Raw genomic sequence first — 65,780 nt, 5'->3', positions numbered from 1 at the left:
AAGAGATCCTACCAATAGTGCCATCTGTCTTAAGCCGGACAGGCATTTCAATAATGTTCTATTCATGTGATTTTGAATTTGCCTTGAACTTGGTGGTGGATATTATGGTAGGATTCAAACAAAGTAGTAAACTCTTTCAGCTGAAAGTGTAGGGTAGCACAGGACTAGGGTTTCAAAGCTACCAGTAATTTACAGAAAAATCTATGGTGACTTTGGTAATTGGTTGGGACTTTACATCTTCGTCATACTTTTTTATTCTTCTTCTGCACACTACTCTTTTACACGTTTAATCTCTACGGGATTGGTGGCCTATTTTTGGACTATTAGGCCTAGTCCAGTAAATCTTGCATGCGGATTAGCCTATAGCCTATGTTCTATTCAGTTTGAGAAGGAGAGTGTGAAGATGAGGACCGGAGGTCAACTTTGATAGCTTTAAAAACATGTTTATTGTCCATGATGTATTTATCAGAGTTATTGACCTCACAAAAAGCCAGATTTGAGTAATTTACATTGTGGTCCTGAAACTTTTGGCACAAATAAATCGGAAAAGGACCGCTCATGGTGCTGAAAGTAGACACATTTGAGTAGGCATAATTCATTTCAAACATCAAATCCGAGACACCCCAATCGGTATGATATGTTAGGTTTTGTATGGTATGTATTAATTTTTGGGTGTCCATCACCAATTTCGTATGATATGTTACTAATTAGAATTCATATTGTATGTTACGAATTTGAAAAGCGTACAATATGTTATGAATTTGCAGAAGGTATGATAGTTTACTAATTTGCAAAACGTATGATATGTTACGAATTTAGCTAGCTCACTGACTCACTAACGCTCACCCATCCACCCCGACCAACCATCCTACAAACGTAACATATAATACTAAATGGGGTGTTTCGGATTTACGTACAGAATAATATGAAATGCTCTTAGACCAGGTTGCAACAGGATATCAACGTTTCATTTCTTTGACATTCAGAGGCTGAACTACAACCTATAGCCAAGGGGAAGTAACCTAATTTTGTCACTATCAATTGATGAAGCTATTCACTTTTCCATATGGTTCAATATAATTTCTTATTTAACATTTATTTAACTAGGCAAGTCAGTTAAGAACAAATTCTTATTTACAATGACGACATAGCCCGGCCTAACACGGACAACGCTGGGCCACTTGTGTGCCGCCCTATGGGACTCCCAATCACGGCCAGTTGTGATACAGCCTGGAATCAAACCAGGGTCTGTAGTGACGCCTCTAGCACTGAGTTGCAGTGCCTTAGACCGCTGTGCCACTCGGGAGTCCTAAACCCAATACAAAAGACCCATGGGTAGAGTAGATATACCGGCACTGCTAAAACCATGTCATGTTTTACAGCTTTGTCATTCTATATATTTTAAATCATCTTATTTAATTATTTCATATTTTAAATGTGATAAGGCCACAGAGGACCAGATATGATTATAGACACCTGTGATAATCTGAAGTACCCAAAAAAGGCCAGTAGATGTCACCTTATAAATTCCTAATAAACTGTGAACGTTACCACAATTCTGGTAGTTTACTGGTAATATACCTTCCATTTGCAACCCTACACATGACAGGTGCATTGTGTCATGTGACCTCTCCACCACCTGGGGGTGTTACTACTAGTATATCTGATATTAAGTCTTCTCATTATTGTTTGTCTTTATTTGTAGATACAGATAGGATTATTTTTTTGGTCATGAGTGATATGTAAAAAAAACAACGTAAATGTCTCTATTGAATTATCTTATAGCTCAAGTTCCTTGGCTTTCATTGAAAATCTGTAGATGTATTGTAAAGAATTACAATAGCTGTATCATCAGAGGGACTAGGTTGCTTTCTATAGGTAGTACATGTGACTAAAAGCAGATATGTCACACTTATTGTTAACAGTGGGAACTATATCCATTCTCTGATTGAGTTTCTGTAGTGCTAGGGTTAAGTTTGGGGTTGGATGCAACCATTGTTATATCATTATCAAAAATAATTTCTGGCTAACAATAACCGCTGCCACCCATCCGCCCTTGTTTTTGTGTCCTCTGGTGGCGAAGATGACGAGCCAGAGGAAGGTCATAATGAAGCAGAACACAGACACAAACAGCCCTGTGAGTTCCCTGGCTTTACATGGGTGGATGCCACCAGGATCCACACCAGACCCCCGAATATCTGTACACTCGCACACACAAACACAACAGCCTAAAAAACGAATCAAAACAATCCAGTCCATACATACTACTCATCTGTACTCTCTACAAAGGTCTCCTGAAGCATTCATTGACTTGGAATGACATCAAGTGCAAGGCTGTGTCCCAATAGTCTTCAGCGTAGCCTAGTGGTTAGAGTGTTGGACTAGTAACCGAAAGGTTGCAAGTTCAAATCCCCGAGCTGACAAGGTATGAATCTGTTGTTCTGCCCCTGAACAAGCAGGCCGTCATTGAAAATACAAATTTGTTCTTAACTGACTTGCCTAATAAAATAAAGGTAAAATAAAAAATTACTCTCTGATTTGTTATGGCTGGAGAGGGAAAAGTAATATGGTGTGAATTCAACTCTTTCCCCCTTCAGTCAGTCTTCTTAGTTCCAACTGAAAACCAGGTAGTAATAATAATAATTGATTGGATGTACAGTCTATATAAACTCTGCTGTACTCATTTCAAAGAAGCAACTACTGCAAAGCATATGCATATGCATTTGAACCATTTTGTGATAACAAGAGACTGACAAATGTCTGTAAAGTACAGAAAAGAGACAGCCGTTGTCTTTCATTATCACCAATCTTCAGATTCAGATAAAATGATCTTTCTGTGATCTTTCTGTGATGTAGCACTTAGATAAGTGGCATCTACATATTATGCAATGATGCAATGATGAGGCTATCATCTGGCACTAAAATGACCATACATTACATATGTAAAATGAACTGATGACCAAGTTAAAGCTGCAATCCTTAATTGAAACAATAACAAAGTGGCCACCCTGCCTGTGTTTTGGTAAAAAGCTGAAGGATGGGCTTGGAGAAATGTAACCTCTCTCAAATTCAAAGCGAGAGCTATGTATGCAATGACTGACCATCCATAATATCAAAATTCCAGTGTTAACCCTGTTTTGAGGCTATACAGTGTTTGTTTATAATTACTTTGTTTACAGAGTATAATAAGCTTATATTTGAAATAAGCTCATTAGGCATTTATCATTTATGTTGAAGAATCAATGCCGTTTATTCAATTTGTAGGTTATATCATTAAGTTATATGTCCAAAAATTGATGTAGCAACTAAAGATTGTAGCTTTAACTTTTTCAACAATTGACAGGAAAAATGTGAAAAAGATCATGCCCATTTGAGTGGAATAAAAGTTGTATTGTGAATTTTTTTACCTTTATTTAACTAGGCAAGTCAGTTAAAGAACAAATTCTTATTTTCAATGACGGCCTAGAAACAGAACGACAGATTTGTACCATGTCAGCTCGGGGATTTGAACTTGCAACCTTTCGGTTACTAGTCCAACACTCTAACCACTAGGCTACCCTGTCGCCCCAAATTAGGGATGGCAAACTGTTTGAGAGACTTTTTAAACACTCTAAATGGTTAAATTAGTAATAAATAGATGTAATTGTTGCAGTAGTTTGTGAGTGGGCAGTACATAAATACAGTATACAGTGCATTGGGAAAGTATTGAGACCCCTTGACTTTTTCCGCATTTTGTTACGTTACAGCCTTATTCTAAACTGGATTAAATCGTTTTTCCCCCTCACCAATCTACACAGAATACCCCATAAAACAGCCACATTTAATAAGTGTTCTGCTCTCAGCTGTGACTGGACCACTGGCATTGCTCTTTACTCTAGAAATATTGGAATGAATTCCCTTTACATTAACAGAGGGAGAAAAAGTCATTTGATAGTTTCATGTGATATTTGGGTATGCATGATGTCATTCAGAGTATACTGTGAGAAAGGAGTTACTTTAGAATGGCAAATACTTTGCATAGACTCATACCAAGCACTTAAAGGCAAATTTGTGGATGAACCCTTGCCCAAGAACCCTTGCCCTGTGCCCGAGAACGCCAACGTAACCTGTATAATTCACTATTGCCCCATAGCACTCACATCTGTAGCCATGAAATGCTTTGAAAGTCTGGTCATGGCTCACATCAACACCATCATCCCAGGGTAGCACTCACATCTGTAGCCAAGAAATGCTTTGAAAGGCTGGTCATGGCTCACATCAACACCATCATCCAAACACACTAAGACAGTTGTGAAGAGGGAACGACAAAGCCTATTACCCCTCAGGAAATTGAAAAGATTTAGCATGGGTCCTCAGATCCTCAAAAGGTTCTACAGCTGTACCATCGAGTGGTTGCATCACTGCTTGGTATGGCAACTGCTCGGCCTCTGACCGCAAGGCTCTACAGAGGGTAGTGTTGTAACGGTTTTCTGTACGTGAAGGAGAGTCAGACCAAAATGCGGCGTGGCTATTGCGATCCAGGTTTAATGAAACAAAGTAAACACGAATCAAATACAAAAACGTAACACGAAAACCGAAACAGCCTAATACTGGTGCAAAGTAACACAGAGACAGTAACACAAAGTAACAGTAAGGACAATCACCCACAAAACCCAACACCAAACAGGCTACCTAAATATGGTTCCCAATCACAGACAATGACGAACACCTGCCTCTGATTGAGAACCATATCAGGCCAAACATAGAATTAGACAAACTAGACATGTAACATAGAATGCCCACTCAGCGCACACCCTGACCAACCAAAACATAGAAACATACAAAGCAAACTATGGTCAAGGTGTGACAGTACCGCCCCCAAAGGTGCAGACTCCGACCGCAAAACCTGAACCTATTGGGGAGGGTCTGGGTGGGCATCTGTCCGCGGTGGCGGCTCTGGTGCTGGACGTGGCCCCCACTTCACAGTTTTAGTCCCCCACCTTGTCCGCTTCCGTGGCCTCCGAACCACGGCGACCCTACTTAATGACCCCACTGGACAGAGGGGCAGCTCGGGACAGAGGGGCAGCTCGTGACAGAGGGACAGCTCGGGACAGAGGGGCAGGTCTGGGCAGAGGGGGTCCGGCGCCTCTGGGCAGAGGGGGTCCGGCAGCAGCGCCGGACAGGCGGGAGACTCCGGCAGCAGCGCCAGACAGGCGGGAGACTCCGGCAGCGCTGGACAGACGGGAGCACCTGTATGGATGAGCCGGAGAGACAACCTGGTGCGGGGGGCTGCCACCGGAGGGCTGGTGCGTGGAGGTGGTGACGGATAGACCGGACCGTGCAGGCGCACTGGAGCTCTTGAGCACCGAGCCTGCCCAACCTTACCCGGTTGAATGGTCCCGGTTGCCCTGCCAGTGCGGCGAGGTGGAATAGCCCGCACTGGGCTATGCAGGCGAACCGGGGACACCGTGCGCAAGGCTGGTGCCATGTAAGCCGGCCCAAGGAGACGCACTGGAGACCAGCTACGTAGAACCGGCTTCATGGCACTTGGCTCAATGCTCACTCTAGCCCAGCCGATATGCGGAGCTGGAATGTACCGGAATGCATAATGCTATGCACCCGCACTGGGGACACCGTGCGCTTCACAGCATAACACAGTGCCTGTCCGGTCTCTCTAGCCCCCCGGTAAGCACAGGGAGTTTGCGCAGGTCTCCTACCTGGCATAGCCATACTCCCTGTGAGTCCCCCCCCAATACATTTTTGGGGCTGACTCTCGGGCTTCCGTCCGCGCCGCCGTGCTTGCTTCGCCAACTCCATTCTCCGATAACCTTCTGCGCACTGCTCCATCGAATCCCAGGCGGGCTCCGGCACTCTCCCTGGGTCGACCTGTCTATTTCCTCCCAGGTAGTATAGTCCATATTCTCCAAGTAGTGCAGCCTCTCCCACTGCTGCTGCTGCTGCTCCTGCTCGTTAACCACGCCGCTTGGTCCTGTTGTGGTGGGTGATTCTGTAAGGGTTTTCCTGTGGTGAAGTAGAGGAGGACCAAAACGCAGCGTGGTTATATGGATTCATGTTTAATAAAAACAGATAAACATGAACACTACAAAACAATAAACGTGGAAAACCAAAAACAGCCCTATCTGGTGCAAAACACAGAGACAGGAACAATCACCCACAAACACACAGTGAAACCCAGGCTACCTAAGTATGATTCTCAATCAGAGACAACTAATGACACCTGCCTCTGATTGAGAACCATACTAGGCCGAAACATAGAAATACCCAAATCATAGAAAAATAAACATAGACTGCCCACCCAACTCACGCCCTGACCATACTAAATAAATACAAAACAAAGGAAATAAAGGTCAGAACGTGACAAGTGTGCACGGCCCAGTACATCACTGGGGCCAAGCTTCCTGCCATCCAGGACCTCTATACCTGGCTGTGTCAGAGGAAGGCCCTAAAAATTGTCAAAGACTCCAGCCACCCTGGTCATAGACTGTTCTCTCTGCTACCGCACAGCAAGCGGTACCGGAGCACCAAGTCTAGGTCCAAAAGGCTTCTTAACAGCTTAACAGCCATAAGACTCCTGAACATCAAAGGGCTACCTATACCTCTCTTTTACGGTGCTGCTACTCTCTGTTTATAATCTATGTATAGTCACTTTAACTCTACCTACATGTACATATTATCTCAATTACCTCGGTGACTAACCGGTGCCCCCCGTACATTGACTATGTAACGGTACCCCCTGTATATAGCCTCACTATTGTTATTTTACTGCTGCTGTTTAATTCAAATCAAATCAAATGTATTTATATAGCCCTTCGTACATCAGCTGATATCTCAAAGTGCTGTACAGAAACCCAGCCTAAAACCCCAAACAGCAAGCAATGCAGGTGTAGAAGCACGGTGGCTAGGAAAAAACTCCCTAGAAAGGCCAGTACCTAGGAAGAAACCTAGAGAGGAACCAGGCTATGAGGGGTGGTCAGTCCTCTTCTGGCTGTGCCGGGTGGAGATTATAACAGAACATGGCCAAGATGTTCAAATGTTCATAAATGACCAGCATGGTCAAATAATAATAATCACAGTAGGTGCAGCAAGTCAGCACCTCAGGAGTAAATGTCAGTTGGCTTTTCATAGCCGATCATTAAGAGTATCTCTACCGCTCGTGCTGTCTCTAGAGAGTTGAAAACAGCAGGTCTGGGACAGGTAGCACGTCCGGTGAACAGGTCAGGATTCCATAGCCGCAGGCAGAACAGTTGAAACTGGAGCAGCAGCACGGCCAGGTGGACTGGGGACAGCAAGGAGTCATCATGCCAGGTAGTCCTGAGGCATGGTCCTAGGGCTCAGGTCCTCTGAGAGAAAGAAAGAGAGAAAGAGAGAATTAGAGAGAGCATACTTAAATTCACACAGGACACCGGATAAGACAGAAGTACTCCAGATATAACAAACTGACCCTAGCCCCCCGACACATGAACTATTTGATAATTATTTGTTAATTGCATTCTGTGCATGTGACAAATCAAATTGGATTTGATTTGATCCCAGACACCCTGGACCCAATCTAATTCGAAAACCGCCCCAACAGATCCACAGATGACATTTCAACTCCTATGGGTTAAAGAGCACATTTGTAAATATTACATAGGCCTACACAAGCAACAACTATGATGGTTGGCAAGTCAGAGCCAACCAAGCTAGTTGGTGAAGTTAATAGTGACGTTTCCGTTGATGGCACAGGAATGGAAGAACTGTCCATGGTCATGGCACTGGTTGGTGACAGCCAGTGCTTGCCTCTTTTTTGGTAGAGAATGGGACGTTCCACTCACATCTTTGCCAGCTAAAATGTCACTCCCGTGCTTTTTGTTCTCAATGTTAGGCTGCCAATAACTCTTGGTGAGCTCTCACACCGATGGCCACTCACAGCCATTACCGCATCGGAAAAGTTCTGCATTCTAAAGTTGCGACCCAACAAGGCTGTTCATTAGATATTTTGTCATGTTTTGACCCAGTCGTTAATTGTATGTTCAATGTTACGTTGCGAAACAAATCATACACATGTAGCTAGCTAGCCGAGATTCAATTATGATGAGCGACAACTCCTCCTGACACGTTAACCCTGAATAGGACAATTTGGTCCTGCCGTACATACCTACACGTTCGCTACGGTCACAAGTTGCAGGTCTCCTAATTGTCCCTAGAATTTCTAAGCAAACAGCTGGAGGCAGGGCTTTCTCCTACAGAGCTCCATTTTTATGGAATGGTCTGCCTACCCATGTGAGAGATGCAAGCTCGGTCTCAACCTTTAAGTCTTTACTGAAGACTCATCTCTTCAGAGGGTCATATGATTGAGTGTAGTCTGGCCCAGGAGTGTAAAGGTGAACGGAAAGGAGCAACGAACCGCCCTTGCTGTCTCTGCCTGGCCGGTTCCCCTCTTTCCACTGGGATTCTCTGCCTCTAACCCTATTACAGGGGCTGAGTCACTGGCTTGCTGGTGCTCTTTCATGCCGTCCCTGGGAGGAATGCGTCACTTGAGGGGGTTGAGTCACTGATGTGATCTTCCTGTCTGGGTTGGCTCCCCCCCTTGGGTTCGTGCCGTGGCGGAGATCTTTGTGGGCTATACTCAGCCTTGTCTCAGGATGGTAAGTTGGTGGTTGAAGATATCCCTCTAGTGGTGTGGGGGCGGTACTTTGGCAAAGTGGGTGGGGTTATATCCTTCCTGTTTGGCTCTGTCCGGGGGTATCATCGGATGGGGCCACAGTGTCTCCTGACCCCTCCTGTCTCAGCCTCCAGTATTTATGCTGCAGTAGTTTATGTGTCGGGGAGCTAGGGTCAGTTTGTTATATCTGGAGTACTTCTCCTGTCCTATCCGGTGTCCTGTGTGAATTTAAGTATGCTCTCTCTAATTCTCTCTTTCTCTCTTTCTTTCTCTCTCTCGGAGGACCTGAGCCCTAGGACCATGCCTCAGGACTACCTGGCATGATGACTCCTTGCTGTCCGCAGTCCACCTGGCCGTGCTGCTGCTCCAGTTTCAACTGTTCTGCCTGTGATTATCATTATTTGACCATGCTGGTCATTTATGAACATTTGAACATCTTGGCCATGTTCTGTTATAATCTCCACCCGGCACAGCCAGAAGAGGACTGGCCACCCCTCATAGCCTCGCTCCTCTCTAGGTTTCTTCCTAGGTTTTGGCCTTTCTAGGGAGTTTTTCCTAGCCACCGTGCTTCTACACCTGCATTGCTTGCTGTTTGGGGTTTTAGGCTGGGTTTCTGTACAGCACTTTGAGATATCAGCTGATGTACGAAGGTCTATATAAATAAATTTGATTTGATTTGATTTGGAGATCGAATTTCAATATTTTAACAATGTTGCAAAGGTCGGAGAAACAGACAGCAAGGTTTATACAAATATCTGCTGTTGCAAACCAAATAATAATCTAAAAGAAATGGGAGAGAATGTCTAAGTGTTTTTTACAGTGGAGATCAAGTGTATAACATGCCTGGTTGGGCTGATGAGACAGTGGATTGCGCAGTGAGATGGAAATAGGCCTTTCGATGGCATAGCCTTAGTCGGTGGTAACTTGTAGAATGGACACCAGCTGAAACGCAGTTTAACCTATCAGCATCCAGGATAAGACCCACTCGTTATATAATTAATTGATAATGCCAGAGAAGCCAGTGTTTTGAGGATATATTGGCATGGGTGTTGTTAGGTATGAAGTGTGGTATATGGCCAATATACAGTACCATGGCTAAGCACGGTTGTTATGTACAACGCAACGTAGAGTGCTTGGATACAGCCGTATACCACAAACCCCTGAGGTGCCTTAATGCTATTATAAACTGGTTATCTATGTAATTAGAACAGTAAACAAGTAGTTTGTGTCATACTCATGGTATATGGTCTTATATACCACAGCTTTCAGCCAATCAGAAAAATCTGAATTCAGGGCTTGAATGATCCGGGTTATAATTCTAGTTGTAGTATACCAGGGAAGTCAGTACATTTTCAGAGTGCAGGAAGTCAATGGCACACTTTATCCATTTTCATCCAAGGTGTGGCAAGTGAATGATGACCTCGGTTACTTTCAGAAGTAATATGTGATGTCATTTCTGCTGGCAATTGTTACCATAGTACTTGAAAATTTGTTGGGCCATGGTGATTTCTGTTTTGTGAAAATCTTTGAAATCTTTATCTAAAACCAAACTCTGGATGTCGCAAGTTCCAGGCCGTATCAAACTGGTATTCATCCTCTCTTCACTGGCGTGGTTGTCGAAGGGAAGAATGTGTGTTAATAGAATTCAAAAGGTACTTGCACTCAATTCATGACAAGGAATGAGGCAGAAATACAAAAATATTATACTTAATTTTAAACCATGGTCGCAAGAATTCCTAAGGGTAAAAGTGCAAGGTGCTTAGAAATAGGAACATACATTTTGGCTTCTAAACCTTCATCAGTGTTGTATCAGTGCTGTTAATAGAGTTTGGAAATGATTGTGTATGCAGCAGTGTCTACTTTTCCAGACCCACTTATTGAAATTGTGGCATTGGTCACATACAGTATCTCTATCTACTATTATCTAGGGATCCTGGATGTGGGAGGAAATCCTGGCCGGAAAGGATCGCCTTCCATTGAAGCAGGCGGAAGCAGCGAAGGAGGGACAGCGACGACACCGGAGTTCGCGGCCACGACATAGGCCCAGTCCGGAGCCTCCAGCGACAGTTCCCAGTCCGGAGCCTCCAGTGATGATCCATGGCCCGGAGCCTCCAGTGATTATCCATGGCCCAGAGCCTCCAGTGATGATCCATGGTCCGGAGCCTCCAGCGAGGGTTCCTAGTCCAGAGCCTCCTGCCAGGGTTCCCAGTCCAGAGCCTCCTGCGAGGGTTCCAAGTCCAGAGCCTTCAACGAGGGTTCCCAGAGCTTCCGGCGACGATCCGCAGTCCGGTTCCTCCTGCAACGATCCGCGGTCCGGTTCCTCCGGCGACGATCCGCGGTCCGGTTCCTCCGGCGACGATCCACGGTCCGGTTCCTCCGGCGACGATCCACGGTCCGGTTCCTCTGGCGACGATCCACGGTCCGGAGTCTCCGGCGATGATCCACGATGATCCCAATCAGAGGCAGCTGTCTATCATTGTCTCTGATTGGGGATCATATTTTCCCACCTTTTCCCACCTGTTTGTTGTGGGATCTTGTTTTGTGTATAGTTGCTGTTGAGCACTGCATTTACTTCACGCTTAGTTTGTTCTGTATTGTTTTGGTGAGTTTAATTTATTAAACATGTGGAACTCTATGCACGCTGCGCCTTGGTCCATTTATTCCAACGATTGTGACAATATGTGAGACAAAATGTGATTTTTTTGTGTCGGGAAAATTAATGATGTGAGAAATGGAGGTGGAAACTATTGACATAATATTAACATAATATCCATCATATCAAAGTAAACTTGGAGTCACTTGATGATATGTTGTGTGGTTTTCCCACTATGACTTGGGGAAAGCATACTGTTTATTAGGATACAGATTAAATAAGTTATGATGAACTTCATAGGATGGTGAAAGTGAATGGTGATGAGTGTCACGTTCTGACCTTTATTTCCTTTCTTTTGTATTTATTTAGTATGGTCAGGGCGTGAGTTGGGTGGGCAGTCTATGTTTGTTTTTCTAGGTTTTGGGTATTTCTATGTTTCGGCCTAGTATGGTTCTCAATCAGAGGCAGGTGTCATTAGTTGTCTCTGATTGAGAATCATACTTAGCAATAAAGGGTTTCACTGTGTGTTTGTGGGTGATTGTTCCTGTCTCTGTCTTTGCACCAGATAGGACTGTTTAGGTTTTCCATGTTTATTGTTTTGTAGTGTTCATGTGTACATTTACGTATTAAAAGAACCATGGACACTTACCACGCCGCATATTGGTCCTCTGATCCTTTTCGCCTCTCCTCTTCGGAAGAAGAGGAGGAAATCCCTGACAATGAGCTTGATGCTCCATTTAAATATCAAGGATCTTATTCTGGGGACATGATGATCGATGCTTGGCTGCTGTTTGACAAATAAAAATAAACTCGTACTTTTATCCATAATAATATCATCATATCGGCAGTGGTGGAAAAAGTATGCAATTGTCATACTTGAGTAAAAGTAAAGATGCCTTAACAGAAAATGACTCAAGTAAAAGTGAAAGTTACCCAGTAAAATACTACTTGAGTAAAAGTCTAAAAGTATTTAGTTTTAAATGTACTTAAGTACAGTGGTAGAAAAAAGTACTAAATTGTCATACTTAAGTAAAAGTACAAAGTAAAAGTAAATGCTATAGATCAAATTCTTTATATTAAGCAAACCTGACGGCACTATTGTCGTATTATTTTTCATTACGGACAGAAAGGGGCACACTCCAACACTCAGACATCATTTACAAACACAGTAGTTGTGTTTTGTGAGTCCGCCAGATCAGAGGCAGTAGGGATGACAAAGCATTATATTGATAGGTGCCATAATTCTGTCCTGCTTTAGCATTTTAAATATAACGAGTACTTTGTGTCAGGGAAAATGTAAGGAATAAAATGTACATTATTTTCTTTAGGAATGTAGTGGACTAAAAGTAAAAGTTGTCAAAAATATAAATAGTAAAGTAAAGTACAGATACCCCAAAAAACGACTTAAGTAGTACTTAAAAGTATTTTTTACTTAAGTACACCACTGCATATCGGCTATACCAGCACTGTATCTGCAAGCTGTTGGCTAGAACACACATGCCAATACCAGAGTGGATCCATTCGCTATACCCACCCAACATTTTTAGTGGCTGTAACCCATCAAATCAAATCAAATTTATTTATATAGCCCTTCGTACATCAACTGATATCTCAAAGTGCTGTACAGAAACCCAGCCTAAAACCCCAAACAGCAAGCAATGCAGGTGTAGAAGCACGGTGGCTAGGAAAAACTCCCTAGAAAGGCCAAAACCTAGGAAGAAACCTAGAGAGGAACCAGGCTATGTGGGGTGGCCAGTCCTCTTCTGGCTGTGCCGGGTGGAGATCAAATAAAATAAAATAAAATTTTATTTGTCACATACACATGGTTAGCAGATGTTAATGCGAGTGTAGCAAAATGCTTGTGCTTCTAGTTCCGACAATGCAGTAATAACCAACAAGTAATCTACCTAACAATTCCAAAACTACTGTCTTATACACAGTGTAAGGGGATAAAGAATATGTACATAAATATATATGAATGAGTGATGGTACAGAGCAGCATAGGCAAGATACAGTAGATGGTATCGAGTACCGTATATACATATGAGATGAGTATGTAAACAAAGTGGCATAGTTAAAGTGGCTAGTGATACATGTATTACATAAGGATGCAGTCGATGATATAGAGTACAGTATATACGTATACATAAGAGATGAATAATGTAGGGTATGTAAACATTATATTAGGTAGCATTGTTTAAAGTGGCTAGTGATATATTTTACATCATTTCCCATCAATTCCCATTATTAAAGTGGCTGGAGTTGAGTCAGTGTTTTGGCAGCAGCCACTCAATGTTAGTGGTGGCTGTTTAACAGTCTGATGGCCTTGAGATAGAAGCTGTTTTTCAGTCTCTCGGTCCCAGCTTTGATGCACCTGTACTGACCTCGCCTTCTGGATGATAGCGGGGTGAACAGGCAGTGGCTCGGGTGGTTGTTGTCCTTGATGATCTTTATGGCCTTCCTGTAACATCGGGTGGTGTAGGTGTCCTGGAGGCAGGTAGTTTGCCCCCGGTGATGCGTTGTGCAGACCTCACTACCCTCTGGAGAGCCTACGGTTGTGGGCGGAGCAGTTGCCGTACAGGGCGGTAATACAGCCCGCCAGGATGCTCTCGATTGTGCATCTGTAGAAGTTTGTGAGTGCTTTTGGTGACAAGCCGAATTTCTTCAGCCTCCTGAGGTTGAAGAGGCGCTGCTGCGCCTTCTTCACGATGCTGTCTGTGTGAGTGGACCAATTCAGTTTGTCTGTGATGTGTATGCCGAGGAACTTAAAACTTACTACCCTCTCCACTACTGTTCCATCGATGTGGATAGGGGGGTGTTCCCTCTGCTGTTTCCTGAAGTCCACAATCATCTCCTTAGTTTTGTTGACGTTGAGTGTGAGGTTATTTTCCTGACACCACACTCCGAGGGCCCTCACCTCCTCCCTGTAGGCCGTCTCGTCGTTGTTGGTAATCAAGCCTACCACTGTTGTGTTGTCCGCAAACTTGATGATTGAGTTGGAGGCGTGCGTGGCCACGCAATCGTGGGTGAACAGGGAGTACAGGAGAGGGCTCAGAATGCACCCTTGTGGGGCCCCAGTGTTGAGGATCAGCGGGGTGGAGATGTTGTTGCCTACCCTCACCACCTGGGGGCGGCCCGTCAGGAAGTGCAGTACCCAGTTGCACAGGGCGGGGTCGAGACCCAGCTTGATGACGAGCTTGGAGGGTACTATGGTGTTGAATGCTGAGCTGTAGTCGATGAACAGCATTCTCACATAGGTATTCCTCTTGTCCAGATGGGTTAGGGCAGTGTGCAGTGTGGTTGAGATTGCATCGTCTGTGGACCTATTTGGGCGGTAAGCAAATTGGAGTGGGTCTAGGGTGTCAGGTAGGGTGGAGGTGATATGGTCCTTGACTAGTCTCTCAAAGCACTTCATGATGACGGAAGTGAGTGCTATGGGGCGGTAGTCGTTTAGCTCAGTTACCTTAGCTTTCTTGGGAACAGGAACAATGGTGGCCCTCTTGAAGCATGTGGGAACAGCAGACTGGTATAGGGATTGATTGAATATGTCCGTAAACACACCGGCCAGCTGGTCTGCGCATGCTCTGAGGGCGCGGCTGGGGATGCCGTCTGGGCCTGCAGCCTTGCGAGGGTTAACACGTTGAAATGTTTTACTCACCTCGGCTGCAGTGAAGGAGAGTCCGCATGTTTTCGTTGCAGGCCGTGTCAGTGGCACTGTATTGTCCTCAAAGCGGGTAAAAAAGTTATTTAGTCTGCCTGGGAGCAAGACATCCTGGTCCGTGACTGGGCTGGTTTTCTTCTTGTAGTCCGTGATTGACTGTAGACCCTGCCACATACATCTTGTGTCTGAGCCGTTGAATTGATATTCTACTTTGTCTCTATACTGACGCTTAGCTTGTTTGATAGCCTTGCGGAGGGAATAGCTGCACTGTTTGTATTTGGTCATGTTACCAGTCACCTTGCCCTGATTAAAAGCAGTGGTTCGCGCTTTCAGTTTCACGCGAATGCTGCCATCAATCCACGGTTTCTGTTTGGGGAATGTTTTAATCGTTGCTATGGGAACGACATCTTCAACGCACGTTCTAATGAACTCGCACACCGAATCAGCGTATTCGTCAATGTTGTTATCTGACGCAATACGAAACATATCCCAGTCCACGTGATGGAAGCAGTCTTGGAGTGTGGAATCAGCTTGGTCGGACCAGCGTTGGACAGACCTCAGCGTGGGAGCTTAGTTTCTGTCTGTAGGCAGGGATCAGCAAAATGGAGTCTTGGTCAGCTTTTCCGAAAGGAGGGCGGGGCAGGGCCTTATATGCGTCGCGGAAGTTAGAATAACAATGATCCAAGGTTTTTCCGGCCCTGGTTGCGCAATCGATATGCTGATACAATTTAGGGAGATTATAACAGAACATGGCCAAGATGTTCAAATGTTCATTAATGACCAGCATGGTCGAATAATAATAAGGCAGAACAGTTGAAACTGGAGCAGCAGCACGGCCAGGTGGACTGGGGACAGCAAGGAGTCATCATGTCAGGTAGTCCTGGGGCATGGTCCTAGGGCTCAGGTCCTCCGAGAGAGAGAAAGAAAGAGAGGAGAGAATTAGAGAACGCACACTTAGATTCACACAGGACACCGAATAGGACAGGAGAAGTACTCCAGATATAACAAACTGACCCTAGCCCCCGGACACATAAACTACTGCAGCATAAATATTGGAGGCTGAGACAGGAGGGGTCAGGAGACACTGTGGCCCCATCCGAGGACACCCCCGGACAGGGCCAAACAGGAAGGATATAACCCCACCCACTTTGCCAAAGCACAGCCCCCACACCACTAGAGGGATATCTTCAACCACCAACTTACCATCCTGAGACAAGGCTGAGTATAGCCCACAAAGATCTCCGCCATGGCACAACCCAAGGGGGGGCGCCAACCCAGACAGGATGACCACATCAGTGAATCAACCCACTCAGGTGACGCACCCCTTCCAGGGACGGCATGAGAGAGCCCCGGTAAGTAAGCCAGTGACTCAGCCCCTGTAATAGGGTTAGAGGCAGAGAATCCCAGTGGAAAGAGAGGAACCGGCCAGGCAGAGACAGCAAGGGCGGTTCGTTGCTCCAGAGCCTTTCCGTTCACCTTCCCACTACTGGGCCAGACTACACTCAATCATATGACCCACTGAAGAGATGAGTCTTCAGTGAAGACTTAAAGGTTGAGACAGAGTTTGCGTCTCTGACATGGGTAGGCAGACCGTTCCATAAAAATGGAGCTCTATAGGAGAAAGCCCTGCCTCCAGCTGTTTGCTTAGAAATTCTAGGGACAATTAGGAGGCCTGCGTCTTGTGACCGTGTAGGTATGTACGGCAGGACCAAATCAGAGAGATAGGTAGGAGCAAGCCCATGTAATGCTTTGTAGGTTAGCAGTAAAACCTTGAAATCAGCCCTTGCTTTGACAGGAAGCCAGTGTAGGGATCAATATGGTTACAGATGAAAATATGATGGAAACCCATTTCATTTGTATTTTTTATTTGGTACATGGAAATGTAATCACAAAGAGTATTTTTATGTGCACTACGTCATCACACACAGCTTTTTATCTGCAACAAGTCCATCTCTGGTGGGAAAATGTGCATATTGTTTTTATGCAGAGTTTCGAATATTCACATGAAAATATGTTGCCAATTGGATGGAAACCTAACTACTGCTAAAGTAAATTGGTTGCATTTCAAACCCATTCTGCCATGGGGCTGAGCAAAAATGTAAAATGTTGTAGTTTCAAAGGTAATATCTGCCAATTCTACATATTTTTCCCATCTGGCGGTAAGAAACTTTGGCAGTTGTAAAGCTAATTTCCTGCAATTCTACACATTTTGCCATGACTTATGCCAGGTTCATGTTTTCTGAATGAGTGTGACTAACAAAATCAATGACTGCCCCGCTGGAGGTCAAGGACCCTGGGCACATGCCCTACTGTATGTGTCTGGTTGTTGATGATTGGGCCAACTACACGGTTTAGATTTGAGTGACTATCAGACTGACATAACAAGTGGAAAACTGCTGATGCACTACCAAATGTCGAAATTGCACCTTGTTTATTCTACCTTTCTAACACTCAACAGTAAATTGAGTACCCCCTCCAAAAGCAGAGGCGCTTCGATCATGAGGGCCAAACGTCAAGGTTAAATGCACGAATGAGAACTGGAATTTATCTGTGGAGAAACAGTGCCCTCTTGCGTGTAAAATGAATCTACACAAAGGAGGAGGTCATGGTTAGTGACTCAGTGAAACCATTGTGCATTGTGCACTAGTGCATTTTGCATTTGCCTAAGATCCTACAGACACACTGTTAGTTTGGTGCTGCTACTGAATCTGCTATTTCCGGCACATTTCACACAATACATAATTTCTCAACAGGCGCTTATCGAGCGCCGTGCGCTCCTCACGTTACCACGCAACAACCATCCATGGTCATGCAAGACTGCGCGCGTTGCGTAATGGGAGAATCTCGGTGATGCTGATTCAGAGGAGTAGAGGCGTATAACGGGGAGGATGGAGAATGGTGCAACGATAACCGACACATATGTCATTAACACGACCTCGCACAAGGACTGATGCACCTCTCAAATGCCTCGCGAACCGAGACCCTACAACGATGTCAGAAAATCAGGTCTGGATACAATGTTTTGCTCTTTGTTGAATTGATGTAGATGATCTTGCGGACATAAAGAACATCCAAGGCATTGGCACTTTGTCAATAATGATGCTGAATACAAGGTCGCTCGCTTTGGTATGATAACTTGGGAGAGCAACGCCACTTCGATGCGCTGTTTCTAGAGAATAAAGCAATCTGGAATAGATCACGGTGTCACTCCACAACACAGTTATTGGCAATGATGCCAGATGACGTAAGGAGCTTGAACATAACAATTAGTCTTTTTTACATCTATATAACAAGAATCATGAATAATTTAGAAAGAACCATCATAATGCAGACTTACGTCAGTGATTTGAGTCGCTTACACAGGAGGTGTAGTCTTTTACAAGCATCTAGTCGGGTCTCTTTGCATCGGCTTTCCGACTATAAACGACATTTCCCAAAGTGCAACTCGCGGCTTTACCGTGCAGTGGAACGTTTCATGGCGGCTGATTGACTGATATTGATCCAATGGGTGATTCCTGAAATATGTTTTAGGGGCGGAGTAAAGGTACACAACCTGTCCATTGGGCCAGGGGCGCAGGGCGATGGTGAATGTTGATACTAAGAAAACGTCAATCCTAGAATTAGAACTCTGTATGGGCTGTGCCTACCGCTTGGATGGTAACCCTCCCTACCCGTTGAGAGAGCGCCGGAACTGCAGTGCGGAGAAAATGTAACAGTAGGAGGAGAATGATAGTAGAGCTTATGGGCCTGGGGACTTCTGTTAGTTGCAATGGAGGAGAGGTTGTGTCTTATGGAATGATATCTAAGGAAAGCCTATTGGAAACAGAACGTTTCCCACCCTGTGATTGTAGCAGTAAGGTGAGAGCGCAAATTACAAGTAATTCATAGGCCCAACATTAGACAGTGCAGTGGCCTACTAAAATGTTACACCCTTTTCCTAATTCCAAATATAAATGTAGCTGTAAAATGTAGCCTAGTTACATACTTGAAAATGATCACATGGTTTTCTTAGTAGCCTACTATGATAATGGATTTTAGGTGTTGCAATTGACCAGTCTATTTTTTGTGATGGGGTTCGTTATAGATTTGGAAGAATATAAAGACATGGTTTAAATATTGGCCTACTAAAAGTGTTTTGCCAACACTGGGTGTGTGGTATTGGAGTTGTTCAATCCAAAGTCCCCAATGCAGGTGTACTTAACTTTAATCACCCAAGTGTAAATTGACATTATTGAACCTCGAGGTAATTGCATGACAGAGTTAATGAACTTGAACATGGCTTTATTACTTTGCATTGTTGCATTGAGTGTACCTTCAGCACATGAACTGTCTAGGGCAGTGGGAAGCTTCCACACTAGTGTAAGTCCTCAGGATGTTCTCTCCTGCTTCTGCATTTGATTTGGGAATGCTTTTAGCCCAGCCGTTCTAATACAAAAATAAAGGAAACTTTATAACTATAAACTAACTGCCAAAATAAAGGAAACTTGCATAAATGAGGGATATAAGTTATATTGAAATCAGGTGCTTCGACACAGGTGTGGTTACTGAGTTATTTAAGCAATTAACATTCTATCATGCTGAGGGTCATGTATAAAAATGCCCAGTTGTCCATTATTTTGGCTACCATGGCTAGAAGAGATCTCAGTGACTTTGAAAGAGGGGTCTCAAAGGAGCATAGGGGGTTTAAAGGGTGTGTGTGTGTGTGTGTGTTTATCTCACCAGATCTCAACCCAATTGAACACTTGTGGGAGATTCTGGAGCAGTGCCTGATATAGCACTGTCCACCACCATCAACAAAACAATAAATTATGTCATTTCTTGTGGAAAAATTGTTGCATCTCTCCAATAGAGTTTCAGACACTTGTAGAATCTATGCCAAGGTGCATTGAAGCTGTTCTGGTTCGTGGTGGCCCAACACCCTAATTAAGACACTTTATGTTGGTGTTTCCTTGATTTTAGTAGTTACCTGTAGGTATGCTGTCTGGCAGGCAGCGCAAGCCTAAAGCAGTGTCTCCCAACTACAGTCCTCTAGTACCCCAAACAGCACACATTTCTGTAGTTGCCCTGGACAAACCCACTTAATTCAACTCATTGAGTGCTTGATGATTATTTGAATCAGGTGTGCCTGTCTGGGGCTACAACAAAAAAGTGTATTTGAGGAGTGGGGAAACACTGGCGTAGAGAATGCCAGCAAGTGTGTTAAATGAGGGGTGCTGCGGCGCTGTCCTTGGCCAGCACGTTGCTGTAATGAGTGGTGCTGTCCAATGTGCTGAAAAGACAGCTTCAGTCACACCTATGCCTATGGATTCCATTTGTAGCTAAATTGCATGCAATCTATCTAATATTTTAGCGCTAACTGTTGTTGTCCCTAGTGCTGAATCTGTGACCAACACATTTGTTTTAAACATGGGTCGCAGTGCTTTCCGTGGTGCTGAGGATAGTGGTGCTGTCTGTGGTGCTGAATTTTTGTTAAGCACGGAGAGCGGTGCTGTCCATTGGGCCAAATTGTTTACTTATGACCACATAGACATATTTGGGGTTCAGAGACGTTAGTGACATGTCGACAGTTTACCAGGAGACCGAGGCTAAATCTGCTGCTCTTCCTGACATATTGGTTTTGTGGCCTCATTGTATTGTCAAGCTTGTACCTTGTTGTTTTAAAATGAGTTAGTCAGTTTAGAGAATACTTTTTTTATTCATAATGTATGTGTTGTATACTCTATTTGTGTATGTTGTAGCTTACATTACTGTGTTCTTCTTCACAGGTAAATGGCTGAATCAAGTTGGGAGCTGCTGTGTCTCTGTCTGGCCGGCCAATGCAGTGCGTAGGGACGGCCGCCCAGCCCGACGAAAACATGAACGGAGCGGGGGAGCAGGTGGACATCCTGCCCCCAAACTGCTTGGTAAAGGACCGATGGAAAGTGGTGAGTTTGGTTTTATCTTCAGAGACATTTTGACCATGTAATTGACTCTCAGCTGAGTGACTGGTGGAATAATTAAGCAATTGATTCAAATGAAACACATAATGCAAGAGTTGAGAGTCCCTGATTTAGAATGTTCCTTCACCTGATGAGAACTAGCCTGGTCACAGATCTGTTGGTGCTGTCTTGCCAAATGATATGGTCATTGTTAGGCGTGACAATGACCATAAAAATTGGCAAGACAACACCAACCGATCTGGGACCAGGTTAGTGGAGAACTAGCATTTTCTAAATGTTCACTTCAAAGAACAGGCAGCAAACAGTAAGAAGCAGGCATCCACAATCCTGACTTTTCTACTGTGTTTATTCCACCCTTGTCTCTCCTCTGCCACCATTCCCAGCTGAAGAAAATTGGCGGGGGAGGTTTCGGGGAGATCTACGAGGCGTTGGACCTGCTGACCAGAGAGAATGTGGCTCTCAAGGTAGAGTCAGCCCAGCAGCCTAAACAGGTCCTCAAGATGGAGGTGGCTGTCCTCAAAAAACTGCAAGGTAAGGGCCTATGTGTTTAAGCAGTAACACACAATCACACGTACAGCTGTGTGTTTGTGTGGTTAACTGGTAACGCCACTAATACAAGCATGTATTAGAAACTCAAAGGTTGTGGGTTCAATCCCTGTGACCTTTGCCACTTTCTCTTCTCCTGCACTATATATCACCCTTTGTGATGAAATTCCACTTTACTGTTATGAAAAAGAAACTGCAAGGTAAGGGCAGGGCAGGCAGATACCGGGGACAGATTGGGTTCACTAAGGACACGATCAATCAATGACAACATCACCTTGTACATGAATAAGCATGGCAAGGTTAATTAAGTTGTCTGGCTATGGTCTGATGTGACATCTGTCTGTCTAGCCATTTGATTAGTGTGATAGGCAAGGTTGTAGGTGTGGTGACTGTTTGTTCTGTTCTGAGGTTTGATCAGTTAGGTAGTCAATCAGTTGACATGCCTGCTGCACTGGGGTTTATACTGCTTTGTGCAAAATTATATTTTGGCAGTGAGTGTTTCACATCGTCGATCTCTTAGGCAGTATTTATTTTGGGGTATTTCTGTGTCTGTCAGCTTTGCTTGTTCTGGTCTGTTGTCCCAAAAACAGATGCAAAAAGAAAGTAATCTTAATCTTAAACATCCAACTGAATCAGTTGTTTAACTGTGATGGTACAAGTAGATTCGTAGATAGCTCATTTTATAATGACTGTATAATCACATTTACACTAACCTCTCACTTCTGTCACAGGGAAAAATCATGTCTGTAAATTCATTGGATGTGGAAGGAACGAGAAGTTTAACTATGTGGTCATGCAACTTCAGGTAACCATTTATCAGAACAGTCTGATACAATTTCTTTAGGTAGAGAGAATCGTAGCCAAGGCTACAACTAAGTAGAAAAAAATGAATGAAAAATATTTCTCTCCCTCTATCTCCCCCCTCTCCCTCTCTCCGTCCCCCATCTCCCTCCCCCTGTTTTCTCTCATCTCTCTCTACCCTCCCTCCCTCTGACCCCTCCATCTCACTCTCTCCCCCCACCTTCCCCCTCTTTCCCTCCCCCTTCTCTCCACCCCAGCAGGGGAGAAACCTAGCGGACCTGAGGAGGAGTCAACCCCGCGGCACTTTCACCATGAGCACCACGCTACGCCTGGGAAAACAGATCCTGGAGTCCATAGAGGCAATCCACTCTGTGGGCTTCCTGCACAGAGACATCAAGCCTGTAGGTGGCCCTCTCTGTAGCACTTTACCTAAAGCTTGCAGGTATAAGGCATTGTGATGTGTGGTTATAATGGATTGTAAGACTATTTAATCTATTCTAGAGTTCATAGAGGTCATTGACTCTGGGGGATTCCTGCACTAAGACATCAAGCCTGTAGGGGGCACTTTACATGTCAGAGATAGAGAGGGGTGGGTGAGAGAAAGAGCAAAGATGTGAGATAGAGAGAAATGGGGGTGAGATAGAGAGAGTGGGTGTGAGATAGAGAGAGAGAGAGGTGTGTGTGTGTGTGTGTGTGTGTGTGTGTGTGTGTGTGTGTGTGTGTGTGTGTGTGTGTGTGTGTGTGTGTGTGTGTGTGTGTGTGTGTGTGTGTGTGTGTGTGAGAGAGAGGGTGTGAGCTAGGGTCATGTCTATACAATGACAGAGAGAAACACTGCTTTGGGCTTCACTTGTTGATATGCCTGTGATGTCCTTGACTCAACTCTGTTTTTCTGTTGTTTTTTTTCCAGTCAAACTTTGCCATGGGTCGACTCCCCTCCACCTATAGAAAGTGCTTTATGTTAGACTTTGGCCTGGCTCGCCAGTACACCAACACTACCGGAGAGGTCCGACCGGTAAGTAGCAGTGGAAGGATTTTCTTCATTTAATTTATTATGTTATGAATATAGCAAGAATATAGGACATGGGGTATAAGGTTTGCTGTTTTGGTGTTGAATTAGGAGGGGTAGTGGCAATGTTTTTTTTGCACAGGAAATGCTTGGTCCTCAGGGCACAGTGGGTAGGAGAATAGGAAAGCACAGGGCATGTGCCTTTTTATGATGTGATTAATAGTTGGCTAGCCTGATACAGACGGATCTAGAGTTGGCTAGCCTGATACAGGCTGATGTAGAGTTGGCTAGCCTGATACAGGCTGATGTAGAGTTGGCTAGCCTGATACAGGCTGATGGAGAGTTGGCTAGCCTGATACAGGCTGATGGAGAGTTGGCTAGCCTGATACAGGCTGATGGAGAGTTGGCTAGCCTGATACAGGCTGATGTAGAGTTGGCTAGCCTGATACAGGCTGATGTAGAGTTGGCTAGCCTGATACAGGCTGATGTAGAGTTGGCTCGCCTGATACAGGCTGATGGAGAGTTGGCTAGCCTGATACAGGCTGATGGAGAGTTGGCTAGCCTGATACAGGCTGATGGAGAGTTGGCTAGCCTGATACAGGCTGATGGAGAGTTGGCTAGGCTGATATAGGTTGATGGAGAGTTGGCTAGCCTGATATAGGTTGATGTAGTTGGCTAGGCTGATATAGGCTGATGTAGAGTTGGCTAGCCTGATATAGGTTGATGTAGTTGGCTAGGCTGATATAGGCTGATGTAGAGTTGGCTAGCCTGATATAGGTTGATGTAGTTGGCTAGGCTGATGTAGAGTTGGCTAGCCTGATATAGGTTGATGTAGTTGGCTAGGCTGATATAGGTTGATGTAGTTGGCTAGGCTGATGTAGAGTTGGCTAGCCTGATATAGGTTGATGTAGTTGGCTAGGCTGATATAGGCTTATGGAGAGTTGGCTAGGCTGATATAGGCTGATGTAGTTGGCTAGGCTGATATAGGCTGATGGAGAGTTGGCTAGCCTGATATAGGTTGATGTAGTTCGCTAGGCTGATATAGGCTGATGGAGAGTTGGCTAGGCTGATATAGGCTGATAGAGAGTTGGCTAGCCTGATATAGGTTGATGTAGTTGGCTAGGCTGATATAGGCTGATAGAGAGTTAGCTAGCCTGATATAGGTTGATGTAGTTGGCTTGGCTGATATAGGCTGATGGAAAGTTGGCTAGCCTGATATAGGTTGATGTAGTTGGCTAGGCTGATATAGGCTGATGGAGAGTTGGCTAGCCTGATATAGGTTGATGTAGATGGCTAGCCTGATATAGGCTGATGGAGAGTTGGCTAGCCTGATATAGGTTGATGTAGTTGGCTAGCCTGATATAGGTTGATGTAGTTGGTTAGGCTGATATAGGTTGATGAAGTTGGCTAGGCTGATATAGGCTGATGGGCCACAGTGGAGATTCTTTCTGCTTTTCTTTTTGCTGACTCAGCCTCCACTCATCGATTAGAAGGGCGGGTCTGTACTGCAGATTTAGAACAGCAACTAGACCACACACACACACACACATACAGTATACACACACACACACACACACACACACACACTGTTGTAAATTCTAACATGCAGTTTCTAAGGTAATATTCATAGGACTACCTGCCGAATGGAATGGGTGTTATTATCAAGGTCAAACCTGTCATCCTCCACTCTTGAGCCAAAATGGTGATGCAGATTCCAGTTATTATATCACAGATTCCAATGACTATAAGAAACTACAAATATCAGGAAGATATCACAGGAAAATTATACATTTAAATGATGCCTTATGCTTTGTAAATGCATTAGTTCATAGTTTGTTACTGTAAATTACTGCAACATTGTTTCAATAATTATGTTCACAAAGTGTTGATGTTAATAAAGCGTTTACAGTTGTTTTGCAGCAATGTGATGCTGTCCTTTTTTCACCTGTGTGATTTTATGTTTTGCAGTTTTGCTGTTCCTTTTTGGCCTTTTCTGTTCGAAGCGCATGCTTGTGATCCGTCTCATCAGTAAGGTGCTTGATCCCATTTCAGTTTTTATTATCTCTCCCTGCCTGAGATATTTTCCATATCCTTCCTTGTCTCTTTTGAGTTTTTAATTTAAATACTTTATTTTTCTTTCTAGTTGTCAGTGTGAAATTCTTTTAGGTTTCGTGCTGAAAAGAGAATTTACTTTATTTTATTTTTCCAGCCCAGAACTGTAGCGGGATTTCGGGGCACTGTTCGTTATGCTTCAGTAAATGCTCATAAAAACAAAGTAAGTGTCTTTTTGGGTTCGAAAAATGCAATGCACTACAAATTAATTTAGACCTGAGGGTTTTGTGTATCATCAGTTTGTCGGGAAATCCAAAATAACTGTTGCAGGTTCAGATTCAAGTTCTAATAAGTCATGAAAATAATTAATTGATTAACTCATTCTTTAACTTCTCAGGAAATGGGTCGCCATGACGATCTATGGTCGCTATTTTACATGTTGGTAGAATTTGCAGTCGGTCAGCTACCATGGCGAAAAATAAAAGATAAGGTGAGCTACTGTCTACTGCAGTTTCAGTTATTTCCAATATTTCTGTGTCCTGGTGCAGTGGGCCCAAAGGGGTGCACATTGTTATGTTTGGTCGAGCACTACACACCTGGTTAGACTCAACTATTCATCATCAAACCTTTGATTAGTGGAATCATGTGTGTAGTGTTAGGGCAAAAACAAAAAATCCCTTCTTTGGGTCCCCAGGAACAGGATTAAGAAACCCTGCAGTAGAGAATGGTTACTGGTGTCTACTGGTGTCTTGCTGGGCTCAACTGATTTCTAATGGTTTCTACTGTATCTCTTGTGTGCCACCAGGAGCAAGTGGGTCAGATTAAGGAGCGCTACGACCACAGAATGCTGCTCAAACACATGCCATCTGAGTTCCATGTGTTCCTGGATCATGTTTTAGGGCTTGACTACTTTACCAAACCAGATTACCAGGTACGTACTGTTCACTTGAAAAAGAAAAGGAGAGCCACACACTCTAGGAGCTCAGATGCAATCATTTAATAACCTAATATCCAACATTTCGACAGACACGCTGTCTTCATCAGGGTATAATGACAAACACTGCAGGTCACTAGTTTATATGGTGTCAAAGGACACACACAGGTGTCTGTAATCATGGCCGGGTGTGGCCTGATATCATTGGTTAATTCTTAGACATGAATACGTACTGTTCACTCCCTGCAAGTGGATTCACCTTGTTAATCCCCACTGAACCTTGATTTCCTTGCGTTCACTTCAATAGCAGAGTGAACAAGACCTGGAAGTGTGGCAATGTGAGACTAACTCCCATACCATACCTGCTCTCTTAAGTATCAGTAATAAAACTACAGTATGTCGAAACTAAACAAAAGTAAATAACGTTTACTACTTAAAGTAAAGCCTATTATTTTATAGCATTGTAGGTTTGATTGAATTCCACCTTTATACCTTACTTTTTACATTTCTCTGTGATCCTCTTTGCAGTTGCTGATGTCTGTCTTTGAGAACAGTATGAAGGAACGCATCATCACAGAGAACGAGTCTTTTGATTGGGAAAAGGGAGGGACGGATGGAGTGCCTCTGTCCACCTGCACGTCAACGCCCCCTCAACAGAACACACGACAGACCCCCGCTGTGGTCGGGTAAGGAAATCAAAATGAGCAATTTAGGTTTATTACAAACGCATCTGTCACGCCCTGACCTTAGAGAGACGTTTTATTTCTCTATTTGGTTAGGTCAGGGTGTGATGTGGGGTGGGCATTCTATGTTTTGTTTTCTATGTTTCTTTATTTCTATGTTTTGGCCGGATATGGTTCTCAATCAGGGACAGCTGTCTATCGTTGTCTCTGATTGGGAATCATACTTAGGTAGCCCTTTTTCCCTCCTTTCAGTGTGGGTAGTTATCTTTGTTAGTGGCACTTAACCCTGTAAGCTTCACGGTTGTTTTTCGTTTGTTGGCGACATTTACTAAAATAAAAGGAAAATGTACGCCCACCACGTTGCACTTTGGTCCAATTCTTATGACGGCCATGACAGTATCAAAATAAAGATGAAGAAGGCTGACATTTTACATGTCTCTAACTGATTGTGTTTTTTTTGTTAGTTTCTTTGCGTTGTTTGTAACTTATTTCTTTACTTATTTTTTACATAATGTTGCTACTACCGTCTCTTATGACCGAAAAGATATTCTGGACATCAGAACTGCGATTACTCACCACGAATTGGCAGAATCCTTTTTTTCCTTTAACGAGCCCGATGAGCCCAACGTGAATGACATACTGCTTTCCCGGGAACAGGCCCAGATGCCCATCATTTGCGTAGAGAAGGCAGAGAAAAAGGGGCCGGAGGGCAGGCTGCCTTTCGAGAATTTGTAGGCGATCGAATAAACCCCCACTGCCTTCCATTCTGCTAGCAAACGTGCAGTCTTTGGAAAATAAAATCGATGACCTACGCGGAAGATTAAACTACCAATGGGACATTCAAAACTGTAAAATCTTATGCTTCCCAGAGTCGTGAGTGAACGACGACATTATCAACATACAGCTGGCTGGTTATTCGCTGTATCAGCAGGATAGAACAGTGGCATCTGGTAAGACAAGGGGCGGCGGACTATGTATTTTTGTAAATAACAGCTGGTGCACGATATCTAACGAAGTCTCGAGGCTTTGCTTGTCTGTGGTAGAGTATCTCATGATAAGCTGTAGACCACACTATCTACCTAGAGAGTTTTCATCTGTATTTTTCTCAGCTGTCTACATACCACCACAGACTGAAGCTGGAACTAAGACCACACTCAATGAGCTGTATTCCGCCATAAGCAAACAGGAAAACATTCACCCAGAGGCGGCACTCCTAGTGGCCGCGGACTTTAATGCAGGGAAACTTAAATCTGTCTTACCAAATTTCTATCAGCATGTTAAATGTACAACCAGAGGGAAAAAAACTCTAGGCCACCTTTACTCCACACACAGAGACGCATACAAAGCTCTCCCTCGCCCTCCATTTGGCAAATCTGACCATAATTCTATCCTCCTGGTTCCTGAATAGTGGTCAGATGAAGCAGATGCTAAGCTACAGGACTGTTTTGCTAGCACAGACTGGAATATGTTCTGCGATTCCTCTGATGGCATTGAGGAGTACACCACATCAGTCATTGGCTTCATCAGTAAGTGTATTGATGACGTCGTCCCCACTGTGACCATACGTACACACCCCGACCAGAAGCCATGGATTACAGGCAACATCCACACTGAACTAATGGCTAGAGCTGCCGCTATCAAGGATCGGGACTCTAACCGGGAAGCTTATAAGACATCCCGCTATGCCCTCCGACGAACCATCAAACAGGAAAAGTGTCAATGCAGGACTAACATCAAATCGTACTACACCTGACGCTTGTCGGATGTGGCAGGGCTTGCAAACAATTACAGACTACAAGGGAAGCTCAGCCGAGAGCTGCCCAGTTACACAAACCTACCAGACGAGCTAAACTACTGATATGCTCGCTTCGAGGTAAATAACACTGAAACATGCTTGAGAGCACCAGCTGTTCAGCAAGTCTGTGTGATCATGCTCTCCGCAGCCGATGTGAGTAAGACCTTTAAACAGGTCAACATTCACAAAGCCGCAAGGCCAGATAGATTACCAGGATGTGTACTGCGAGCATGCGCTGACCAACTGGTAAGTGTCTTCACTAACATTTTCAACCTCTCCCTGTCCGAGTCTGTAATACCAACAGGTTTTAAGCAGCCCACCATAGTCCTTGTGCCCAAGAACACTAAGGCAACCTGCCTAAATGACTACCGACCCATAGCACTCACGTCTGTAGCTATGAAGTGCTTTGAAAGGTTGGTCATTGCTCACATCAACACCATTATCCCAGAAACCCTAGACCCACTCCAATTTGCATACCGCCCAAACAGATCCACAGATGATGCAATCTCTATTGCACTCCACACTGCCCTTTCCCACCTGGACAAAAGCAACACCTTTGTGAGAATGCTATTCATTGACTACAGCTCAGCGTTCAACACCATAGTACCCTCAAAGCTCATCACTAAGCTAAGGAACCTGGGACTAAACACCTCCCTCTGCAACTGGATCCTGGACTTCCTGACGGGCCGCCTCCAGGTAGTAAGAGTCGGCAACAATACATCCGTCACACTGATCCTCAACACAGTGGCCACTCAGGGGTGCGTGCTCAGTCCCCTCCTGTACTCCCTGTTCACTCATGACTGCACGGCCAGGCACGATTCCAACACCCATCATTAAGTTTGCAGATGACACAACAGTGTTAGGCCTGTTCACCGACAACGATGAGACAGCCAAAAGGGAGGAGGTCAGAGACCTGGCCGTGTGGTGCCAGGACAACAACCTCAACGTCATCAAGACAAAAGAGATGATTGTGGACTACAGGAATAAGAGGACCGAGTGGAGCAGGTTGAGATCTTCAAATTCCTTGTTGTTCACATCACCAACAAACTAACATGGTCCAAGCACACCAAGACAGTCATGAAGAGGGCACAACTAAACCTATTCCCCCCTCAGGAAATTAAAAATATTTGGCATGTGTCCTCAGATCCTCAAAAGGTTCTACAGCTGCACCATCGAGAGCATCCTAACTGGTTGCATCACTGCCTGGAATGTCAACTGCTCAGCCTCCGACCGCAAGGCACTACATAGGGGAGTGCATACGGACCAGTACATCACTGGGGCAAAGCTGCCTGCCATCCAAGACCTTAATACCAGGTGGTGTCAGAGGAAGGCCCTAAATATTCAAAGACTCCAGCCACCCAAGTCATAGACTGTTCTCTCTGCTACCGCATGTCAAGCAGTACCAGAGCGCCAAGTCTAAGTCCAAGAGGCTTCTAAACAGCTTCTACCTCCAAGCCATAAGACTCCTGAACATCTAATCAAATGGTTACCCAGACTATTTGCATTGCACCCCCCCCCCCCTTTTTGCACCGCTGATACTCTCTGTTGTTATCATTTATGCATAGTCACTTTAATAACTCTACGTACATGTACATTTTACCTCAATTACCTCAACTAACCTGTGCCCCCGCACATTGACTCTGTACCAGTACCCCCCCTGTATATAGTCTCGCTATTGTTATTTTACTGCTGCTCTTTAGTTACTTGTTACTTTTTATTTCTTCTTCTTATTTGTATTTTACATTCTTTATAACTGTATTGTTGGTTTGGGGCTCGTAAGTAAGCATTTCACTGTAAGGTTCACTGTTGTATTCGGCACATGTGACTAATAAAAAATGTGATTTGATTTGATTTGAACAGTGTATCCACTACTTATCAACCAGATTAAACAGCAGAAAGGAATTCAAATGGGATCACACTTAAGAACATTTTGGACACATTAATATGAAATATTAAAACATCCAGCTAGCCAAGAGATTGTACAATTCCCATTACCTGTAGCCTAATTTACATTAAAAAATCAGGAACAGATAGTCCAATGCCTTGTTGTGATAATTCATTCAGGATTAGAATGCAACTATGAGAATTTGTAGCACACTGTTTGCATTTGAAGTGGTACAGGATATTTTCGACAACACAAATCTATTTCATCGCCTCGTTGTTTTGTAAAAGAGAATGTGTTCTCAATAACTTACCTGGTTAAATAAAGGCAATCAATAAACAAATAGTAAAAATGTCAGTGTATGTTCTGTGCTTTCCCAGGGTGGTGAACGTGACTCTGATTCCTGGGGAGCTGCCGAGGGAGAACACAGATGACGTTCTACAAGATGAGCACCTGAGTGACCAGGAGAATGCTCCACCTGCAGTACCTAGCAGGCCTTGCGAGGGGACACGACCCCAGGCGGAAGGCGAGGCGTGGAACGACACCGACTTCAACCGCAACCAACTCAGGATCAGCATCAGCAAGGTACAGAAGGGACCATCTAATACATCCTCTGTGTGTCTCACTTTGGTGATGGCAGCACTGTAAAACATGGCCTTCTTTAAATATACTCAAAGTTAGAAATAAATTAAAAGGGCTAGTTTACTTTCTTGTTGGTTTTCAATTACCATCTATTACATTCAGAGGATATAGACATACCTGGTTGTAGATAGAGCAAGATATATATTTCAGGTACTGTGTTTACCATGAATTTACAGTGCTCAAACATGGTAAAGCAAATAGTAACGCATTTACAGTACAATTCAAGCTGCTATATACCTAGAATTCTTATTTGAAATGAGTCAACAGAATAGGTCTAACTCTTGACAGTGCTTTCTAACAGTGGTAACCCTAGAAACCCTCATTCCCCCAGGGACAGTTGGCTGCGGAGGAGGAGCCTGCTAGAGGGGTGTGTCCTGAGGCCACTGTGGGTGGAGCTCCCCCAGAAATGACTGGTGCTCAGGTCTGCGCTCTGCGGTACCGGAGGATCAACAGCCCAGAGTCAGACCGTCTGTCCGGCGCAGATGGGAGACCAGATGTCTATGATAAACGAGGGTGAGGGCTCTATAGAGTGCAGACAAGTTATAATACACTTTTGTGCAGATGTATACTTTCTGTACACCATACATGCATGAAATTGATTTTATAAAGACCTTTTTGCATCAGCACCAGCCTCAAATCAAATCAAATCTCATTTGTCACAAACGCCGAATATAACAGGTAGACCTTACATTGAAATGCTTACTTACCAACAATGCAATTTTAAGATTTTTTTTATTTTTAAAGTAAGTGATAAGAGTAATAAATAATTAAAGAGCAACAGTAAATAACAATAGTGGAGCTATATGCAGGGCGTACCGGTATTGAGGTAATATGTACATGTAGGTAGAGTTATTAATGTGACTATGCATATATAATAACAGAGAGTAGCAGCGGTGTAGAAGAGGGGGATGGGGCAATGCAAATAGTCTGGGTAGCCATTTGATTAGCTGTTCAGGAGTCTTATGGCTTGGGGGTAGAAGCTGTTTAGAAGCCTCTTGGACCTAGACTTGGCTCTCTAGTACCGCTTGCCGTGCGGAAGCAGAGAGAAGAGTCTATGACTAGGATGGCTGGAGTCTTTGACAATTTTTAGGTCCTTCCTTTGACACCGCCTGGTATAGAGGTCCTGGGTTGCAATAATCTTGGCCCCGGTGATGTACGCACTATTCCCGGTAGTGCCTTGCGGCCGAGCAGTTGCCATACCAGGCAGGGATCTCAATGGTGCAGCTGTTAAACCTTTTGAGGATCCATGCCAAATCTTTTCAGTCTCCTGGGGTGGAATAGGTTTTGTCGTGCCCTCTTCATGACTGTCTTGGTGTGCTTGGACCATGTTAGTTTGTTGGTAATGTGGACACCAAGGAACTTGAAGCTCTCAACCTGCTCCACTACAGCCCTGTCCATGAGAATGAAGGTGTGCTCAGTCCTCCTTTTCCTGTTGTCCACAATCATCTCCTTATTGTCTTGATCATGTTGATTGAGAGGTTGTTGTCCTGGCACCACACGGTCCTCCCTATTTTTTTAAATTGTATTTTACTTTTATTTAACTAGGCAAGTCAGTTAAGAATACATTCTTATTTTCAATGACTGCCTAGGGTCAATGGGTTATCTGCCTTGTTCAGGGGGCAGAATGACAGATTTTTACCTTGTCTGCTCGGGGATTCGATCTTCCAACCTTTCGGTTACTAGTCCAACGCTCTAACCACTAGGCTACCTGCCGCCCATGTGTCGGTGGTCAGGCCTACCCCTTTTGTGTCATCAGCAATCTTAATGATGGTGTTGGATTCATGCCTGGCCGTGCAGTCATGAGTCAATCAATCAATGTGTTTTTAAAGCCCTTTTTACATCAGCCGATGTCACAAAGTGCTATATAGAAACTCAGCCTAAAACCTTAAACAGCAAGCAATGCAGATGTAGAAGCACGGTGGTTAAAAAAAACTCCCTAGAAAGGCAGGAACCTAGAAATAAGCCTAGAAAGGAACCAGGCTCTGAGGGGTGGCCAGTCCTCTTTTGGCTGTGCCGGGTGGAGATTATAACAGTACATGGTCAAGATGTTCAAATGTTCATAGATGATCAGCAAGGTCAAATAATAATAATCACAGTGGTTGTAGAGAGTGCAACAGGTCAGCACCTCAGGAGTAAATATCAGTTGGCTTTTCATAGCCGATCATTCAGAGTTAGAGACAGCAGGTGCAGTAGAGAGAGTTGAAAACATCAGGTCCGGAACAAGGTAGCACGTCTTGGGAATAGGTCAGGGTTCCATAGCCGCAGGCAGAACAGTTGAAACTGGAGCAGCAGCACAACCAGGTGGACTGGGGACAGCAAGGAGTCATCAGGCCAGGTAGTCCTGAGGCATGGTCCTAGGGCTCAGGTCCTCCGAGAGAAGAGAAAGCGAGAGAGAGAATCAGAGGGACCATACTTAAATTCACACAGGATACCGGATAAGACAGGAGAAATACTCCAGATATAACAGACTGACACTAGCCCCCGGACACATAATTTCTGGAGGCTGAGACAGGAGGGGTCTGGAGACACTGTGGCCCGTCCTACTATATCCCCCGGACAGGGCCAAAGCATAGCACCCACACCACTACAGGGATCTTCAACCACCAACTTACTACCCTGAGACAAGGCCGAGTAGCTCACGAAGATCTCCGCCACGGCACGAACCCGAATGGCGCCAACCCAGACAGGAAGATCACGTCAGAGATCAGCCCCCATAATAGGGTAAGAGGCAGAGAATCCCAGTGAAGAGAGAGGAACTAGCCAGGCAGAGACAGCAAAGGTGGTTCGTCGCTCCAGTGCCTTTCCGTTCACCTTCACACCCCTGGGCCAGACTACACTCAGTCATAGGACCTACTGAAGAAATGAGTCTTCAATAAAGACTTAAAGGTCGAGACCGAGTCTTCGTCTCTCACATGGATAGGCAGACCATTACATAAAAACGTAGCTCTATAGGAGAAAGCCCTGCCTCCAGAAATTCTAGGGACAATAAGGAGGCCTGCGTCTTGTGACCGTAGCGTACGTGTAGGTATGTACAGCAGGACCAAATAGGAAAGATAGATGGGAGCAAGCCCATGTAATGCTTTGTAGGTTAGCAGTAAAACCCTAATATGATCACATTTTTTGCCTCTAGTCAAGATTTTAGCAGTCGTGTTTAGCACAAACTGAAGTTTATTTAGTGCTTTTTCCGGGTAGCCGGAGAGCAAAGCATTGCTGTAGTCTAATCTAGAAGTGACAAAAGCATAGATTAATTTTTCTGCATAATTTTTGGGCAGAAGGTTTCTGATTTTTGCAATGTTTACTTCGATGGAAAAAAGCTGTCCTTGAAACAATTTTGATATGTTCGTCAAAAGAGAGATCAGGGTTCAGAGAAACGCCAAGGTCCTTTACAGTTGTATTTGTGATGACTGTACAACCATCAAGATTACTTGTCAGATTCAACAGAAGATCTCTTTGTTTCTTGGGACCAAGAACTAGCATCTCTGTTTGTACGAGTTTAAAAGAAAAACATTTGCCGCCATCCACTTCCTTATGTCTGAAACGCAGGCTTCCAGGGGGGGGCAATTTTGGGTCTTCACCATGTTTCATTGAAATGTACAGCTGTGTATTGTACAGGGAGTACAGGATCGGACTGAGCACGCACCCCTGAGGGCCCCCGTGTTGAGGATCACTGTGGTGGATGTGTTGTTACCTACCCTTACCACCTGGGGGCGGCCCATCAGGAAGTCTAGGATCCAGTTGCAGAGGGAGGTGTTTAGTCCCTGGGTCCTTAGCTTAGTGATGAGCTTTGAGGGCATTATGGTGTTGAACGCTGAGCTGTAGTCAATGAATAGCATTCTCACATAGGTCTTGCTTTTGTCCAGGTGGGAAAGGGCAGTGTGGAGTGCAATAGAGATAGCATCATCTGTGGATATGTTGGTGTGGTATGCAAATTGAAGTGGGTCTAGGGTTTCTGGGATAATGGTGTTGATGTGAGTCATGACCAGCCTTTCAAAGCATTTCATTGCTACAGACGTGAGTGCTACAGGTCGGTAGTCATTTAGGCAGGTTGCCTTAGTGTTCTTGGGCATAGGGACTATGGTGGTCTGCTTGAAACATGTTGGTATTACAGACTCGGACAGGGAGAGGTTGAAAATGTCAGTGACACTTGCCAGTTGGTCAGCGCATGCTCGGAGTACACGTCCTGGTAATCCGTCTGGCCCTGCGGCCTTGTGACTGTTGACCTGTTTAAAGGTCTTACTCACATCGACTGCAGAGAGCGTGTTCACACAGTCGTCTGGAACAGCTGATGCTGTCATGCATGTTTCAGTGTTACTTAACTCAAGGCGAGCATAGAAGTTATTTAGCTCGTCTGGCAGGCTCATGTCACTGTGCAGCTCTCGGCTGTGCCTCCCTTTGTAGTCTGTAATAGTTTGCATGCCCTCCCACATCCGACGAGTGTTGGAGCCGGTGTAGTACTTATTATCTTAGTCCTGTATTGATGCTTGGCCTGTTTGATGGTTCGTCGGAGAGAATAGCGGGGTTTCTTATAAGCTTCCAGGTTAGAGTCCCACTCCTTGAACGCAGCAGCTCCTTGAAAGCGGCAGCTTAAACCCCAAAGAGCAAACAATTCAGAGGCAGAAACACAGTGGCTAAGACACACCCCTGAAACGCAGGAACCTAGAAAGAAAGCTAGAGAGGAACCAGGCACAGAAGGGTGGCCTGTCCTCTTCTGGCTGTACCGGTGGAGATTTAAGAGTACATGTGACCATTAAGGCCAGATCGTTTTTTCAAAATGTTAAAACGTTCATTGATGACCAGCATGGTCAGATTAGTAACCATGATGGCTATAGAGCAGCCATGCTCAACAGGCGGTCCGGATCCGGGCCCGGAATGGGGTCAATACGGACCGCAGGTCCCGACACAGAAGAAGAGAGATGTAGTGGGAGAATGCATTAGATAACAGTACACCAGATAAGACAAGCTGACCCTATCCCCCTGGCACATACAAGCTATTGCAGCATAACTACTGGGGACTGAGACATGGGTCAGGAGACACTGTGGCCCCGTACAACATCACCCCTGGACAGGGCCAACCAGGAAGGAGTTAACCCCAACCACTCTTCCAAAGCTCAGCCCCCACACCACTTAAACCTAGAACCCCCTGACCTTTCAGCCTATAAGGACCCACTAGAGAACGTTGCCGGTCTTCCTCTTTAGCATATGCATCAGATGCATATAAATCTGCAAGATGCAGCAAACCTTATATTTGTGTAAATATAGTGCATTTGGAAAGTATTTAGACCCCTTGACTTTTTCCACATTTTGTTCCCCCAAATCAATCTACACACAATACCCCATAATCACAATACCCCATAATGACAAAGCAAAAGCAGGTTTTTAGATTTTTTTGCAAATGTATAAAAAATAAAAAGCTGAAATATCACATTTACATCAGTATACAGATCCTTTACTCAATACTTTCTTGAAGCAACTTTGGTAGCGATTACAGCCTCGAGTCTTCATGGGAATGACCCTACAAGCTTGGCACATCTGTATTTGGGGAGTTTCTCCCATTCTTCTCTGCAGATCCTCTCAAACTCTGTCAGGTTGGATGGGGAGCGTCACTGCACAGCTATTTTCAGGTCTCTCCAGAGATGTTTGATCGGGTTCAAGTCCGGGCTCTGGCTGGGCCACTCAAGGACATTCAGACACTTGTCCCGATGCCACTCCTGCATTGTCTTGGCTGTGTGCTTAGGGGCGTTGTCCTGTTGGGAGGTGAACCTTCACCCCAGTCTGAGGTCCTCAGTGCTCTGGATCAGGTTTTCTTCAGGGATCTCTCTGTACTTTGCTCAATTCATCTTTCCCTCGATCCTAACTAGATTCCCAGTCCCTGCCGCTGTAAAACATCCCCACAGCATGATGCTGCCACCACCATGCTTCACCATAGGGATGGTGTCAGGTTTCCTCCAGAAGTGACACATGAAATTCAGGCCAAAGAGTTCAATCTTGGTTTCATCAGACCAGAGAATATTTTTTCTCATAGTCTGAAAGTCTGTAGGTGCCTTTTGGCAAACTCCAAGCGGGCTGTCATGTGCCTTTTACTGAGGAGTGGCTTCCTTCCGGCCACTCTACCATAAAGGCCTGATTGGTGGAGTGCTGCAGAGATGGTTGTCCTTCTGGAATGTTCTCTCATCTCCACAGAGGAACTCTGGAGCTTTGTCAGAGTGACCATCGGGTTCTTGGTCACCTCCCTGACCAAGGCAGTTCCCGGTTGTTCAGTTTGACCAGGCGGCCAGCTCAAGGAAGAGTTTTGGAGGTTCCAAACTTCTTTTGATTGAAGAATGATGGAGGCCACTGTGTTCTTGCGGACCTTCAATGCTGCAAAAATATTTTGGTATCCTTCCCCAGATCTGTGCCTCGACACAATCCTGTCTCTGAGCTGTACGGACAATTCCTTCGACCTCATGGGTTGGTTTTTGCTCTTACATGCACTGTCAACTGTGGGACCATATACACAGGTGTGTGCCTTTCCAAATCATGTCCAATCAATTCAATTTATCGTAGTTGGACTCCAATCAAGTTATAGAAACATCTCAAGGATGATCAATGGAAACAGGATGAATCGGAGCTTAATTTCGATTCTCTTAGCAAAGGGTCTGAATACATATTTAAATAAGGTATTTCTGTTTAGTTTTTTAATACATTTGCCCCCAAAAATGAAAAACCTGTTTTCGCTTTGTGATTATGGGGTATTGTGTGTAGATTGAAGATTATATATATTTTTTAAGTCAAGGGGTCTGAATAATTTTCAAATGCACTGTTTATAAAAAATATATATATATAAAAAAAATATATATAGTTATTTGTTTAGATAGAGTCAGGGATATGTTTTGTGTAAGTCTACAAAGTCCTAGAAAAAGCGTAGGCCTATAGCCTATTTTAGTTTCCCTTACAATAAAAACATTACAGTGTAATCAATTTGATCAGCTTTATTTGCAGATTCGATTAGTAATAGAGTTATAGTAATAGAGTTATAGTAATTCATAAAGTCCAGTTACAGCTGGACTTTAATAAAAATACAACCAGCCAGGTGCACAGGTGAAATGATTTACTGTATTCCTGAACAAAAGCACTAGTGCATAAACAACTAAAATATGAATTGCATAAATAAATAGCATATTTTAAGTTTATTATGTTACTAGTTTTTGCTTAGAAGCCAGATCAATGCTTCCATGCGAATGCATGGACAGCATGGATATTCTTGGAAAATGTGAAATTTGGAAATAGAGCTGGAACTCTTGAATTATGAGTTATTTGACAAAGGTATGTGTAATAGAAACTGCAGAATATTCTCTTTCTAACATGCTGACCACACCGCTTGCTCTGCGTGAGCATGGCAAAATAAAATGTACACATATATGTTATTCAATCTTTGCACTCACACTGCTCGCGTGCGTCAATGAGCATCTGCGTAGCCAGGCGCTAAAATAGAACTTGGTTTTATTTGTGACGCGCTGAAAGTCCCGGCTCTCCCATCTCCTCCTTGGTTTTTAGAAGCATATAGCCACGTGGGTGATTGAAAGATAACTGAGGTCCACACTCCAGTCCAGAGTTGGTAGTACAGTTGTAATCCACCTTAAAGTTGGTTGCCAACCGCAATATAAAGACCAAAGAAGAAGAAGCCTGAAGGAGGATAGATTACTAGAATCAAACTTCCCCTTTATTCTGTGGATTAATTGTTGGAGAAGAGGACCTTGTGCATTTCAGGTAAAATAACAACCCAATGTTTATATCCCAAAAGAAATTACCTAGCAACAGCAAGCTAGCCAGCTAAATTGCCATAAATGTTTAATGCTTTTCGACCTCTCCCCAAATTAATATAGTTGGTTGAGTTCATTTTTTATATTTCAACCTGTGTGTCCTGATCGCGTCTGGTGTGGGTGAAGAAAATCAAGATGCGCGCGATGTCCGTGGGCGGTCTGATCAGCATGTAATACTAAATAGAAATCACAATGTTTTACCTGCATGTGACTCTGAAGGAGGATTTGATTAAGTGATGCTCCTTTACATGCATCTGTTAATTACAAGATGCGCCCATCTCTTAATGTACAATTTAACAACTGATAGGCCTAATATTGTCACTCATTACATTATTGTCAATATAATCTTGTCTATAGGTTAAGTCTTATGTGTGAAATTAGCTTCGGCATAGTTTTGGTATAGTTTAGGTGTAGTGTTGATGTGCAGGCTGACTGGCATCGTTTCTTTCCCGCTCATCAAGTTGGATGCAGTCAAGGATATGTTTTTCATTATTCTAAAGTCCCAAAGCAGCAGTTTTCGTTTCCCTTACAATACATTTGATTAGTAATAGAGTTATAGTAAATAAAACAGTTCTGTAACAGCTTCCTTTTACAAATTAAAATGTAAAAGTATCAACCCGCAAGGCGTGCGGTCAAATTATTAACATGAGCGCCAACATAGATAAATAAGCATAACACAAACTCATCGTTACACTATTGTTGTTTTAAATTAAAACGCCCTCTTCACCCTCCTTATCATTCAGTTAGGCCTAATTCAGATTCAGTTGTGAAGTAAGGTGCACAATTAAATCGCCCATTCATCAGTTTGGTCATTCATACAGTGAGGAAAGAGAAGCATTAGCATCTGGCTGGGTACCAGCGTCTTACAGCACATGGTCTTGGCGGATTGAGTTAGGAATAGGTGTGGTAAAACAGGTAAAAAGGCTCCAAATACATTTCTGTTTGTGATTTTAAAAGTCTGACAAATTAGCAGTGTAAAATACAAACATTTAGGAAAAGTCAGGGAAGGAGCAGGACATAGTTTTTTTGGGGGTGATTCTTTTATTTATTTACAAAATTAAATTAAAATTAAAAGGCGGTTCTAGTGTTAAGGGATGTGAACAGACCACTAATTTACTACCCTGAGACAATGTTGAGTATAACCCAGGAAGATCTTCCCCACCTACTCACACACACACACACACACACACACACTGAAAACGCAACACACAGTCAAGTTACCAAGATTTTGGACAGTGATTTTTTTGTCTCCCCACCAGGTCTCGTATGGACATCCTGGGATCCCCGTCCCGCTACGTACACTCCTCCCAGCCGGCCCAGATGCACTCCCTGGAGGGAGGAGGTGGGGACCGGCAGGGTGGCGGTGGGAGACCAGGCCAGGAGGTCTCCGTTGCCTCCGCGGCTGACCCCGAGGCCCACAGTAACGCCTTCATCCGGTCTGTACCACTCGCCGAGGAGGAAGACTTTGACAGCAAGGAGTGGGTGATCATTGACAAGGAGACTGAGCTCCAGGACTTCCTGGGTCTCCTGGGCCCGGGTGCCGAGCCCACCACCTCGGGGCCCACCACCGATGAGGAGCCCGAGGAGCTGAAGCCCCTGGATGAACTGGAGGAACGGAGGAGGTTACGGGGAGCTGTAGGTGGAGAGGTGGTGGTGAGGCCTAAGATGCGAGCAGGAGGCATAGTGGCACTTCCAGAAGGGGAGGGGTCTAATGGGGCTAGTCCTGGACACTCGGGTTATCACACTCTGCCTCATAGCCGTGGACAAAGACCACGGCCACAGTCGGAGCACTTTGGAGCTCAAGGACAGGTAAGATCAAGGGACTGCGGGGTGGAGAATTGGTGTGTGTCTTGGTGTGTGAGTGTGTTTGTATGGGTTGGGGTCCATTTGAACTGAATTGAAATTCTAATTAAATTGAAATGTACTTGGCCACCTGTCTGTCTTCGTCTGCATCTGTGTTTGTCTTTCTGCGGGTATATGTCTATGTTATCTTGGGCCGTGGGCCATTTCCTGTTATTTCCTGTGTCGACAATGTAACTGGACACAATTTGAATGAATGGTATACTTATTCTTCATCTTCTCAGCCATTGGTAGTTACTTTTTGAAGGTCAATTTATGTACACCCAGTGTTAATTTGACCAATAACAGTGCATTACATAGCTTACTGTATTTTTGCTTCATCTATCCACTGACTAAAGCCTATAATTACCAAGCTGTCATAAAGTCAATGGATAATGTTTTATTTATACCGGTAGTATTGTATTTAATAAGTCATCCAGTGTGTGCAAGAGGACTGCAGATTCCTATCTCCTATGAAGAATGAATTCCCTCCATCCGGGATACACAGCTGTGCAAGTGAAACACTTCATGAAGCACAGCAGTGTGGAGGAACAGTTATCTGCAATGGTTCAATTCTGGCCATAGTTTTAATAACATTAATTTTGGCAGCTACTGAAATGGGTGGAGCGAACGTTCCTTTGTAGTTTGCTTTTTTTATTGATTTATCCATGATTGTCTCATTGATACAAAGAGTTATTTTGCAAGAGAGACCTGTTCAAGATAGCAACCATTGCAACCATTTTGTGCTGATGATGCAGGATAATGCTGTTGTGTGAATACATGTTCTGATAGAAGATATGTTATGGGTTCAGACGGTAAACTGCTCCAGACAGTTACACAAAAACTGTTTCACAAAACAAGTAGGGATATGTTTCTCCTCTCTCTCCTCTCTCTCAGCGCCAAGTCAATCTCAGCCCCTCGGAAACCCCATTCAATATCTTGCCAGAACAACTTTGGCCCTGTGCCTGCATATCCATATCCAGCGACAGTCGGCAAACGCTGAAATGCTCGAACATCTGTTTTTATCCATTCAAAATAAAACCCAACCCAAACCATTGCGCTTCGTCTCGTTTATCCCTCCCTAAAAAAGAGATTGAAAAAAGAGATCCCTCCCCTTATATTTCTGCTGTATGTGCGTGTGTGTGGTGTGCTCACTACAACATGCACACAGACACACAGAGACTCAGACATTCCCCTGCCAGCAGAGATAGAGAAGAGACGGAGTCTTCTTGGCCACACCCACGCCTGATGCCTTTCTCCTCCACTCTTATTGGTCTTTTTCAGTTGGAGGAGGACAGGCCCCACCCCCACCACTCTTTCCCGAGGCCCAACCAATTGAGGAGATTGGCGTCGTACGTGTTCTCGTCCTCTACCCTGGAGACGGAGCAGTATCCCCATGGTAATTCGGAAGCTGGGGCGTTGATCCAGAGAAGCCGCTCCGCCGAGAGCAGCCCCGCCCGTCTCCCCTCGCGGCGCCACATACCCCTGGTACCCGGCAGCCCCGGGGGGTCGCGGCCCAGACACTCTGTCCTCAACCTGTCCCGACTCCAGATACAACAGATGCTGGCCAAACTAATGAATAAGACGTGATCGGATAAAAAACCCAGTAAGGGTTGTAGCTAGCGTTTTGTGTAATCACATACCACGCTTTTTCCCAAACCACAACAACAATACATTCTGCTCCCTCCTCCACCTCGTCACAGAAATAAACACAATCCTGGCTATATCTAAGTGGACTGGAGGGTTTAACAAAAGGGAATATTACAACAAATATAACTTTTTTATTTATTGTGCAATAAACTGGGGCCGGCCTGTACCCTGTGCTCCAGATAAGCCTGTGGGCCTGTAGACCAGAAGTAGTATGGTCGGGTTTCGTCCTTCTGGAGGGAATGCAGGCAAGGTCACTGGATACGAACCCCAGGCTCCTAAAATGGCCACTCCACGAGGCATACAGCTCAGTGGATATTGTGGATGTGGAGGGAGAGAATAGAGCTGGGAAGATAAACCGAAGATTATCAACACCGACCATAACGATCAGTAATCGCAGGCATTTTGCTGATATTGTTCATTACGATAAGTAGCCTATACTAGAGAAATGTGAAGTTTGAAATGAAATATGTTTGCTAATATGGGTGATTGTATGGAGCGATTTTAATGCCAACAGAGCCAAATTCATAGTTAGAAAATTCATGTAACATGCAACATTGGCTTCAGAAACCGCCAGAAGTTTCTACCACAGAGAGAGTTTGATTCTGTCTGTTCTCCTCTACCTGTCCTGACTGGCAAAGTACCAGGATGTTGTCTATGGTTTTGAATCTGAATTTAGAGAACTGAATTTGAAAACTGAATCTGAGCGCATCTGAGAAGTTGAATATATGAAACTTGGATCTACTTGAAATAATAGTTTGTAAACTTCATACACAGACAATGAATGCAATATTGGAATATCTAAATATTGAATTTGAATATTCAATTAAATTGAAAATGAATTTTAAATATTCATTCAATTCAGTTTAAAATCATGAAATACAAGTTCAATTTATGAATTAAATTATTACATTTGTGCATTACAAATTCAAATATATTCAATTCAAATGCAATATCCTAATACAAATAAAAAATTATGGAATTCAAATACAATTTCTGTTGGCACTGAAATAACTCCATGTGATTGTTAATGGCACCATTGATGGCTACAACCAAGTTAGTAGTAGTAGTCGTTTAAAGAAGAATAAAACAGCTGTGGTGCAATTTTATGTTATAAACTTTTTATCGTTTTTGCATCAATTTAGGCAATTTATCGCAATATGGATTTTTGTCTATATCACCCAGCTTTAAAGAGAGACAGAGGGAGAGATGGGTATTGTGAGAAAAGAGAGAGGAGAGAGAGAGAACGATCCACATGTTTCAAAAACTTGTACACCACAGACACTGTACACTCCACTTTACTGTACACTCCACTTTACTGTACACTCCACTTTACTGTACACTCCACTTTACAGTACACTCCACTTTACAGTACACTCCACTTTACTGTACACTCCACTTTACAGTACACTCCACTTTACAGTACACTCCACTTTACTGTACACTCCACTTTACAGTACACGCCACTTTACTGTACACGCCACTTTACAGTACATTCCACTTTACTGTACACTCCACTTTACTGTACATTCCACTTTACTGTACACTCCACTTTACAGTACATTCCACTTTACTGTACACTCCACTTTACAGTACATTCCACTTTACTGTACACTCCACTTTACAGTACACTCCACTTTACAGTACACTCCACTTTACTGTACACCCCACTTTACAGTACACTCCACTTTACTGTACACTCCACTTTACTGTACACCCCACTTTACAGTACACTCCACTTTACAGTACACTCCACTTTACTGTACACTCCACTTTACTGTACACTGACATTTGTTTTTTCAAAGATGCTGTTTTTATTCTAGTGCTGAGTACTGTAGCTTTGTTAGAGGTAGACTTTTAGGCAAAGAGTTTTCTGCTCATTTCTGCTCTGCCCAGGCTTTCATCTGCACATGCTTAAAGTGCTTTAGGACCGGCTTTTGTGTGTGTGTGTGTGTGTGTATAGGGGGGGATAAGTATTATTCCCCTTCTACTCATTATTATCATCATCACCACAAACACTTTTACCCTCTTCATCACCATGTATTGTTCTTGTTTGATCAAGTTTAAGGTTTTGTTATTTAAAATAACGAAGCATAGCAAAATGTTGAATGGCTATTCCGGATGCTGCTTTATCATAATCAATGTGCCAGGATGTTGAGATGAACAGAGATGGATTCTATATGATTGTTTACTGTCCCTCGATTATGGGTCATTATAGGCAATAGATTCATAGGCAATATATTGATAAGCAATAGATTGATAGGTAATAGATTCCATCATTTTAGTGGAATGCTGCTTTGTCTTACCACATGTAAATGTTTATAACATGTATGTAGAATGCCTATAACATGTCTATAATATTGTATTATTCATATGCACACAAACAATTGCATCTGGTTTTTTTCATGTCAGTTTTGACAGTTTTACCAGTGTTACCAGCAATAATTATTCATTTTTCATAATTTTATAGTTTATAATATTTATTGTTGTCAATCGTTTAATTTCTCTTGCCTTTGATACTGCTGTTTGGACTCTGGATAGAAGACACAGATCTTGTTGCTTCAAGAACATGCCTTCATTTTGCTGCACCAGTCACAACTATAGATTGTGTGAAATGTCCATATTGTCAATATTTGTTGCTCACTTATGTAATTGTTTAAAATGAGGGAATTAAGGACGAAATTCAATTGAACCTGTCCTAGCAATGTTTATGCAATGCTTGTTTACAAACATATCTACTTGTGAGAGGAGTCTACCTGGTAATAGTAGTAGATTTGACTTTTTTACAAAGTAGAACGGAATTTCCGAACTCCTTTAGTAGTAATTGTTTCATGACAGGATAGGAGCAGAAGAAAGGAGACAGCGTAGAGGGAGCAGAAATAGCTCATGCGAGGATCAAACTGGGATCCATTCTGCAGGGGGATGAAGGCCTTCAGTGCATTCGGAAAGTATTCAGACCCCTAGACGTTTTCCACATTCTGTTACATTACAGCCTTATTCTAAAATGTATTAAATAGTTTTTCCCCCTCATAAGTTGACACACAATACCCCATAATGACAAAGCAAAAACTAGTTTTTAGAATTTTTTGCAAATGTATAAAATTTTAAAAACGGAGAATATCACATTTACATAAGCATTCAGACCCTTTACACAGTACTTTGTTGAAACACCTTTGGCAGCAATTACAGCCTCTTGGGTATGATGCTACAAGCTTGGCACACCTATATTGGAGGAGTTTCTCCCATTCGTCTCTGCAGATCCTCTCAAGCTCTGTCAGGTTAGATGGAGAGCGTTGCGGCTCAGCTATTTTCAGGTCTCTCCAGAGATGTTTGATCGGGTTCAAGTGCGGGCTCTGGTTGGGCCACTCAAGGACATTCAGAGACTTGTTCCGAAGCCACTCCTGCATTGTCTTGGCTGTGTGATTAGGGTCGTTGTCCTGTTGGAAGGTGAACCTTTGCCCCAGTTTGAGGTCCTGAGCGCTCTGGAGCAGGTTTTCATCAAGGTTCTCTCTTTAGATTGCTCTGTTCATCTTTCCCTCGATCCTGACTAGTCTCCCAGTCCCGGCCGCTGAAAAATATGTCCACAGTAAGATGTTGTCACCATCATGCTTCACCGTAGCGATGGTGCCAGGTTTCCTTCAGAAGTGACACATGGAATTCAGGTCAAAGAGTTCAATCTTGGTTTCATCATACCAGAGAATCTTGTTTCTCATGGTCTGAGAGTCCTTTAGGAGCCTTTTGGCAAACTCCAAGTGGGATGTTATGTGCCTTTTACTGAGGAGTGGCTTCTGTCTGGCCACTCTAGAAATAAAGTCCTTGTTGGTGAAGTGCTGCAGAGATGGTTGTCCTTCTGGAAGGTTCTTCCATCTACACAAAAACTCTGGAGCTCTGTCAGAGTGACCATTGGGTTCTTGGTCACCTCCCTGACCAAGGCCCTTCTCCCCTGATTTCTCAGTTTGGCCGGGCGGCCAGCTCTAGGAAGAGTCTCTTGGTGGTTCCAAACTTCTTTAATTTAAGAATGATGGAGGTCACTGTGTTTTTGCGGACCTTCAATGCTGCAGACATTTTTTTGGTACCCTTCCAAAGATCTGTGCCTCAACACAATCCTGTCTCGGATCTCTATGGACAAATCCTTGAACCTCATGGCTTGGTTTTTGCTTTGATATGCAGTGTCAACTGTGGGACCTTGTATAGATAGGTGTGCCTTTCCAAATCATGTCCAATCAATTGGATTTACCACAGGTGGACTCCAATCAAGTTGTAGAAACATCTCAAGGATTATCAATGGAAACAGGATGCACCTGAGCTCAATTTCGAGTCTCATAGCAATGGGTCTGAATACTTATGTAAATAACGTTCTTTTTTTTTTTTTTTTTTACATTTGCAAACAAATCTCAAAACCTGTTTTTGCTTTGTTATTATGGGGGTATTGTGTGTAGATTGATGAGGGTTTTTATTTATTTAATCAATTTTAGAATAAGGCTGTAACGTAACAAAGTATGGAAAAAGTGAAGGGGTCTGAATATTTCCTCGAATGCATGGTATATGGTTCCAGAGCAGAGAGTCTCGTCTGCTTGCTTTAGGCCAGTAGTAGTAGGATTTAACCATAGAGATCCAATAAACATTGATTGATGCTCAATGTTAAATTCAAGTCTTCCTTCCATCAAATCTAAGCCAATGTGACGATGAAACTTTGCAAGTAAACTTGGTTGGAGGTACACAACATATTCCCTCCCTCTCATCATGATCCATTTGTATTCTAATTCCTAATTCTATGGATTTAACAGTACCCAACACCGCTCTGTCATTTCATTTGACCGTGGGAAAGGAAGAGCTATGCTACGTAAACAAGACAATGCAGGTTTAATTGAATTGAGTCCATGTAAAGATTGTTATAATGAGCAAAACATATCTTATAATACACTTGCCTTTTTGGTCTTCCATCAATTACACTTTTTCAGAGATCTAATAATGAAACTCACTGAATGTATTTCTCAACCTCTGGTTCAACTCAGTTCTGAGGCTGTATGTATCCAGCATCTCAGAATACAAGTGCTGATCTAAGGTCAGGTACCCCCGTCCATGTAATCTTATTAGTTAGGATTTAAAATGAAAAATATATCCTGGATCAGCACTCCTTATCTGAGACGCTTTGTGAATAGGGGCCCTGATCTCAGGTCAGTTCTCACAATAAACAATAATGGTTGCCACTTTGCTTGAACTATATTTGGTCAAGTCTGATTTGTATGTGATATGTCCCTGTGTATGTTGGTCTAGAGTTGATCTTCTGCACTTTGGTTTATTTCCAAACCAAATAAGGATACTCACGGATCAGGGATGACCTTAGTAGGCTTGGTAACCGTGTGTTAAAAACATGCATGTCAAACATTTTGTTTGGCTGGTAACGTTGAAATGCGTTTTGGGAGTTTTCCTGACGAAGCATTTTCATGTAAAATTACATGCAATCATATACTGTAATGATGCTGCCTGTATTCTGTTGCCCCGGTCTTGTGTGTAGGTCAGAGGAGGCTGGTGGGAGGAGCTACAGGAGGACGGGCTCATTGTAATGACTGGAATTGAGTCAATAGAATGGTACCAAATATCAAACACTTGGAGACAATATTTTTGACTCTGTTTCATTGGGGCCTCTTCTATGAAAGTCCTTCCTGACCAAATTCTTCCTAGGATGTATAATGATTTGCAGTACTTGCATACCTGTGCTTGTGATCTCCTCCAGTTCATTGCAGATAATGCATGTGTGCGGTGGGGTGGGTTGGCATGGGAATGTGTAAGATAATACAGTACCAATCATTATTTTCTAACACTTTGGAGTGAATGTAAAAGATGTCAACCATTATTTGAACAACATCGTGATCTGTGAGTGTCTTTCTCAGTAAAGGAGGACGGGACAGTCCCTATCGCCTTTTGTGAATATATTATAAGCATTTGTTTTTGTATCGCAATAACCCTGTAGAGTCATGTATTACATAATGTATTTAAAAGCATGTATATCAAGCAATTTTTTTCAATAAATGTTTAAAAACATGTATATTAGTACATTGCTGGATCAACAACATTGCAACACTTTAATGTCAGCATGTCATGTGATCTTGTATATCTGCTTCACACCTGTACATACATTTGGCAACACACTGTTTTTAATCATGGCTACACCTTGGCCACACTTGAAATCAAACCTGGTTTGAGCATTTTAAAAGAAAACAGAGAACATAACATGTACATACAGACAGTATGGACTTTCCGTGCCTTTTCTATCCATGGATGTAAACTATACTAGACAATCCTCAGACGCTTGTATACAACCAAAATATGATTAAAGGATTTGGGGAAGTACTTTGTGGAAATGTTGTCTTGCGTGAGCTGTTTTGATGCTAGGATAGTCATTTTAAATGTATCTGAATTTTTCTAATAGATTCATATTTTTAAGGTCATACACTGGTTCTGCTCTGCAACTGTTTACAGGTGTCTGCGTTCATATGTGTACTAAAGTCTTTGTGACGGTGTTCTTCAAATATGTTTGTTCTGTTTCATTTCCGTAACACATTGTTAGATAATACATCTGATATTTCATTATTATATACTGTATGTATTATGTCCTAGGCTTCAGGGAAAGTGTTTCCTTTCCTTTGATACTCATGTACTACAGCCAGCCTCTCTCTTTGTCATATGTTATAGGCCCAGGAGCAGATCAACACATACCAGGGTGGCAGTGTGGAGGACCAGAGAGAGAGACCTGACCTTACCATGCTGGCCCAGCATCGCATACATCGGGTGGACTTCCTCTCTGCCATGCTCACCGCCACCCTTCCACCTCTCCAAACCTCTTTTGAGGTTGGTTCCGGAACCCTTGTTGAGCAGGATCGTGATGGGGATATGAATGGGGCCGGGGTTGGGTCCAACGGTGTCGGGAGCCCCAAAAGTAGCGAGCACAGCCAGGATGGTGATGATGGAGCGCCCTCTACTCTCCTTGCAGACGAGCCTCCTCTGGACTACCCTCACCTGGTCTCTGCGGGAGTGGGGTTGGGGGGTGATCCGGACCTGGAGCTGGAGGAAGGCTCCAAGACCCTGGTGCTCTTCTCCCCTGGAGACATGAGGAAGTCCCTTGCCGTGGTGGGCGATCTGCCCCCTGACGATACCGCGAGCCACCAGGGGACCCTGGCAGCCGTCACACCCCAGTGCGAGCGAGCCCTGGGAGCTCTGGGAAGCCTGCTGGACATATCTGAGCCAGGTACTCTGTCCTCCCAGCTGAAGTCCGAGCCCAAATTGTCTTTGACAGCCGTCACTGCCATCCTGATCAATATGGCATCCAATGTGGTTGCTCCCACTAGCACATCCCCTCCTTTCACCAAAGTGGAGCGTACATTTCTCCACATTGCCGAGACCACCCACCATAATGTGATGAGCTCCTCGGGGACCCTGCAACCCAGGCTGCTGCTCCCTGGGCTGGTTGAGGAGCCCACAGCTGAACAGGAGGACTGCTTGGAGGGAGAGAAAGAGGAGGATGTCTCCGATGGAGAGAAAGAGAAAGGTAGAGAGAGCAGATCCAATGGGGACCTTTCAGAAAACGACGCTGAGAAGGGGACGGAGAGGGAGTCTGAAGGTGAGGTCCCAAAGACATACTACATACACAGGAGGCAGAGTCGATCAGAAGGCTATGTCTATGAGAAAGTCGAGGAAGGGGACGAAGAGAACAGGTTTGAGGAGAACATTCCAGAGAGCGACAAGGAGGATGAGAAAGATCCGGATGAGGAGAAGAGAGATGGTAGGTCCAAGGAGGAAGTTCCAGAGATAGAAACCCCAGGTTCCCCAGATGGAGACATGGCTAAGGAGGAGGAGGAAGAGGATGTTGCAAAGAAAGAGGTTGAGGAGTTAATCTCTCCAGAAAAAGAGAAGGAAGAAGAGACGGAACTTGGGGCGGAGGCTCCGCCAGAGATGCAGTCAAACCTCTCCTCTCCCATTCTCTGTCCCTCCGAAGAACCTGAAGCACAGGATGTCCTGGTCGTTTCCACAGAAACCAAGTTCTACTCTGAACAAGAGGATACCCCTATTGCCGTTTCCCCTGAGAAGGTGCCTGCCCAAGACGTGACAATGGCAGAGATGGAGAACCAGGTCCAGCTCAAACGAAACATTGAGGCTTCTCCACAAGAAGAACCTAAGGACTCTGGTGATCCAGAAACATTGGCAGTGCACCAGGTAGAGAGCAAAGACGTGGCAGAGACTAGCAAACAAACCAGGCCTCGTAAACTGAGCCGAATCCCGGTTCTCTCCCGGTCTGAGGAGGACACTGGCTCGGACCAGGACCAGTCGGCGGCGTCCCAGTCACTCAAGTCTCGTCAGAAGGCCAAGCGACCTCACCTAGCCCGGCTGGTCATGGAAAGGACACAAGGTCGTATGCTAAGACTGGCTTCTGTTTCCTCAGCTTCGTCTGTTGATGATTGCTGTAAAGCAGCAGCAGAGACTCAGTCGGAGGAAGACACCCATGATGAGGACGACTCTCTGCCCAGGAAGGAGAGGGGTGTTGGCTGGGAAAGGGAGAGGCGTGGCGGGCGTCAAAGAAGCAGGATACCCCGTCCCGTCACGCCTGTTAAGCTGCAGGGTCCCTCTGTTACAGCATCGGATGCCATCTCCCAAGCTGGCACCAATGCTAGTGTCCAAAAGCCACAACTTTCAACTGTATATACTAGGTGGGTTCAGTTATAACATATCTGACAGGAAACACATGCTCTTATCAATTCTCAATCTTCTGTCGACTGTGTTGTTCACCCTGTCCTTTGAATAATATTCTGCATGGATAATAATATTCATGTTATTTGAAAGACTCCATATTATAAACTCAAAGCATCCTTCTAGAACATAATTGAGGATTCAAAGCATCATTCTAGATCTCTGACTATTTCTGTGTTGTGTTTCTGTCTTTCAGGCATCAATCTCACAAACCCAGGACCCCAAGCATGAATGTTCCACTGCACCAGAGGTCCCAGACTCTGCAATCCCGACCTGGACCCGGGGCCGACTCCACCCTATTCTCCACCTCCCGAACCCCCTGCGTGGGGTCATCTTCCGAGCCCCTCACTCTGCATTCCCCTCCCCCCGTAGCCTCAGCACCTCCCCCCGCAGCTACTCCACCTCCCGGACCGACAGCCCCTCCCCTCAGCGCCCACGACGGGGGGCTGCAGTCACAGAGGTCCGTAGGCAGCTCATATCTGTGCGGGCGCAGACTGCACTTCCGCTAAAACCCAGACCGCCTCAGACCGAGGACTCCTCCGCCACTGGGATGACCAGAAGGCGAGGCAAATTTTACCCATCGTCATCTACATCCACACCCACTAAGGGGAAGTCAGATGCTTCTGAGAGCAAGACAGCCACCAGATAATATAGGCTAGCCCAGGGCAATCTATATATCAGTCTATCCAAACCTCACTTCACACACCCCTTTATCTACTGTATGTCAGAGTAACTCCACAACCACAAATGTGTTTGTCGCAAATTGTGCAAAAACGCTTTGTTTTAACTCTCAGCTTAAGAATACAAAGAGGGGTCTGCTTCAAATTACAATTAAGCCCAAGAACAAAACAAGTAATAGGGAGCACTAGGCAGCGGTGTGACCCCCAACGCCGCACAGGCTAGGGAAGTGGGTGTTACTAGCCTCTTTCTGCAGCTAAGGCCTCCCTGCTCCAGTCTAGGAACATGTTCTTTAGCAGGGTTCGAATTACACATTGACTCTTGATGTCTCTGCACGACAATGGTGCCCAACGTCCATGTTGTTGACAAATGTGGGGTCCCCGTTTGTTATGGGGGGGGGGGTCCCCTAGCCCCTCTGTAATTAAATCCTGATCCTGGAGGAATCTAATGGAGTCTGACTCAGTACAACAGCCCTCAAAAGCCTTAATAAGACCTGTTCTAAGACCTGTTCCTATCTGCTCCTCCCATCACAAACGCTTCCAGGGACAAAACAAGAACTGTAACAGGAGAGCAGCAGCCTCATCTGATCTTACTGACTAGTTTGCGTAAAGAAGTGCTTTAAATTAGTGTGATATGAACATAATACATAGCTAAATTATAGGGTTCACTTTATATAGGTCAGACCTCAGAAGTAATTTAGGTAACACTTTATTTGACGCTCCTTCTTATGAAGGGTTATCGACTGTTGTATTGCTTTACAAGCATTCATATCACCTTAAAGATTAAGTCAAATAAACTGTACAATAAAGCAATAAGGTGCCAGAGACTGTTATATATCATTAATGTCTCTCTCATGCCTTATTACCTGTATTGTAAAGTTTCACAATGCTCAATGACTGTATCTATGAGCTGCATTCATGTTTTAAAGCGTTATAACACATAAGGGGGATCAAGTAAAGTTTTACCTTCATGTACATAAGAATCAGATCTGAAATGGTGTTTGATTATAAAAAGGCAATGTGCAGTTTACACTTGGCGTTATTATTTATCTCTCACACCCAATCAGGGACTATCACAGCTGGTAAGTCTGCATTTGGAGTGAAAAAGTGTGCCGTATCATTGATAACCATTATAGAGTATTTATTATACAGTCTTATTAAGCCCTATGAATGCATCTATAAAGTGCTATGAATGTGCTTATTAGACAATATAATACTTCACGGGGAACTGCTTCAAGTGTTACTAAATGGTACCTACAGTAGGCCTATATCGCCATTTGAAATAGCGGTAATACTACATTAAGTAAAGTATTACAGAAATAAGTGTCATTATTACTCTTTCTTTGTTCATTGAGATAGAACAGGATTTTGGGGGGAATCGAAATGAATGCGTTTTGCAAGATAAAGTCGATGTATCTACTTGTGGCTTTGTAATGTGTTCTTGTCTACCTCGGGAGATGGTTTCACCCAGATATGATCACAAGTGGCTTTTCTTTAGGGGAATTCACTGGATGTACCCAGAGATGAACATTACGTGCCAAATGGCACCTTATTCCCTATATAGTGCACTACTTTTGACCAGGGCTCATAGGGGTCTGTTTAAAAGTACTGCACTAAATAGGGAGTTGAGTGCCATTTGGGGCGCATTTTAAATCAGAAACAAATTTGAAGATAGATACTGTGGAATGTGTCCAAATGAACATGATTTCTGTTATTTTTGTATTACAGCTAATACGCATGGATAGGGGGTGCTAGCTATACAGTTTCACAGAATCTTTACTTCAGGTGTAAAATCATCAGTCAATCATTCACATTTCAGAGATTTAGCTAATTCCTTGTTTTTTTTTCAGTTACAAAGAACTATTATTCTGAACATATATGTCCCCTTACTACATGCTGCATATTAAAAATGTCACTGTAGAATATGATTTATTTTGCATTTTAAATGTCACTGTTTATTTGTCTTCTCTTACTGTTAGTCTGCACTTCACATAAAACGTGTTACCATTTAACTTCATAAATCATCATTTCTCTCAACAAATGACAAGGATAATGCAACTTACAATATAGCGATACATCTACAATAGTACAATGCAACGTTTTAAAATTAATTTATTTTGCTTCGTACAATATCCCAACAACAATACCACAACAAAATGTATTGAGCCATTTAGTAGGACATGCAATCAGGTAGAGCTGCTATGTGATGTGTCAATCATTCACAGTTTAATGAGAAGCCATTTCATTGGCTCACACCAATAAAAGTTTGCTTTTAATTGGTCCATCTATAGTGAGCACCAATTAGCACTTCTAAGAAATGTGCCATGCCTTGCCATTGAAATATACTGGTGTTCTATAATAATTTACCCATAGTGTATTGTACATAATATAGTTACTTCTAGAGACAAGAAGTTATCTTTATTTTTATTTGATAAATCAAGTATTTAGAAAAAAATGTGTAATTGCTTTTGTTTCACTTACTTTCATTTTCAGAAGTGTCAAATTGTTGAACGAGACCTCAAGCTTTAACAATACTGCTTCATTCAAACTAACAAGTCAAAATGTGTTTAAAATTTCTGTGGTGTTAAATATACAGCATTTGTTTAGTTTGACATTATTCAAAATAATGTTTGTGAGAAAGAGAACTTATGGAAAGTTATCAGAACAAATACTTGCAGCAACTACAACATTCATAATTAAATATGGTATGTAAATTGAAGTGCAACGAAATGCTAACCAATCAAGGGTATTACGGACTACATGTACCTACATTTTAAAGAACATCAAGATAAAGTATCCAATGTAAACAGTGAACTATTGTACATGTACTTAATCTTTAACTTTGATTAAAGATCTATCTAAAAACAAAAGTAATGAATTGATGAATACATAAAATGATGGTAGGAAGAGGGAGAAATTATATTATTCTGTTATGGGTACATTCAAGACGTTCTCTGTCCTCCATCCACGTTTACTTATCTGGACTATTGATCTTCCCAATCTAGGACAGACTTTGCATGAATGTGTTTCATTAATTAAATCATTATCAAATAAACTGCTTATTATATGAACTAGCTTGCTGACAAGTTATCTATTTCATCAATGATGACCGAAAATAAAGACCTGCTTCGTTCATGTTGGTATTGACCATTGTCTTGGTTTGAATCGATTGCCTTGTTTAGCTCACCAACCTGGATACCCTACATGTAGATTCTTTGCATTATGGTGGCATATACATTTCATATTGGTTTTCCAAACTGGTATTACACCTTTTATATATGTAACATGCACAACATTCTAACAATCGTTGCAGTGAAATTATGCACTGAAATGTGTCTAATGTATGCTATGGTTTAAAAGAACTCAAACAAATGGCGAATATTCTGTGTTCAGATGTTCTAGGATTTTATTAACATGTAAAGGAAAGAGTGCCACCTAGTGAAAAAGATGCACCTTTGCTTTTGTTCTGTTCACGTCATAGTCAAGTACAGTCACGTCTAATATTATTGGCACCCTTGATAAAAATGAGCTAAAAATAAATATTTCAAATACTGAGCTATATTGTAAGCTCAAATAAATTGAGAAATTATCTTATTTTATACTAACACAGTTGCTCAGAGACAGACATTTTCTTTAACAAGTAATTTAAATTAAAAAGATATGTCAAAAAATGATTGGCACCCCTGTTTTCAGTACTCTGCACCCTCCCTTTGCGAGGATAACGGCACTGAGCCTTTTTCAAAAATATTTTATGAGATTAGATAACACATTGGGAGGGATCTTAGACCATTCCTCCACACAGAATCTTTCCAGATCCTTGATATCCTTCATCTGCACTTAATTAAGTTCATGATGCCGTTGCCCTTTAAACCTGTTAAACTCTGAGTGGTTGTTTTGGACCAGTGCGTTTGGGGGATATATCATTTGAAAGCTACAGTCCTTGTCTTTTTGAAAATTGAACCCAGGTCTTACTGCTGGCAATGTCATAGGAATCTTCCCCCACCACCCCCTCCTCATGAAGGCCTTAAATCATTTGCTGTGGTCATATTCATAGTATATGAAATGTAGGTCAAGTCACCAAAAGTGGCAACATTTAGTATGCATGGGAAGGGTACACCCTGATGGTCATTGTAAAGCGAGTCATTTCCTTCTCCATCCACATTACTTTGTGTGCATCCTCCACATGCGCCGTTGTTCTAGCTCATTGTTTACAATAGGAAAAGTAAATAGGAAAATAAGTTTGACGTTTCCTCACCTGTCTGTGTCTTCTTTTTTTCAACAAACTCCAAAAAGGAAAAGCCCTGATGACTAAGGTCATTGTAAGATGTCAGGCTTGAAAATCCATTAGGCCATTTTGGCACAGTCACTCAAATCAAATCAAATGTTATTGGTCACATACACATGGTTAGCAGATGTTAATGCGAGTGTAGCGAAATGCTTGTGCTTCTAGTTTTGACCGTGCAGTAATATCTAACAAGTAATCTAACAATTTCACAACAACTACCTTATACACACAAGTGTAAAGGAATTAATAAGAATATGTACATATAAATATATGGATGAGCAATGGCAGTGTGGCATTGGCAAGATGCAGTAGATGGTATAGAGTACAGTATATACAGTTGAAGTCAGAAGTTTACATACACTTAGGTTGGCGTCATTAAAACTCGTTTTTCATCCACTCCACAAATTTCTTGTTAACAAACTATAGTTTTGGGAAGTCGGTTAGGACATCTACTTTGTGCATGACACAAGTAATTTTTCCAACAATTGTTTACACACAGATTATTTCACATATAATTCACTGTATCACAATTCCAGTGGGTCAGAAGTTTACATACAGTTGACTGTGCCTTTAAACAGCTTGGACAATTCCAGAAAATGATATCATGGCTTTAGAAGCTTCTGATAGGCTAATTGACATCATTTGAGTCCATTGGAGGTGTACCTATGGATGTATTTCAAGGCCTACCTTCAAACTCAGCACCTCTTTGCTTGACATCATGGGAAATCAAAAGAAATCAGCCAAGACCTCAGAAAAAAATTGGAGACCTCCACAAGTCTGATTCATCCTTGGGAGCAATTTCCAAATGCCTGAAGGTACCACGTTCATCTGTAAAAACAATAGTATGCAAGTATAAACACCATGGGACCACGCAGCCGTCTTACCGCTCAAGAAGGAGACACGTTCTGTCTCCTAGAGATGAATGTACTTTGGTGCGAAAAGTGCAAATCAATCCCAGAACCACAGAAAAGGACCTTGTGAAGATGCTGGAGGAAACAGGTACAAAAGTATCAATATCCACAGTAAAACGAGTCCTATATCGACATAACCTGAAAGGCCACTTAACAAGGAAGAAGCCATTGCTCCAAAACCGCCATAAAAGAGCCAGACTACTGTTTGCAACTGCACATGAGGACAAAGATCGTACTTTTTGGAGAAAGGTCCTCTGGTTTGATGAAACAAAAATAGAACTGTTTGGCCATAATGACCATCGTTATGTTTGGAGGAAAAAGGGGGAGGCTTGCAAGCTGAAGAACACCATCCCAACCGTTTTTGCACAGGGGTGGCAGCATTATGTTGTGGGTGTGCTTTGCTGCAGGAGGGACTGGTGCACTTCACAAAATAGATGGCAACATGAGGGAGGAAAATTATGTGGATATATTGAAGCAACATCTCAAGACATCAGCCAGGAAGTTAAAGCTTGGTCGCAAGTGGGTCTTCCAAATGGACAATGACGCCAAGCATACTTCCAAAGTTGTGGCAAAATGGCTTAAGGACAACAAAGTCAAGGAATTGGAGTGGCAATCACAAAGCCCTGACCTCAATCCTATAGACAATTTGTGGGCAGAACTGAAAAAGTGTGTGTGAGCAAGGAGATCTACAAACCAACTTATTGTGGGGAGCTTGTGGAAGGCTACCCGAAACATTTGACCCAAGTTAAACAATTCAATGGCAATGCTACCAAATACTAATTGAGTGTATGTAAACTTCTGACCCACTGGGAATGTGATGAAAGAACTAAAAGCTGAAATAAATCATTCTCTCTACTATTATTCTGACATTTCACATTCGTAAAATGAAGTGGTGATCCTAACTGACCTAAAACACGGAATCTTTACTAGGATTAAATGTCAGCTATTGTGAAAAACTGAATTTAAATGTATTGGCTAAGGTCTATGTAAACTTCCGACTTCAACTGTACATATGAGATGAGTAATGTAGGGTATGTAAACATTATATAAAGTGGCATTGTTTAAAGTTACTAGTGATACATTTATTTCATCCAATTCTTTTATTATTCAAGTGGCTAGAGTCAGTATGTTGGCAGCATGTTGGCAGTATGTTGGCAGCAGCCACTCAATATTAGTGATGGCTATTTAACAGTCTAATGGCCTTGATTTGTTCTGACCTCGCCTTCTGGATGATAGCAGGGGTGAATAGGCAGTGGCTCGTGTGGTTGTTGTCCTTGATGATCTTTTTGGCCTTCCTGTGACATTGGGTGGTGTAGATGTCCTGGAGGGCAGGTAGTTTGCCCCCAGTGATGCGTTGTGCAGACCTCACTACCCTCTGGAGAACCTTACGGTTGTGGGCGGAGCAGTTGCCGTACCAGGCGGTGATACAGCCCGACAGGATGCTCTCGATTGTGCATCTGTAAAAGTTTGAGTGACTGTGAGTTTTTTCGGTGACAAGCCAAATTTATTCAGCCTCCTGAGGTTGAAGAGGCACTGTTGCACCTTCTTCACCATGCTGTCTGTGTGGGTGGACCATTTCAGTATGTCCGTGGTGTGTAAGCCGAGGAACTTAAAACTTTCTACCTTCTCCACTACTGTCCCGTCAATGTGGATAGGGGGGTGCTCCCTCTGCTGTTTCCTGAAGTCCAGGATCATCTCTATTTTGTTGACGTTGAGTGTGAGGTTATTTTCCTGACACCACACTCCGAGGGCCCTCACCTCCTCCCTGTAGGCCGTCTCGTTGGTGTTGGTAATCAAGCCTACCACTGTAGTGTCGTCTGCAAACTTGATGATGGAGTTGGAGGCGTGCATGGCCACCCAGTCGTGGGTGAACATGGAGTACAGGAGAGGGCTGATAACGCACCCTTGTGGGGCCCCGGTGTTGGGGATCAGCAGGGTGGAGATGTTGATTCCTACCCTCACCACCTGGGGGCGGCCCGTCAGAAAGTACAGGAACCCAGTTACACAGGGCGGGGTCGAGACCCAGGGTCTCAAGCTTAATGATGAGTTTGGAGGGTACTATGGTGTTAAATGCTGAGCTTTAATCGATAAACAGCATTCTTACATAGGTATTGTCCAGATGGGTTAGGGCAGTGTGATTGCGATTGCGTCGTTTGTGGACCTATTGGGGCGGTAAATTAATTGGAGTGGGTCTAGGGTGTCAGGTAGGGCGGAGGTGATATGATCCTTAACTAGTCTCTCAAAGCACTTCATGAGTGAGTGCTATGGGGGCGATAGTCGTTTAGCTCAGTTACCTTAGCCTTCTTGGGAACAGGAACAATGGTGGCCCTCTTGAAGCATGTGGGGACAGAAGACTGGGATAGGGATTGATTGAATATGTCCATAAACACACCAGCCAGCTGGTCTGCGCATGCTCTGAGGACGCGGCTAGGGATGCCGTCTGGGCCGGCAGCCTTGTGAGGGTTAACATGTTTAAATGTTTTACTCACGTTGGCTGTGGTGGAGAGCCCGCAGGCCAAACCTTCATACCATAAACGCTAACCGGTACACACAGCCTACATCGTTGTCACCATATTTGCTAACGTCATAATCAACATAGCTAGCTAGTAGAACTAGAGTGTTAGTAAACCCCCTACAATCATGCAGTACAGTGTACAGCAAGCAGTTTACCAGTTACAATTGCGGACCCCGGTGGCAGTAAATTAATAAAACCAAAAGCTTACCTTGACTTGGAAGAGTCAAGAAGGAAATGGCAGAGCAATTTCCACATAGTGCATCTTCAAGTGAAAGTTTTTTTTAAATACAACAAAATATAGCTAGCTCTCTCTCTCCAAAACTTTTCAACTACTGTCTTTCTCTCTCTTTATGCACTGCAGTGCAAGCTAGCTGTACCTTGTTTTAATTGTATTTATTTGTATTTAACGTTTATTTAACTAGGCAAGTCAGTTAAAACTTCTTCGGGATCGGTGTCCAGTCCACGGGATGGTTGAGATTAACGTAGGCTAATGCAATTAGCATGAGGTTGTAAGTAAAAAGAACAAGTCCCAGCACATAGACATATCTGATATTGGCAGAAAGCTTAAATTCTTGTTAATCTAACTGCACTGTCCAATTTACAGTAGCTATTACAGTAAAATAATACCATGCTATTGTTTGAGGAGAGTGCACAATTTTGAACATGAAAAGTTATTAATAAACAAATTAGGCACATTTAGGCAGTCTGGGTACAACATTTTGAACAAAAATGCAAAGGTTCATTGGATCAGTCTAAAACGTTGCACATACACTGCTGCCATCTCGTGGTCAAAATTTAAATTGCACTTGGACTGGCCTTTCTCTTGCATTTTAAAGATGATGGTACAAAAAAAATACATAAGAACTGTTGGTTTTTTCTTTGTATTATCTTTTACCAGATCGATTGTGTTATATTCTCCTACATTCCTTTAACATTTCCACAAACTTCAAAGAGCCCTTGCTTCAAGGCCTGAGCTACATGCAGTTAGACGGGTATGTCATTTTAGGCAACAAAAAAAAAAAAAGAAAAAAAGGGGAGGATCCTTTTAAGAACAAATTCAAATATTTTACAATGATGGCCTACCCCGGCCAAACCCTCCCCTAACCTGGATGACGCTGTGCCAATTGTGCGTCGCCCTATGGGACTCCCAACCACAGCCGGTTGGGATACAGCCGGAATATGCTTTCAGTATTAGATTCATTCTCTGATCCTTTGATTGGGTGGACAACATGTCAGTTCATGTGGCAAGAGCTCTGACAGGTTGGAGGACTGAAGTTGTCATAATTACTGTGTAAGTCTATGTAAGGGGGTGAGTACCATAATCCTCCTAGGTTTTGTATTGAAGTCAACGTACCCAGAGGAGGACTGAAACTAGCTGTCCTCCGGCTACACCATAGTGCTACTCCAGAGAGTACTGTTGAGGCTATTGTAGACCTTCATTGCAAAACAGTGTGTTTTAATCAATTATTTGGTGATGCAAATTTACAATGAACAAAAATATAAAGGCAACATGTAAAGTGTTCGTCCCATTTTTCATGAGCTGAAATAAAATATCCCATAAATGTTTCATACACACAAAAAACATATTTATCTAAACTTTTGTGCACAAATTTGTTCACATCCTATGTCTGTGCATATGAATAGGATAGGGAAGGAGGATGAATATGAATATGTGGAGGTGGGCGGGTGGGCGGGAGAGAATGGGTGTATGGAGGCATAGGGTGTCTTGTTTTGCCCACATTATACAAAACAATAAAATGCAGTACTACAGGATATTTCTTAATTAATGTAGCTCTTTATTAGCTAGCTACAACTGGCATGTTCACGTATCTCCAACCATGATCAACCGACCATGACCTAACCATCTGGGTGGTCTTATCCAACAGATACGGCGGTAAAATACCGCCATTTAAAACTTGTAAACCTGTTGTAAGAGTTCTGGAAAGATTGGAAAGGATGTTGAATCATTGTTTGTCATTACAACTAAGATTTAATCATGGTTATTGGTGAGAATGGAGAGGGGCTATATCCGGGGGATTGGGATCAGGTGACTGGTAGGGCATCAGACACTTCTCCGAGGTGTGAGTGGGGCCTCCACTCATTCCATTTCAGTCTCTCGGAGGATCCACTCAGTCCAAGTAGACCCCCACCAGCCAAAATACTTCAATTTAATTTATAAGCTAATACTCATATTAAACATCTCCAATCCAAAATTAAATCTAGAATCGGCTTCTTATTTCGCAACAAAGCCTGCTTCACTCAAGCCGCCAAACATACCCTCGTAAAACTGACTATCCTACCGATCCTTGACTTCGGCTATGTATTTACAAAATAGCTTCCAATACTCTACTCAGCAAACTGGATGCAGTCTATCACAGTGCCATCCATTCTGTCACCAAAGCCCCTTATACCACCCAACACTGCGACCTGTATGCTCTAGTCGGCTGGCCCTCGCTACAGAAGCTTGTTTCTCATGGTCTGAGAGTCTGTAGGTGCCTTTTGGCAAACTCCAAGTGGGCTGTCATGTGCCTTTACTGCGGAGTGGCATCCGTCTGGTCACTCTACCATAAAGGCCTGATTGGTGGAGTGATGCGGAGATGGTTGTCCTTCTGGAAGGTTCTCCCATCTCCACAGAGGAACCCTAGTGCTCTGTCAGAGTGACCATCGGGTTCTTGTTCACCTCCCTGACAAAGAACCTTCTCCTCCAATTGCTCAGTTTGAGTCTTGGTGGTTCCAAACTTCTTCCATTGAAGAATGATGGAGGCCACTGTGTTCTTGGGGACCTTCAATGCTACAAAATTGTTTTGGTATCCTTCCCCAGATCTGTGCCTCGACACAATCCTGTCTCGGAGCTCTACGGGCAAATCCATCGACCTCATGGCTTGGTTTTTGTTCTGACATACACTGTCAATTGTGGGACCTTATATAGACAGGTGTGTGCCTTTCAAAATCATGTCCAATCAATTGAATTTACCACAGGTGGACTCCAATCAAGTTGTAGAAACATCTCAAGGATGATCAATGGAAACAGGATGCACCTGAGCTCAATTTCGAGTCTCATAGCAAAGGGTCTGAATTCTTATGTACATAAGGTATTTCTGTTTAGTTTTTTATAATTTCGCAAAAAAAACTAAAAACCTGTTTTCACTTTGTCCATATGGGGTATTGTGTGTAGATTGATGAGGATTTTTACTTATTTAATCCATTTTAGAATAAGGCTGTAACGTAACAAAATGTGGAAAAAGTCAAGGGTTCTGAATATTTTCCGAAGGCACTGTAAATCAGAATTAAACAGCAGTTGGATGGATCCTATAGTAGCCATGTTTTCTAAAATATTTTAAAAGGCTTACTGATCACATGACCAATATCTGCGCTGAGTTCGGAGGATTATTGCCACAGATAGAACAATGAGACAGATATTTCACCGGATGTATAAAAGTGAAGCATGTGGTTGGCATTCCACTCAGTACCAAATATGGTAGTGAGAGGAAGCCCAGTGGCCGTCACTGGGGGAAGATGGAAGAAGATGGATTTTGGCCAACAATCTGTTAATTTACTCATCAATGAAACATTTGATTGCAATACAGTTTTCTGTTGCCAAAACGGCAATATTTTACTAACAGAGTGGACTATGTTTTGTTGACTACCTTTGCCAAAGTGTTAAGAAATTGCGTTGTTTAGAAGGAGTGCAACTGTGAATTTAGTTATTGCATATGTGCACTTCACAGAATAGGCAAATGAGTGCTAGAACACGCAAATATGATCTCGCTAACTCGCTAACTCATGCTTGGCTCTGCCCACCTCCTTGCAAGGAAATCAGTCAATTAAAATACATTCATTAGGTCCTAGTCGATGGATTCCACATGACTGGGCAGGTGCGCCCACCCACTGGGGAGCCAGGCCCAGCCAATCAGAATGAGATTTTCACCACAAAAGGTTTTTTTCCCCAGCAAAAGCTCACCCACACGACACCATACATGTGGTCTGCGGTTGTGAGGCCAGTTGGATGTAATGCCAAATTCTCTAAAACAACGTTGGATGCGGCTTATGGTAGAGAAAACAACATTACATTCTCTGGCAACAGCTCTGGTGGACATTCCTGCAGTCAGCATGCCACTTGCATAACCCCCCAGACAACTTGAGACGTGTTGTGTGACAAAACTGCACATTTTAGAATGGCCTTTTATTGTCCTCAGCACAAGATGCACCTGTGTAGTGTTCATTCTGTTTAATCAGCTTCTTGATATGCCAAACCTGTCAGGTGGATGGATTATTTTGACAATAGATAAAATGCTCACTAACATGAATGTAAACTAAATTGTGCACCAACTTTGAGAGTAATAAGCTATTTTGCGTATAGAACATTTCTGGGATCTTTTATTTCAGCTCATGTAAACATAGGACCAGCACTTTACATCAGTGGAGAATGCTGAGGGGAGGACGGTTCATAACAAATCAAATCAAATGTATTTATATAGCCCTTCATACATCAGCTGATATCTCAAAGTGCTGTACAGAAACCCAGCCTAAAACCTCAAACAGCAAGCAATGCAGTTGTAGAAGCACGGTGGCTAGGAAAAACTCCCTAGAAAGGCCAAAACCTAGGAAGAAACCTAGAGAGAGACCAGGCTATGAGGGGTGGCCAGTCCTCTTCTGGCTGTGCCGGGTGGAGATTATAACAGAACATGGCCAAGATGTTCAAATGTTCATAAATGACCAGCATGGTCAAATAATAATAATCACAGTAGTTGTCGAGGGTGCAGCAAGTCAGCACCTCAGGAGTAAATGTCAGTTGGCTTTTCATAGCCGATCATTAAGAGTATCTCTACCGCTCCTGCTGTCTCTAGAGAGTTGAAAACAGCAGGTCTGGGATAGGTAGCACGTCCGATGAACAGGTCAGGATTCCATAGCCGCAGGCAGAACAGTTGAAACTGGAGCAGCAGCACGGCCAGGTAAAATGGGGACAGCAAGGAGTCATCATGCCAGGTAGTCCTGAGGCATGGTCCTATGGCTCAGGTCCACTGAGAGAAAGAGAGAATTAGAGAGAGCATACTTAAATTCACACAGGACACCGGATAAGACAGGAGAAGTACTCCAGATATAACAAACTGACCCTAGCCCCCCGACACATAAACTACTGCAGCATAAATACTGGAGGCTGAGACAGGAGGGGTCAGGAGACACTGTGGCCCCATCCGAGGACACCCCCGGACAGGGCCAAACAGGGTGTATATAACCCTACCCACTTTGCCAAAGCACAGCCCCCACACCACTAGAGGGATATCTTCAACCACCAACTTACCATCCTGAGACAAGGCCGAGTATAGCCCACAAAGATCTCCGCCACGGCACAATCCAATGAGGGGCGCCACCCCAGACAGGAAGATCACGTCAGTGACTCAACCCACTCAAGTGACGCACCCCTCTTAGGGATGGCATGAAAGAGCACAAGTAAGCCAGTTACTCAGCCCCTGTAATAGGGTTAGAGGCAGAGAATCCCAGTGGAGAGAGGGGAACCTGCCAGGCAGAGACAGCAAGGGCGGTTCGTTGCTCCAGAGCCTTTCCGTTCACCTTCACACTCCTGGGCCAGACTACACTCAATCATATGACCCACTGAAGAGATGAGTCTTCAGTAAAGACTTAAAAGGTTGGAATGGAGTCAATGGAATGGTACCAAACACATCAAAGACGTGGTTTCCATGTGGTGGATACCACTCCATTGACTCCCATCCAGATATTATTATGAGCCTTCCTCCCGTCAGCAGCCTCCTCTGCTTTATATGTTGCGTTTATGTTTTTGTTCAGTGTATATTCAAGCTGGAGAAGGTAAAAACAGAATGTTGTGATTCAACAACTACAGAAATTGTAACAGTAAACGAGAAGCTCCTATGATAAAACACAAGAAGTCAACAAATAGGCAACAACACGGTGGCATCGTTTTTTAAAATCGCTTTGGTGCAATTTCACAAGTATGTGGTACATTTTTACTACTGTAGTACAAAACACAAAACAGATCATCAAGAAGGCAGTTGTTTCAAAACTCTAAGCATATTTTTAATTGATTAAGTACAACACACAAAATCATATAGTCACTTTTTACCAAACTTAATCAGTGTTTCATCTAGAAAGATATATTTCACATTGCAATACATGTTCGTATAAAGTAATTGCCTTTCACAATGGG

General features: G+C 43.5%; 1 protein-coding gene across 1 annotated transcript; it reads left to right on the top strand.

Moving 5' to 3' along the window:
• The first annotated feature begins 17,599 nt into the window (after positions 1-17,599).
• Positions 17,600-51,941, top strand: LOC115113122 (tau-tubulin kinase 1-like). The gene is given in 16 exon segments (XM_029640382.2): positions 17,600-17,904; positions 20,664-20,822; positions 21,221-21,368; positions 22,115-22,188; positions 22,442-22,585; positions 23,092-23,196; positions 25,400-25,465; positions 25,640-25,732; positions 26,048-26,173; positions 26,705-26,862; positions 30,917-31,121; positions 31,510-31,691; positions 40,237-40,786; positions 49,160-51,168; positions 51,405-51,526; positions 51,529-51,941. Coding segments are annotated over 15 exon segments (4,503 nt in total). The 5' UTR covers positions 17,600-17,904; positions 20,664-20,714.
• Positions 51,942-65,780: the final 13,839 nt, after the last annotated feature.

This window comes from Oncorhynchus nerka, linkage group LG28 (genome assembly GCF_034236695.1).
Source record: "Oncorhynchus nerka isolate Pitt River linkage group LG28, Oner_Uvic_2.0, whole genome shotgun sequence".
Classification (NCBI taxonomy): Eukaryota; Metazoa; Chordata; class Actinopteri; order Salmoniformes; family Salmonidae; genus Oncorhynchus; species Oncorhynchus nerka.
Note: the sequence above shows the minus strand (reverse complement) of the source record. Positions and strands in the feature narration are given on the sequence as shown.